This window comes from Anser brachyrhynchus (assembly GCF_964034855.1).
Source record: "Anser brachyrhynchus genome assembly, chromosome: 23".
Taxonomy (NCBI): Eukaryota; Metazoa; Chordata; class Aves; order Anseriformes; family Anatidae; genus Anser; species Anser brachyrhynchus.
This window is the reverse complement of record NC_137716.1, coordinates 1690628-1759451: the sequence shown is the minus strand read 5'-3', so window position 1 is coordinate 1759451 and position 68824 is coordinate 1690628.

Here is a 68824-nt window from a genome sequence, read left to right as displayed (position 1 = left end):
TCGGGTCTAACTCGGGTTCAGCTTCTTGTTCCGGTTAGGGTTATGTTTAGGGTTGTTAGGAAAGAGTGAAGACGCAGAGTCCTGTTGAGTGTGGGGTTGCGTAAAGGCTCCCCCAGGGAGTTCAGGTGTACCCAAAGGCTTCCGCTGAGAGCACTTTTTGATGGCAGAAAGTGGCACCGTACGTGATTTTTCGGGTCTAACTCGGGTTCAGCTTCTTGTTCCGGTTAGGGTTATGTTTAGGGTTGTTAGGAAAGAGTGAAGACGCAGAGTCCTGTTGAGTGTAGGGTTGCGTAAAGGCTCCCCCAGGGAGTTCAGGTGTACCCAAAGGCTTCCGCTGAGAGCACTTTTTGATGGCAGAAAGTGGCACCGTCCGTGTTTTTTCGGGTCTAACTCGGGTTCAGCTTCTTGTTCCGGTTAGGGTTATGTTTAGGGTTGTTAGGAAAGAGTGAAGAGGCAGAGTCCTGTTGAGTGTGGGGTTGCGTAAAGGCTCCCCCAGGGAGTTCAGGTGTACCCAAAGGCTTCCGCTGAGAGCACTTTTTGATGGCAGAAAGTGGCACCGTACGTGTTTTTTCGGGTCTAACTCGGGTTCAGCTTCTTGTTGCGGTTAGGGTTATGTTTAGGGTTGTTAGGAAAGAGTGAAGGCGCAGAGTCCTGTTGAGTGTGGGGTTGCGTAAAGGCTCCCCCAGGGAGTTCAGGTGTACCCAAAGGCTTCTGCTGAGAGCACTTTTTGATGGCAGAAAGTGGCACCGTGCGTGTTTTTTCAGGTCTAACTCGGGTTCAGCTTCTTGTTCCGGTTAGGGTTATGTTTAGGGTTGTTAGGAAAGAGTGAAGAGGCAGAGTCCTGTTGAGTGTGGGGTTGCATAAAGGCTCCCCCAGGGAGTTCAGGTGTACCCAAAGGCTTCCGCTGAGAGCACTTTTTGATGGCATAAAGTGGCACCGTACGTGGTTTTTCGGGTCTAACTCGGGTTCAGCTTCTTGTTGCGGTTAGGGTTATGTTTAGGGTTGTTAGGAAAGAGTGAAGACGCAGAGTCCTGTTGAGTGTGGGGCTGCGTAAAGGTTCCCCCAGGGAGTTCAGGTGTACCCAAAGGCTTCCGCTGAGAGCACTTTTTGATGGCAGAAAGTGGCACCGTACGTGTTTTTTCGGGTCTAACTCGGGTTCAGCTTCTTGTTCCGGTTAGGGTTATGTTTAGGGTTGTTAGGAAAGAGTGAAGACGCAGAGTCCTGTTGAGTGTGGGGTTGCGTAAAGGTTCCCCCAGGGAGTTCAGGTGTACCCAAAGGCTTCTGCTGAGAGCACTTTTTGATGGCAGAAAGTGGCACCGTGCGTGCTTTTTCGGGTCTAACTCGGGTTCAGCTTCTTGTTCCGGTTAGGGTTATGTTTAGGGTTGTTAGGAAAGAGTGAAGACGCAGAGTCCTGTTGAGTGTGGGGTTGCGTAAAGGCTCCCCCAGGGAGTTCAGGTGTACCCAAAGGCTTCCGCTGAGAGCACTTTTTGATGGCAGAAAGTGGCACCGTACGTGTTTTTTCGGGTCTAACTCGGGTTCAGCTTCTTGTTGCGGTGAGGGTTATGTTTAGGGTTGTTAGGAAAGAGTGAAGACGCAGAGTCCTGTTGAGTGTGGGGTTGCGTAAAGGCTCCCCCAGGGAGTTCAGGTGTACCCAAAGGCTTCCGCTGAGAGCACTTTTTGATGGCAGAAAGTGGCACCGTGCGTGTTTTTTCGGGTCTAACTCGGGTTCAGCTTCTTGTTGCGGTTAGGGTTATGTTTAGGGTTGTTAGGAAAGAGTGAAGACGCAGAGTCCTGTTGAGTGTGGGGTTGCGTAAAGGCTCCCCCAGGGAGTTCAGGTGTACCCAAAGGCTTCCGCTGAGAGCACTTTTTGATGGCAGAAAGTGGCACCGTACGTGATTTTTCGGGTCTAACTCGGGTTCAGCTTCTTGTTCCGGTTAGGGTTATGTTTAGGGTTGTTAGGAAAGAGTGAAGACGCAGAGTCCTGTTGAGTGTGGGGTTGCGTAAAGGCTCCCCCAGGGAGTTCAGGTGTACCCAAAGGCTTCTGCTGAGAGCACTTTTTGATGGCAGAAAGTGGCACCGTGCGTGTTTTTCCAGGTCTAACTCGGGTTCAGCTTCTTGTTCCGGTTAGGGTTATGTTTAGGGTTGTTAGGAAAGAGTGAAGAGGCAGAGTCCTGTTGAGTGTGGGGTTGCGTAAAGGCTCCCCCAGGGAGTTCAGGTGTACCCAAAGGCTTCCGCTGAGAGCACTTTTTGATGGCATAAAGTGGCACCGTACGTGATTTTTCCGGTCTAACTCGGGTTCAGCTTCTTGTTCCGGTTAGGGTTATGTTTAGGGTTGTTAGGAAAGAGTGAAGACGCAGAGTCCTGTTGAGTGTGGGGTTGCGTAAAGGCTCCCCCAGGGAGTTCAGGTGTACCCAAAGGCTTCCGCTGAGAGCACTTTTTGATGGCAGAAAGTGGCACCGTACGTGATTTTTCGGGTCTAACTCGGGTTCAGCTTCTTGTTCCGGTTAGGGTTATGTTTAGGGTTGTTAGGAAAGAGTGAAGACGCAGAGTCCTGTTGAGTGTGGGGTTGCGTAAAGGCTCCCCCAGGGAGTTCAGGTGTACCCAAAGGCTTCCGCTGAGAGCACTTTTTGATGGCAGAAAGTGGCACCGTACGTGTTTTTTCGGGTCTAACTCGGGTTCAGCTTCTTGTTCCGGTTAGGGTTATGTTTAGGGTTGTTAGGAAAGAGTGAAGAGGCAGAGTCCTGTTGAGTGTGGGGTTGCGTAAAGGCTCCCCCAGGGAGTTCATGTGTACCCAAATGTTTCCGCTGAGAGCACTTTTTGATGGCATAAAGTGGCACCGTACGTGTTTTTTCGGGTCTAACTCGGGTTCATCTTCTTGTTCCGGTTAGGGTTATGTTTAGGGTTGTTAGGAAAGAGTGAAGACGCAGAGTCCTGTTGAGTGTGGGGTTGCGTAAAGGCTCCCCCAGGGAGTTCAGGTGTACCCAAAGGCTTCCGCTGAGAGCACTTTTTGATGGCAGAAAGTGGCACCGTACGTGATTTTTCCGGTCTAACTCGGGTTCAGCTTCCTGTTCCGGTTAGGGTTATGTTTAGGGTTGTTAGGAAAGAGTGAAGACGCAGAGTCCTGTTGAGTGTGGGGTTGCGTAAAGGCTCCCCCAGGGAGTTCAGGTGTACCCAAAGGCTTCTGCTGAGAGCACTTTTTGATGGCAGAAAGTGGCACCGTGCGTGTTTTTTCAGGTCTAACTCGGGTTCAGCTTCTTGTTGCGGTTAGGGTTATGTTTAGGGTTGTTAGGAAAGAGTGAAGACGCAGAGTCCTGTTGAGTGTGGGGTTGCGTAAAGGCTCCCCCAGGGAGTTCAGGTGTACCCAAAGGCTTCCGCTGAGAGCACTTTTTGATGGCATAAAGTGGCACCGTACGTGATTTTTCCGGTCTAACTCGGGTTCAGCTTCTTGTTGCGGTTAGGGTTATGTTTAGGGTTGTTAGGAAAGAGTGAAGACGCAGAGTCCTGTTGAGTGTGGGGTTGCGTAAAGGCTCCCCCAGGGAGTTCAGGTGTACCCAAAGGCTTCCGCTGAGAGCACTTTTTGAAGGCATAAAGTGGCACCGTACGTGATTTTTCGGGTCTAACTCGGGTTCATCTTCTTGTTGCGGTTAGGGTTATGTTTAGGGTTGTTAGGAAAGAGTGAAGACGCAGAGTCCTGTTGAGTGTGGGGTTGCGTAAAGGCTCCCCCAGGGAGTTCAGGTGTACCCAAAGGCTTCCGCTGAGAGCACTTTTTGATGGCATAAAGTGGCACCGTACGTGTTTTTTCGGGTCTAACTCGGGTTCAGCTTCTTGTTCCGGTTAGGGTTATGTTTAGGGTTGTTAGGAAAGAGTGAAGAGGCAGAGTCCTGTTGAGTGTGGGGTTGCGTAAAGGCTCCCCCAGGGAGTTCAGGTGTACCCAAAGGCTTCCGCTGAGAGCACATTTTGATGGCAGAAAGTGGCACCGTACGTGTTTTTTCGGGTCTAACTCGGGTTCAGCTTCTTGTTCCGGTTAGGGTTATGTTTAGGGTTGTTAGGAAAGAGTGAAGACGCAGAGTCCTGTTGAGTGTGGGGTTGCGTAAAGGCTCCCCCAGGGAGTTCAGGTGTACCCAAAGGCTTCCGCTGAGAGCACTTTTTGATGGCAGAAAGTGGCACCGTACGTGTTTTTTCGGGTCTAACTCGGGTTCAGCTTCTTGTTGCGGTTAGGGTTATGTTTAGGGTTGTTAGGAAAGAGTGAAGACGCAGAGTCCTGTTGAGTGTGGGGTTGCGTAAAGGCTCCCCCAGGGAGTTCAGGTGTACCCAAAGGCTTCCGCTGAGAGCACTTTTTGATGGCAGAAAGTGGCACCGTACGTGTTTTTTCGGGTCTAACTCGGGTTCAGCTTCTTGTTGCGGTTAGGGTTATGTTTAGGGTTGTTAGGAAAGAGTGAAGACGCAGAGTCCTGTTGAGTGTGGGGTTGCGTAAAGGCTCCCCCAGGGAGTTCAGGTGTACCCAAAGGCTTCTGCTGAGAGCACTTTTTGATGGCAGAAAGTGGCACCGTGCGTGTTTTTTCAGGTCTAACTCGGGTTCAGCTTCTTGTTGCGGTTAGGGTTATGTTTAGGGTTGTTAGGAAAGAGTGAAGGCGCAGAGTCCTGTTGAGTGTGGGGTTGCGTAAAGGCTCCCCCAGGGAGTTCAGGTGTACCCAAAGGCTTCCGCTGAGAGCACTTTTTGATGGCAGAAAGTGGCACCGTACGTGTTTTTTCGGGTCTAACTCGGGTTCAGCTTCTTGTTGCGGTTAGGGTTATGTTTAGGGTTGTTAGGAAAGAGTGAAGACGCTGAGTCCTGTTGAGTGTGGGGTTGCGTAAAGGCTCCCCCAGGGAGTTCATGTGTACCCAAATGTTTCCGCTGAGAGCACTTTTTGATGGCAGAAAGTGGCACCGTGCGTGTTTTTTCGGGTCTAACTCGGGTTCAGCTTCTTGTTGCGGTGAGGGTTATGTTTAGGGTTGTTAGGAAAGAGTGAAGAGGCAGAGTCCTGTTGAGTGTGGGGTTGCGTAAAGGCTCCCCCAGGGAATTCAGGTGTACCCAAAGGCTTCCGCTGAGAGCACTTTTTGATGGCATAAAGTGGCACCGTACGTGATTTTTCGGGTCTAACTCGGGTTCAGCTTCCTGTTCCGGTTAGGGTTATGTTTAGGGTTGCTAGGAAAGAGTGAAGACGCAGAGTCCTGTTGAGTGTGGGGTTGCGTAAAGGCTCCCCCAGGGAGTTCAGGTGTACCCAAAGGCTTCCGCTGAGAGCACATTTTGATGGCAGAAAGTGGCACCGTACGTGATTTTTCGGGTCTAACTCGGGTTCAGCTTCCTGTTCCGGTTAGGGTTATGTTTAGGGTTGTTAGGAAAGAGTGAAGACGCAGAGTCCTGTTGAGTGTGGGGTTGCGTAAAGGCTCCCCCAGGGAGTTCAGGTGTACCCAAAGGCTTCTGCTGAGAGCACTTTTTGATGGTAGAAAGCGGCACCGTACGTGTTTCTTCGGGTCTAACTCGGGTTCATCTTCTTGTTGCGGTTAGGGTTATGTTTAGGGTTGTTAGGAAAGAGTGAAGACGCAGAGTCCTGTTGAGTGTGGGGTTACGTAAAGGCTCCCCCAGGGAGTTCAGGTGTACCCAAAGGCTTCCGCTGAGAGCACTTTTTGATGGCATAAAGTGGCACCGTACGTGATTTTTCGGGTCTAACTCGGGTTCAGCTTCTTGTTCCGGTTAGGGTTATGTTTAGGGTTGTTAGGAAAGAGTGAAGACGCAGAGTCCTGTTGAGTGTGGGGTTGCGTAAAGGCTCCCCCAGGGAGTTCAGGTGTACCCAAAGGCTTCCGCTGAGAGCACTTTTTGATGGCAGAAAGTGGCACCGTACGTGATTTTTCGGGTCTAACTCGGGTTCAGCTTCTTGTTGCGGTTAGGGTTATGTTTAGGGTTGTTAGGAAAGAGTGAAGACGCAGAGTCCTGTTGAGTGTGGGGTTGCGTAAAGGCTCCCCCAGGGAGTTCAGGTGTACCCAAAGGCTTCCACTGAGAGCACTTTTTGATGGCAGAAAGTGGCACCGTCCGTGTTTTTTCGGGTCTAACTCGGGTTCATCTTCTTGTTCCGGTTAGGGTTATGTTTAGGGTTGTTAGGAAAGAGTGAAGACGCAGAGTCCTGTTGAGTGTGGGGTTGCGTAAAGGCTCCCCCAGGGAGTTCAGGTGTACCCAAAGGCTTCCACTGAGAGCACTTTTTGATGGCATAAAGTGGCACCGTACGTGTTTTTTCGGGTCTAACTCGGATTCAGCTTCTTGTTCCGGTTAGGGTTATGTTTAGGGTTGTTAGGAAAGAGTGAAGAGGCAGAGTCCTGTTGAGAGTGGGGTTGCGTAAAGGCTCCCCCAGGGAGTTCAGGTGTACCCAAAGGTTTCCGCTGAGAGCACTTTTTGATGGCATAAAGTGGCACCGTACGTGATTTTTCAGGTCTAACTCGGGTTCAGCTTCCTGTTGCGGTGAGGGTTATGTTTAGGGTTGTTAGGAAAGAGTGAAGACGCAGAGTCCTGTTGAGTGTGGGGTTGCGTAAAGGCTCCCCCAGGGAGTTCAGGTGTACCCAAAGGCTTCCGCTGAGAGCACTTTTTGATGGCATAAAGTGGCACCGTACGTGATTTTTCGGGTCTAACTCGGGTTCAGCTTCTTGTTCCGGTTAGGGTTATGTTTAGGGTTGTTAGGAAAGAGTGAAGACGCAGAGTCCTGTTGAGTGTGGGGTTGCGTAAAGGCTCCCCCAGGGAGTTCAGGTGTACCCAAAGGCTTCCACTGACAGCACTTTTTGATGGCAGAAAGTGGCACCGTCCGTGGTTTTTCGGGTCTAACTCAGGTTCAGCTTCTTGTTCCGGTTAGGGTTATGTTTAGGGTTGTTAGGAAAGAGTGAAGATGCAGAGTCCTGTTGAGTGTGGGATTGCGTAAAGGCTCCCCCAGGGAGTTCATGTGTACCCAAAGGTTTCCGCTGAGAGCACTTTTTGATGGCAGAAAGTGGCACCGTGCGTGTTTTTTCGGGTCTAACTCGGGTTCATCTTCTTGTTGCGGTTAGGGTTATGTTTAGGGTTGTTAGGAAAGAGTGAAGACGCAGAGTCCTGTTGAGTGTGTGGTTGCGTAAAGGCTCCCCCAGGGAGTTCAGGTGTACCCAAAGGCTTCCGCTGAGAGCACTTTTTGATGGCATAAAGTGGCACCGTACGTGATTTTTCGGGTCTAACTCGGGTTCAGCTTCTTGTTGCGGTTAGGGTTATGTTTAGGGTTGTTAGGAAAGAGTGAAGACGCAGAGTCCTGTTGAGTGTGGGGTTGCGTAAAGGCTCCCCCAGGGAGTTCAGGAGTACCCAAAGGCTTCCACTGAGAGCACTTTTTGATGGCAGAAAGTGGCACCGTACGTGTTTTTTCGGGTCTAACTCGGGTTCAGCTTCCTGTTCCGGTTAGGGTTATGTTTAGGGTTGTTAGGAAAGAGTGAAGACGCAGAGTCCTGTTGAGTGTGGGGTTGCGTAAAGGCTCCCCCAGGGAGTTCAGGTGTACCCAAAGGCTTCCGCTGAGAGCACTTTTTGATGGCAGAAAGTGGCACCGTACGTGATTTTTCGGGTCTAACTCGGGTTCAGCTTCTTGTTCCGGTTAGGGTTATGTTTAGGGTTGTTAGGAAAGAGTGAAGACGCAGAGTCCTGTTGAGTGTGGGGTTGCGTAAAGGCTCCCCCAGGGAGCTCAGGTGTACCCAAAGGCTTCCGCTGAGAGCACTTTTTGATGGCAGAAAGTGGCGCCGTACGTGTTTTTTCGGGTCTAACTCGGGTTCAGCTTCTTGTTCCGGGTAGGGTTATGTTTAGGGTTGTTAAGAAAGAGTGAAGACGCAGAGTCCTGTTGAGTGTGGGGTTGCGTAAAGGCTCCCCCAGGGAGTTCAGGTGTAGCCAAAGGCTTCCGCTGAGAGCACTTTTTGATGACATAAAGTGGCACCGTACGTGATTTTTCGGGTCTAACTCTGGTTCAGCTTCCTGTTCCGGTTAATGTTATGTTTAGGGTTGTTAGGAAAGAGTGAAGAGGCAGAGTCCTGTTGAGTGTGTGGTTGCGTAAAGGCTCCCCCAGGGAGTTCAGGAGTACCCAAAGGCTTCCGCTGAGAGCACTTTTTGATGGCAGAAAGTGGCACCGTACGTGTTTTTTCGGGTCTAACTCGGGTTCAGCTTCCTGTTCCGGTTAGGGTTATGTTTAGGGTTGTTAGGAAAGAGTGAAGAGGCAGAGTCCTGTTGAGTGTGGGGTTGCGTAAAGGCTCCCCCAGGGAGTTCAGGTGTACCCAAAGGCTTCCGCTGAGAGCACTTTTTGATGGCATAAAGTGGCACCGTACGTGATTTTTCGGGTCTAACTCGGGTTCAGCTTCTTGTTCCGGTTAGGGTTATGTTTAGGGTTGTTAGGAAAGAGTGAAGACGCAGAGTCCTGTTGAGTGTGGGGTTGCGTAAAGGCTCCCCCAGGGAGTTCAGGTGTACCCAAAGGCTTCCGCTGAGAGCACTTTTTGATGGCAGAAAGTGGCACCGTACGTGATTTTTCGGGTCTAACTCGGGTTCAGCTTCTTGTTGCGGTTAGGGTTATGTTTAGGGTTGTTAGGAAAGAGTGAAGACGCAGAGTCCTGTTGAGTGTGGGGTTGCGTAAAGGCTCCCCCAGGGAGTTCAGGTGTACCCAAAGGCTTCCACTGAGAGCACTTTTTGATGGCAGAAAGTGGCACCGTCCGTGTTTTTTCGGGTCTAACTCGGGTTCATCTTCTTGTTCCGGTTAGGGTTATGTTTAGGGTTGTTAGGAAAGAGTGAAGACGCAGAGTCCTGTTGAGTGTGGGGTTGCGTAAAGGCTCCCCCAGGGAGTTCAGGTGTACCCAAAGGCTTCCACTGAGAGCACTTTTTGATGGCATAAAGTGGCACCGTACGTGTTTTTTCGGGTCTAACTCGGATTCAGCTTCTTGTTCCGGTTAGGGTTATGTTTAGGGTTGTTAGGAAAGAGTGAAGAGGCAGAGTCCTGTTGAGAGTGGGGTTGCGTAAAGGCTCCCCCAGGGAGTTCAGGTGTACCCAAAGGTTTCCGCTGAGAGCACTTTTTGATGGCATAAAGTGGCACCGTACGTGATTTTTCAGGTCTAACTCGGGTTCAGCTTCCTGTTGCGGTTAGGGTTATGTTTAGGGTTGTTAGGAAAGAGTGAAGACGCAGAGTCCTGTTGAGTGTGGGGTTGCGTAAAGGCTCCCCCAGGGAGTTCAGGTGTACCCAAAGGCTTCCGCTGAGAGCACTTTTTGATGGCATAAAGTGGCACCGTACGTGATTTTTCGGGTCTAACTCGGGTTCAGCTTCTTGTTCCGGTTAGGGTTATGTTTAGGGTTGTTAGGAAAGAGTGAAGACGCAGAGTCCTGTTGAGTGTGGGGTTGCGTAAAGGCTCCCCCAGGGAGTTCAGGTGTACCCAAAGGCTTCCACTGACAGCACTTTTTGATGGCAGAAAGTGGCACCGTCCGTGGTTTTTCGGGTCTAACTCAGGTTCAGCTTCTTGTTCCGGTTAGGGTTATGTTTAGGGTTGTTAGGAAAGAGTGAAGATGCAGAGTCCTGTTGAGTGTGGGATTGCGTAAAGGCTCCCCCAGGGAGTTCATGTGTACCCAAAGGTTTCCGCTGAGAGCACTTTTTGATGGCAGAAAGTGGCACCGTGCGTGTTTTTTCGGGTCTAACTCGGGTTCATCTTCTTGTTGCGGTTAGGGTTATGTTTAGGGTTGTTAGGAAAGAGTGAAGACGCAGAGTCCTGTTGAGTGTGTGGTTGCGTAAAGGCTCCCCCAGGGAGTTCAGGTGTACCCAAAGGCTTCCGCTGAGAGCACTTTTTGATGGCATAAAGTGGCACCGTACGTGATTTTTCGGGTCTAACTCGGGTTCAGCTTCTTGTTGCGGTTAGGGTTATGTTTAGGGTTGTTAGGAAAGAGTGAAGACGCAGAGTCCTGTTGAGTGTGGGGTTGCGTAAAGGCTCCCCCAGGGAGTTCAGGAGTACCCAAAGGCTTCCGCTGAGAGCACTTTTTGATGGCAGAAAGTGGCACCGTACGTGTTTTTTCGGGTCTAACTCGGGTTCAGCTTCCTGTTCCGGTTAGGGTTATGTTTAGGGTTGTTAGGAAAGAGTGAAGACGCAGAGTCCTGTTGAGTGTGGGGTTGCGTAAAGGCTCCCCCAGGGAGTTCAGGTGTACCCAAAGGCTTCCGCTGAGAGCACTTTTTGATGGCAGAAAGTGGCACCGTACGTGATTTTTCGGGTCTAACTCGGGTTCAGCTTCTTGTTGCGGTTAGGGTTATGTTTAGGGTTGTTAGGAAAGAGTGAAGACGCAGAGTCCTGTTGAGTGTGGGGTTGCGTAAAGGCTCCCCCAGGGAGCTCAGGTGTACCCAAAGGCTTCCGCTGAGAGCACTTTTTGATGGCAGAAAGTGGCGCCGTACGTGTTTTTTCGGGTCTAACTCGGGTTCAGCTTCTTGTTCCGGGTAGGGTTATGTTTAGGGTTGTTAAGAAAGAGTGAAGACGCAGAGTCCTGTTGAGTGTGGGGTTGCGTAAAGGCTCCCCCAGGGAGCTCAGGTGTACCCAAAGGCTTCCGCTGAGAGCACTTTTTGATGGCAGAAAGTGGCACCGTACGTGTTTTTTCGGGTCTAACTCGGGTTCAGCTTCTTGTTCCGGGTAGGGTTATGTTTAGGGTTGTTAGGAAAGAGTGAAGACGCAGAGTCCTGTTGAGTGTGGGGTTGCGTAAAGGCTCCCCCAGGGAGTTCAGGTGTAGCCAAAGGCTTCCGCTGAGAGCACTTTTTGATGGCATAAAGTGGCACCGTACGTGATTTTTCGGGTCTAACTCTGGTTCAGCTTCCTGTTCCGGTTAATGTTATGTTTAGGGTTGTTAGGAAAGAGTGAAGAGGCAGAGTCCTGTTGAGTGTGTGGTTGCGTAAAGGCTCCCCCAGGGAGTTCAGGAGTACCCAAAGGCTTCCGCTGAGAGCACTTTTTGATGGCAGAAAGTGGCACCGTACGTGTTTTTTCGGGTCTAACTCGGGTTCAGCTTCCTGTTCCGGTTAGGGTTATGTTTAGGGTTGTTAGGAAAGAGTGAAGAGGCAGAGTCCTGTTGAGTGTGGGGTTGCGTAAAGGCTCCCCCAGGGAGTTCAGGTGTACCCAAAGGCTTCCGCTGAGAGCACTTTTTGATGGCAGAAAGTGGCACCGTACGTGATTTTTCGGGTCTAACTCGGGTTCAGCTTCTTGTTCCGGTTAGGGTTATGTTTAGGGTTGTTAGGAAAGAGTGAAGAGGCAGAGTCCTGTTGAGTGTGGGGTTGCGTAAAGGCTCCCCCAGGGAGTTCAGGTGTACCGAAAGGTTTCCGCTGAGAGCACTTTTTGATGGCAGAAAGTGGCACCGTGCGTGTTTTTTCGGGTCTAACTCGGGTTCATCTTCTTGTTGCAGTTAGGGTTATGTTTAGGGTTGTTAGGAAAGAGTGAAGACACAGAGTCCTGTTGAGTGTGGGGTTGCGTAAAGGCTCCCCCAGGGAGTTCAGGTGTACCCAAAGGCTTCCGCTGAGAGCACTTTTTGATGGCAGAAAGTGGCACCGTACGTGATTTTTCGGGTCTAACTCGGGTTCAGCTTCTTGTTGCGGTTAGGGTTATGTTTAGGGTTGTTAGGAAAGAGTGAAGACGCAGAGTCCTGTTGAGTGTGGGGTTGCGTAAAGGCTCCCCCAGGGAGCTCAGGTGTACCCAAAGGCTTCCGCTGAGAGCACTTTTTGATGGCAGAAAGTGGCACCGTACGTGTTTTTTCGGGTCTAACTCGGGTTCAGCTTCTTGTTCCGGGTAGGGTTATGTTTAGGGTTGTTAGGAAAGAGTGAAGACGCAGAGTCCTGTTGAGTGTGGGGTTGCGTAAAGGCTCCCCCAGGGAGTTCAGGTGTAGCCAAAGGCTTCCGCTGAGAGCACTTTTTGATGGCAGAAAGTGGCACCGTACGTGATTTTTCGGGTCTAACTCGGGTTCAGCTTCTTGTTCCGGTTAGGGTTATGTTTAGGGTTGTTAGGAAAGAGTGAAGAGGCAGAGTCCTGTTGAGTGTGGGGTTGCGTAAAGGCTCCCCCAGGGAGTTCAGGTGTACCGAAAGGTTTCCGCTGAGAGCACTTTTTGATGGCAGAAAGTGGCACCGTGCGTGTTTTTTCGGGTCTAACTCGGGTTCATCTTCTTGTTGCAGTTAGGGTTATGTTTAGGGTTGTTAGGAAAGAGTGAAGACGCAGAGTCCTGTTGAGTGTGGGGTTGCGTAAAGGCTCCCCCAGGGAGCTCAGGTGTACCCAAAGGCTTCCGCTGAGAGCACTTTTTGATGGCAGAAAGTGGCTCCGTACGTGATTTTTCGGGTCTAACTCGGGTTCAGCTTCTTGTTCCGGTTAGGGTTATGTTTAGGGTTGTTAGGAAAGAGTGAAGACGCAGAGTCCTGTTGAGTGTGGGGTTGCGTAAAGGCTCCCCCAGGGAGTTCAGGTGTACCCAAAGGTTTCCGCTGAGAGCACTTTTTGATGGCATAAAGTGGCACCGTACGTGATTTTTCAGGTCTAACTCGGGTTCAGCTTCTTGTTGCGGTTAGGGTTATGTTTAGGGTTGTTAGGAAAGAGTGAAGACGCAGAGTCCTGTTGAGTGTGGGGTTGCGTAAAGGCTCCCCCAGGGAGTTCAGGTGTACCCAAAGGCTTCCGCTGAGAGCACTTTTTGATGGCATAAAGTGGCACCGTACGTGATTTTTCGGGTCTAACTCGGGTTCAGCTTCTTGTTCCGGTTAGGGTTATGTTTAGGGTTGTTAGGAAAGAGTGAAGACGCAGAGTCCTGTTGAGTGTGGGGTTGCGTAAAGGCTCCCCCAGGGAGTTCAGGTGTACCCAAAGGCTTCCGCTGAGAGCACTTTTTGATGGCAGAAAGTGGCACCGTGCGTGTTTTTTCGGGTCTAACTCGGGTTCAGCTTCTTGTTCCGGTTAGGGTTATGTTTAGGGTTGTTAGGAAAGAGTGAAGATGCAGAGTCCTGTTGAGTGTGGGATTGCATAAAGGCTCCCCCAGGGAGTTCATGTGTACCCAAAGGTTTCCGCTGAGAGCACTTTTTGATGGCAGAAAGTGGCACCGTACGTGTTTTTTCGGGTCTAACTCGGGTTCAGCTTCTTGTTCCGGTTAGGGTTATGTTTAGGGTTGTTAGGAAAGAGTGAAGAGGCAGAGTCCTGTTGAGTGTGGGGTTGCGTAAAGGCTCCCCCAGGGAGTTCAGGTGTACCCAAAGGTTTCCGCTGAGAGCACTTTTTGATGGCAGAAAGTGGCACCGTACGTGTTTTTTCGGTCTAACTCCGGTTCAGCTTCCTGTTCCGGTTAGGGTTATGTTTAGGGTTGTTAGGAAAGAGTGAAGACGCAGAGTCCTGTTGAGTGTGGGGTTGCGTAAAGGCTCCCCCAGGGAGTTCAGGTGTACCCAAAGGCTTCCGCTGAGAGCACTTTTTGATGGCAGAAAGTGGCACCGTGCGTGTTTTTTCGGGTCTAACTCGGGTACAGCTTCTTGTTGCGGTTAGGGTTATGTTTAGGGTTGTTAGGAAAGAGTGAAGACGCAGAGTCCTGTTGAGTGTGGGGTTGCGTAAAGGCTCCCCCAGGGAGTTCAGGTGTACCCAAAGGCTTCCGCTGAGAGCACTTTTTGATGGCAGAAAGTGGCACCGTGCGTGTTTTTTCAGGTCTAACTCGGGTTCAGCTTCTTGTTCCGGTTAGGGTTATGTTTTTAGGGTTGTTAGGAAAGAGTGAAGACGCAGAGTCCTGTTGAGTGTGGGGTTGCGTAAAGGCTCCCCCAGGGAGTTCAGGTGTACCCAAAGGCTTCCACTGAGAGCACTTTTTGATGGCATAAAGTGGCACCGTACGTGATTTTTCGGGTCTAACTCGGGTTCAGCTTCTGTTGCGGTTAGGGTTATGTTTAGGGTTGTTAGGAAAGAGTGAAGACGCAGAGTCCTGTTGACGTGTGGGGTTGCGTAAAGGCTCCCCCAGGGAGTTCAGGTGTACCCAAAGGCTTCCGCTGAGAGCACTTTTTGATGGCAGAAAGTGGCACCGTGCGTGTTTTTTCGGGTCTAACTCGGGTTCAGCTTCTTGTTGCGGTTAGGGTTATGTTTAGGGTTGTTAGGAAAGAGTGAAGACGCAGAGTCCTGTTGAGTGTGGGGTTGCGTAAAGGCTCCCCCAGGGAGTTCAGGTGTACCCCAAGGCTTCCGCTGAGAGCACTTTTTGATGGCAGAAAGTGGCACCGTACGTGTTTTTTCGGGTCTAACTCGGGTTCAGCTTCTTGTTCCGGATAGGGTTATGTTTAGGGTTGTTAGGAAAGAGTGAAGACGCAGAGTCCTGTTGAGTGTGGGGTTGCGTAAAGGCTCCCCCAGGGAGTTCAGGTGTACCCGAAGGCTTCCACTGAGAGCACTTTTTGATGGCATAAAGTGGCACCGTACGTGATTTTTCGGGTCTAACTCGGGTTCAGCTTCTTGTTCCGGTTAGGGTTATGTTTAGGGTTGTTAGGAAAGAGTGAAGAGGCAGAGTCCTGTTGAGTGTGGGGTTGCGTAAAGGCTCCCCCAGGGAGTTCAGGTGTACCCAAAGGCTTCCGCTGAGAGCACTTTTTGATGGCAGAAAGTGGCACCGTACGTGTTTTTTCGGGTCTAACTCGGGTTCAGCTTCTTGTTGCGGTTAGGGTTATGTTTAGGGTTGTTAGGAAAGAGTGAAGAGGCAGAGTCCTGTTGAGTGTGGGGTTGCGTAAAGGCTCCCCCAGGGAGTTCAGGTGTACCCAAAGGCTTCCGCTGAGAGCACTTTTGATGCATAAAGTGGCACCGTACGTGTTTTTTCGGGTCTAACTCGGGTTCAGCTTCTTGTTGCGGTTAGGGTTATGTTTAGGGTTGTTAGGAAAGAGTGAAGAGGCAGAGTCCTGTTGAGTGTGGATTGCGTAAAGGCTCCCCCAGGGAGTTCAGGTGTACCCAAAGGCTTCCGCTGAGAGCACTTTTTGATGGCAGAAAGTGGCACCGTACGTGTTTTTTTCGGGTCTAACTCGGGTTCAGATTCTTGTTGCGGTTAGGGTTATCTTTAGGGTTGTTAGGAAAGAGTAAAGACGCAGAGTCCTGTTGAGTGTGGGGTTGAGTAAAGGCTCCCCCAGGGAGTTCAGGTGTACCCAAAGGCTTCCGCTGAGAGCACTTTTTGATGGCAGAAAGTGGCACCGTACGTGATATTTCGGGTCTAACTCGGGTTCAGCTTCTTGTTGCGGTTAGGGTTATGTTTAGGGTTGTTAGGAAAGAGTGAAGAGGCAGAGTCCTGTTGAGTGTGGGATTGCGTAAAGGCCCCCCCAGGGAGTTCAGGTGTACCCAAAGGCTTCCGCTGAGAGCACTTTTTGATGGCAGAAAGTGGCACCGTACGTGTTTTTTCGGGTCTAACTCGGGTTCAGCTTCTTGTTCCGGTTAGGGTTATGTTTAGGGTTGTTAGGAAAGAGTGAAGACGCAGAGTCCTGTTGAGTGTGGGGTTGCGTAAAGGCTCCCCAGGGAGTTCAGGTGTACCCAAAGGCTTCCGCTGAGAGCACTTTTTGATGGCATAAAGTGGCACCGTACGTGATATTTCGGGTCTAACTCGGGTTCAGCTTCTTGTTGCGGTTAGGGTTATGTTTAGGGTTGTTAGGAAAGAGTGAAGACGCAGAGTCCTGTTGAGTGTGGGGTTGCGTAAAGGCCCCCCCAGGGAGTTCAGGTGTACCCAAAGGCTTCCGCTGAGAGCACTTTTTGATGGCAGAAAGTGGCACCGTACGTGTTTTTTCGGGTCTAACTCGGGTTCAGCTTCTTGTTCCGGTTAGGGTTATGTTTAGGGTTGTTAGGAAAGAGTGAAGACGCAGAGTCCTGTTGAGTGTGGGGTTGCGTAAAGGCTCCCCCAGGGAGTTCAGGTGTACCCAAAGGCTTCCGCTGAGAGCACTTTTTGATGGCAGAAAGTGGCACCGTGCGTGTTTTTTCGGGTCTAACTCGGGTTCAGCTTCTTGTTGCGGTTAGGGTTATGTTTAGGGTTGTTAGGAAAGAGTGAAGGCGCAGAGTCCTGTTGAGTGTGGGGTTGCGTAAAGGCTCCCCCAGGGAGTTCAGGTGTACCCAAAGGTTTCCGCTGAGAGCACTTTTTGATGGCATAAAGTGGCACCGTACGTGATTTTTCAGGTCTAACTCGGGTTCAGCTTCTTGTTGCGGTTAGGGTTATGTTTAGGGTTGTTAGGAAAGAGTGAAGACGCAGAGTCCTGTTGAGTGTGGGGTTGCGTAAAGGCTCCCCCAGGGAGTTCAGGTGTACCCAAAGGCTTCCGCTGAGAGCACTTTTTGATGGCATAAAGTGGCACCGTACGTGATTTTTCGGGTCTAACTCGGGTTCAGCTTCTTGTTCCGGTTAGGGTTATGTTTAGGGTTGTTAGGAAAGAGTGAAGAGGCAGAGTCCTGTTGAGTGTGGGGTTGCGTAAAGGCTCCCCCAGGGAGTTCAGGTGTACCCAAAGGCTTCCGCTGAGAGCACTTTTTGATGGCAGAAAGTGGCACCGTGCGTGTTTTTTCGGGTCTAACTCGGGTTCAGCTTCTTGTTCCGGTTAGGGTTATGTTTAGGGTTGTTAGGAAAGAGTGAAGATGCAGAGTCCTGTTGAGTGTGGGATTGCATAAAGGCTCCCCCAGGGAGTTCATGTGTACCCAAAGGTTTCCGCTGAGAGCACTTTTTGATGGCAGAAAGTGGCACCGTACGTGTTTTTTCGGGTCTAACTCGGGTTCAGCTTCTTGTTCCGGTTAGGGTTATGTTTAGGGTTGTTAGGAAAGAGTGAAGAGGCAGAGTCCTGTTGAGTGTGGGGTTGCGTAAAGGCTCCCCCAGGGAGTTCAGGTGTACCCAAAGGTTTCCGCTGAGAGCACTTTTTGATGGCAGAAAGTGGCACCGTACGTGTTTTTTCGGTCTAACTCCGGTTCAGCTTCCTGTTCCGGTTAGGGTTATGTTTAGGGTTGTTAGGAAAGAGTGAAGACGCAGAGTCCTGTTGAGTGTGGGGTTGCGTAAAGGCTCCCCCAGGGAGTTCAGGTGTACCCAAAGGCTTCTGCTGAGAGCACTTTTTGATGGCAGAAAGTGGCACCGTGCGTGTTTTTTCGGGTCTAACTCGGGTACAGCTTCTTGTTGCGGTTAGGGTTATGTTTAGGGTTGTTAGGAAAGAGTGAAGACGCAGAGTCCTGTTGAGTGTGGGGTTGCGTAAAGGCTCCCCCAGGGAGTTCAGGTGTACCCAAAGGCTTCCGCTGAGAGCACTTTTTGATGGCAGAAAGTGGCACCGTGCGTGTTTTTTCAGGTCTAACTCGGGTTCAGCTTCTTGTTCCGGTTAGGGTTATGTTTAGGGTTGTTAGGAAAGAGTGAAGAGGGAGAGTCCTGTTGAGTGTGGGGTTGCGTAAAGGCTCCCCCAGGGAGTTCAGGTGTACCCAAAGGCTTCCGCTGAGAGCACTTTTTGATGGCATAAAGTGGCACCGTACGTGATTTTTCGGGTCTAACTCGGGTTCAGCTTCTTGTTGCGGTTAGGGTTATGTTTAGGGTTCTTAGGAAAGAGTGAAGACGCAGAGTCCTGTTGAGTGTGGGGTTGCGTAAAGGCTCCCCCAGGGAGTTCAGGTGTACCCAAAGGCTTCCGCTGAGAGCACTTTTTGATGGCATAAAGTGGCACCGTGCGTGTTTTTTCGGGTCTAACTCGGGTTCAGCTTCTTGTTGCGGTTAGGGTTATGTTTAGGGTTGTTAGGAAAGAGTGAAGACGCAGAGTCCTGTTGAGTGTGGGGTTGCGTAAAGGCTCCCCCAGGGAGTTCAGGTGTACCCAAAGGCTTCCGCTGAGAGCACTTTTTGATGGCAGAAAGTGGCACCGTACGTGTTTTTTCGGGTCTAACTCGGGTTCAGCTTCTTGTTCCGGATAGGGTTATGTTTAGGGTTGTTAGGAAAGAGTGAAGACGCAGAGTCCTGTTGAGTGTGGGGTTGCGTAAAGGCTCCCCCAGGGAGTTCAGGTGTACCCGAAGGCTTCCACTGAGAGCACTTTTTGATGGCATAAAGTGGCACCGTACGTGATTTTTCGGGTCTAACTCGGGTTCAGCTTCTTGTTCCGGTTAGGGTTATGTTTAGGGTTGTTAGGAAAGAGTGAAGAGGCAGAGTCCTGTTGAGTGTGGGGTTGCGTAAAGGCTCCCCCAGGGAGTTCAGGTGTACCCAAAGGCTTCCGCTGAGAGCACTTTTTGATGGCAGAAAGTGGCACCGTACGTGTTTTTTCGGGTCTAACTCGGGTTCAGCTTCTTGTTGCGGTTAGGGTTATGTTTAGGGTTGTTAGGAAAGAGTGAAGAGGCAGAGTCCTGTTGAGTGTGGGGTTGCGTAAAGGCTCCCCCAGGGAGTTCAGGTGTACCCAAAGGCTTCCGCTGAGAGCACTTTTTGATGGCATAAAGTGGCACCGTACGTGTTTTTTCGGGTCTAACTCGGGTTCAGCTTCTTGTTGCGGTTAGGGTTATGTTTAGGGTTGTTAGGAAAGAGTGAAGAGGCAGAGTCCTGTTGAGTGTGGGATTGCGTAAAGGCTCCCCCAGGGAGTTCAGGTGTACCCAAAGGCTTCCGCTGAGAGCACTTTTTGATGGCAGAAAGTGGCACCGTACGTGATTTTTCGGGTCTAACTCGGGTTCAGCTTCTTGTTCCGGTTAGGGTTATGTTTAGGGTTGTTAGGAAAGAGTGAAGACGCAGAGTCCTGTTGAGTGTGGGATTGCGTAAAGGCTCCCCCAGGGAGTTCAGGTGTACCCAAAGGCTTCCGCTGAGAGCACTTTTTGATGGCAGAAAGTGGCACCGTACGTGTTTTTTCGGGTCTAACTCGGGTTCAGATTCTTGTTGCGGTTAGGGTTATCTTTAGGGTTGTTAGGAAAGAGTAAAGACGCAGAGTCCTGTTGAGTGTGGGGTTGAGTAAAGGCTCCCCCAGGGAGTTCAGGTGTACCCAAAGGCTTCCGCTGAGAGCACTTTTTGATGGCAGAAAGTGGCACCGTACGTGATATTTCGGGTCTAACTCGGGTTCAGCTTCTTGTTGCGGTTAGGGTTATGTTTAGGGTTGTTAGGAAAGAGTGAAGAGGCAGAGTCCTGTTGAGTGTGGGATTGCGTAAAGGCCCCCCCAGGGAGTTCAGGTGTACCCAAAGGCTTCCGCTGAGAGCACTTTTTGATGGCAGAAAGTGGCACCGTACGTGTTTTTTCGGGTCTAACTCGGGTTCAGCTTCTTGTTCCGGTTAGGGTTATGTTTAGGGTTGTTAGGAAAGAGTGAAGACGCAGAGTCCTGTTGAGTGTGGGGTTGCGTAAAGGCTCCCCCAGGGAGTTCAGGTGTACCCAAAGGCTTCCGCTGAGAGCACTTTTTGATGGCATAAAGTGGCACCGTACGTGATATTTCGGGTCTAACTCGGGTTCAGCTTCTTGTTGCGGTTAGGGTTATGTTTAGGGTTGTTAGGAAAGAGTGAAGACGCAGAGTCCTGTTGAGTGTGGGGTTGCGTAAAGGCCCCCCCAGGGAGTTCAGGTGTACCCAAAGGCTTCCGCTGAGAGCACTTTTTGATGGCAGAAAGTGGCACCGTACGTGTTTTTTCGGGTCTAACTCGGGTTCAGCTTCTTGTTCCGGTTAGGGTTATGTTTAGGGTTGTTAGGAAAGAGTGAAGACGCAGAGTCCTGTTGAGTGTGGGGTTGCGTAAAGGCTCCCCCAGGGAGTTCAGGTGTACCCAAAGGCTTCCGCTGAGAGCACTTTTTGATGGCAGAAAGTGGCACCGTGCGTGTTTTTTCGGGTCTAACTCGGGTACAGCTTCTTGTTCCGGTTAGGGTTATGTTTAGGGTTGTTAGGAAAGAGTGAAGATGCAGAGTCCTGTTGAGTGTGGGGTTGCGTAAAGGCTCCCCCAGGGAGTTCAGGTGTACCCAAAGGTTTCCGCTGAGAGCACTTTTTGATGGCAGAAAGTGGCACCGTGCGTGTTTTTTCGGGTCTAACTCGGGTTCATCTTCTTGTTGCGGTTAGGGTTATGTTTAGGGTTGTTAGGAAAGAGTGAAGAGGCAGAGTCCTGTTGAGTGTGGGGTTGCGTAAAGGCTCCCCCAGGGAGTTCAGGTGTACCCAAAGGCTTCCGCTGAGAGCACTTTTTGATGGCAGAAAGTGGCACCGTACGTGTTTTTTCGGGTCTAACTCGGGTTCAGCTTCTTGTTCCGGTTAGGGTTATGTTTAGGGTTGTTAGGAAAGAGTGAAGACGCAGAGTCCTGTTGAGTGTGGGGTTGCGTAAAGGCTCCCCCAGGGAGTTCAGGTGTATCCAAAGGCTTCCGCTGAGAGCACTTTTTGATGGCAGAAAGTGGCACCGTACGTGTTTTTTCGGGTCTAACTCGGGTTCAGCTTCTTGTTGCGGTTAGGGTTATGTTTAGGGTTGTTAGGAAAGAGTGAAGATGCAGAGTCCTGTTGAGTGTGGGATTGCGTAAAGGCTCCCCCAGGGAGTTCATGTGTACCCAAAGGTTTCCGCTGAGAGCACTTTTTGATGGCAGAAAGTGGCACCGTACGTGATTTTTCGGGTCTAACTCGGGTTCAGCTTCTTGTTGCGGTTAGGGTTATGTTTAGGGTTGTTAGGAAAGAGTGAAGAGGCAGAGTCCTGTTGAGTGTGGGGTTGCGTAAAGGCTCCCCCAGGGAGTTCAGGTGTACCCAAAGGCTTCCGCTGAGAGCACTTTTTGATGGCAGAAAGTGGCACCGTACGTGATTTTTCGGGTCTAACTCGGGTTCAGCTTCTTGTTCCGGTTAGGGTTATGTTTAGGGTTGTTAGGAAAGAGTGAAGAGGCAGAGTCCTGTTGAGTGTGGGGTTGCGTAAAGGCTCCCCCAGGGAGTTCAGGTGTACCGAAAGGTTTCCGCTGAGAGCACTTTTTGATGGCAGAAAGTGGCACCGTGCGTGTTTTTTCGGGTCTAACTCGGGTTCATCTTCTTGTTGCAGTTAGGGTTATGTTTAGGGTTGTTAGGAAAGAGTGAAGACACAGAGTCCTGTTGAGTGTGGGGTTGCGTAAAGGCTCCCCCAGGGAGTTCAGGTGTACCCAAAGGCTTCCGCTGAGAGCACTTTTTGATGGCAGAAAGTGGCACCGTACGTGATTTTTCGGGTCTAACTCGGGTTCAGCTTCTTGTTGCGGTTAGGGTTATGTTTAGGGTTGTTAGGAAAGAGTGAAGACGCAGAGTCCTGTTGAGTGTGGGGTTGCGTAAAGGCTCCCCCAGGGAGCTCAGGTGTACCCAAAGGCTTCCGCTGAGAGCACTTTTTGATGGCAGAAAGTGGCACCGTACGTGTTTTTTCGGGTCTAACTCGGGTTCAGCTTCTTGTTCCGGGTAGGGTTATGTTTAGGGTTGTTAGGAAAGAGTGAAGACGCAGAGTCCTGTTGAGTGTGGGGTTGCGTAAAGGCTCCCCCAGGGAGTTCAGGTGTAGCCAAAGGCTTCCGCTGAGAGCACTTTTTGATGGCAGAAAGTGGCACCGTACGTGATTTTTCGGGTCTAACTCGGGTTCAGCTTCTTGTTCCGGTTAGGGTTATGTTTAGGGTTGTTAGGAAAGAGTGAAGAGGCAGAGTCCTGTTGAGTGTGGGGTTGCGTAAAGGCTCCCCCAGGGAGTTCAGGTGTACCGAAAGGTTTCCGCTGAGAGCACTTTTTGATGGCAGAAAGTGGCACCGTGCGTGTTTTTTCGGGTCTAACTCGGGTTCATCTTCTTGTTGCAGTTAGGGTTATGTTTAGGGTTGTTAGGAAAGAGTGAAGACGCAGAGTCCTGTTGAGTGTGGGGTTGCGTAAAGGCTCCCCCAGGGAGCTCAGGTGTACCCAAAGGCTTCCGCTGAGAGCACTTTTTGATGGCAGAAAGTGGCTCCGTACGTGATTTTTCGGGTCTAACTCGGGTTCAGCTTCTTGTTCCGGTTAGGGTTATGTTTAGGGTTGTTAGGAAAGAGTGAAGACGCAGAGTCCTGTTGAGTGTGGGGTTGCGTAAAGGCTCCCCCAGGGAGTTCAGGTGTACCCAAAGGTTTCCGCTGAGAGCACTTTTTGATGGCATAAAGTGGCACCGTACGTGATTTTTCAGGTCTAACTCGGGTTCAGCTTCTTGTTGCGGTTAGGGTTATGTTTAGGGTTGTTAGGAAAGAGTGAAGACGCAGAGTCCTGTTGAGTGTGGGGTTGCGTAAAGGCTCCCCCAGGGAGTTCAGGTGTACCCAAAGGCTTCCGCTGAGAGCACTTTTTGATGGCATAAAGTGGCACCGTACGTGATTTTTCGGGTCTAACTCGGGTTCAGCTTCTTGTTCCGGTTAGGGTTATGTTTAGGGTTGTTAGGAAAGAGTGAAGACGCAGAGTCCTGTTGAGTGTGGGGTTGCGTAAAGGCTCCCCCAGGGAGTTCAGGTGTACCCAAAGGCTTCCGCTGAGAGCACTTTTTGATGGCAGAAAGTGGCACCGTGCGTGTTTTTTCGGGTCTAACTCGGGTTCAGCTTCTTGTTCCGGTTAGGGTTATGTTTAGGGTTGTTAGGAAAGAGTGAAGATGCAGAGTCCTGTTGAGTGTGGGATTGCATAAAGGCTCCCCCAGGGAGTTCATGTGTACCCAAAGGTTTCCGCTGAGAGCACTTTTTGATGGCAGAAAGTGGCACCGTACGTGTTTTTTCGGGTCTAACTCGGGTTCAGCTTCTTGTTCCGGTTAGGGTTATGTTTAGGGTTGTTAGGAAAGAGTGAAGAGGCAGAGTCCTGTTGAGTGTGGGGTTGCGTAAAGGCTCCCCCAGGGAGTTCAGGTGTACCCAAAGGTTTCCGCTGAGAGCACTTTTTGATGGCAGAAAGTGGCACCGTACGTGTTTTTTCGGTCTAACTCCGGTTCAGCTTCCTGTTCCGGTTAGGGTTATGTTTAGGGTTGTTAGGAAAGAGTGAAGACGCAGAGTCCTGTTGAGTGTGGGGTTGCGTAAAGGCTCCCCCAGGGAGTTCAGGTGTACCCAAAGGCTTCCGCTGAGAGCACTTTTTGATGGCAGAAAGTGGCACCGTGCGTGTTTTTTCGGGTCTAACTCGGGTACAGCTTCTTGTTGCGGTTAGGGTTATGTTTAGGGTTGTTAGGAAAGAGTGAAGACGCAGAGTCCTGTTGAGTGTGGGGTTGCGTAAAGGCTCCCCCAGGGAGTTCAGGTGTACCCAAAGGCTTCCGCTGAGAGCACTTTTTGATGGCAGAAAGTGGCACCGTGCGTGTTTTTTCAGGTCTAACTCGGGTTCAGCTTCTTGTTCCGGTTAGGGTTATGTTTAGGGTTGTTAGGAAAGAGTGAAGACGCAGAGTCCTGTTGAGTGTGGGGTTGCGTAAAGGCTCCCCCAGGGAGTTCAGGTGTACCCAAAGGCTTCCACTGAGAGCACTTTTTGATGGCATAAAGTGGCACCGTACGTGATTTTTCGGGTCTAACTCGGGTTCAGCTTCTTGTTGCGGTTAGGGTTATGTTTAGGGTTGTTAGGAAAGAGTGAAGACGCAGAGTCCTGTTGAGTGTGGGGTTGCGTAAAGGCTCCCCCAGGGAGTTCAGGTGTACCCAAAGGCTTCCGCTGAGAGCACTTTTTGATGGCAGAAAGTGGCACCGTGCGTGTTTTTTCGGGTCTAACTCGGGTTCAGCTTCTTGTTGCGGTTAGGGTTATGTTTAGGGTTGTTAGGAAAGAGTGAAGACGCAGAGTCCTGTTGAGTGTGGGGTTGCGTAAAGGCTCCCCCAGGGAGTTCAGGTGTACCCCAAGGCTTCCGCTGAGAGCACTTTTTGATGGCAGAAAGTGGCACCGTACGTGTTTTTTCGGGTCTAACTCGGGTTCAGCTTCTTGTTCCGGATAGGGTTATGTTTAGGGTTGTTAGGAAAGAGTGAAGACGCAGAGTCCTGTTGAGTGTGGGGTTGCGTAAAGGCTCCCCCAGGGAGTTCAGGTGTACCCGAAGGCTTCCACTGAGAGCACTTTTTGATGGCATAAAGTGGCACCGTACGTGATTTTTCGGGTCTAACTCGGGTTCAGCTTCTTGTTCCGGTTAGGGTTATGTTTAGGGTTGTTAGGAAAGAGTGAAGAGGCAGAGTCCTGTTGAGTGTGGGGTTGCGTAAAGGCTCCCCCAGGGAGTTCAGGTGTACCCAAAGGCTTCCGCTGAGAGCACTTTTTGATGGCAGAAAGTGGCACCGTACGTGTTTTTTCGGGTCTAACTCGGGTTCAGCTTCTTGTTGCGGTTAGGGTTATGTTTAGGGTTGTTAGGAAAGAGTGAAGAGGCAGAGTCCTGTTGAGTGTGGGGTTGCGTAAAGGCTCCCCCAGGGAGTTCAGGTGTACCCAAAGGCTTCCGCTGAGAGCACTTTTTGATGGCATAAAGTGGCACCGTACGTGTTTTTTCGGGTCTAACTCGGGTTCAGCTTCTTGTTGCGGTTAGGGTTATGTTTAGGGTTGTTAGGAAAGAGTGAAGAGGCAGAGTCCTGTTGAGTGTGGGATTGCGTAAAGGCTCCCCCAGGGAGTTCAGGTGTACCCAAAGGCTTCCGCTGAGAGCACTTTTTGATGGCAGAAAGTGGCACCGTACGTGTTTTTTCGGGTCTAACTCGGGTTCAGATTCTTGTTGCGGTTAGGGTTATCTTTAGGGTTGTTAGGAAAGAGTAAAGACGCAGAGTCCTGTTGAGTGTGGGGTTGAGTAAAGGCTCCCCCAGGGAGTTCAGGTGTACCCAAAGGCTTCCGCTGAGAGCACTTTTTGATGGCAGAAAGTGGCACCGTACGTGATATTTCGGGTCTAACTCGGGTTCAGCTTCTTGTTGCGGTTAGGGTTATGTTTAGGGTTGTTAGGAAAGAGTGAAGAGGCAGAGTCCTGTTGAGTGTGGGATTGCGTAAAGGCCCCCCCAGGGAGTTCAGGTGTACCCAAAGGCTTCCGCTGAGAGCACTTTTTGATGGCAGAAAGTGGCACCGTACGTGTTTTTTCGGGTCTAACTCGGGTTCAGCTTCTTGTTCCGGTTAGGGTTATGTTTAGGGTTGTTAGGAAAGAGTGAAGACGCAGAGTCCTGTTGAGTGTGGGGTTGCGTAAAGGCTCCCCCAGGGAGTTCAGGTGTACCCAAAGGCTTCCGCTGAGAGCACTTTTTGATGGCATAAAGTGGCACCGTACGTGATATTTCGGGTCTAACTCGGGTTCAGCTTCTTGTTGCGGTTAGGGTTATGTTTAGGGTTGTTAGGAAAGAGTGAAGACGCAGAGTCCTGTTGAGTGTGGGGTTGCGTAAAGGCCCCCCCAGGGAGTTCAGGTGTACCCAAAGGCTTCCGCTGAGAGCACTTTTTGATGGCAGAAAGTGGCACCGTACGTGTTTTTTCGGGTCTAACTCGGGTTCAGCTTCTTGTTCCGGTTAGGGTTATGTTTAGGGTTGTTAGGAAAGAGTGAAGACGCAGAGTCCTGTTGAGTGTGGGGTTGCGTAAAGGCTCCCCCAGGGAGTTCAGGTGTACCCAAAGGCTTCCGCTGAGAGCACTTTTTGATGGCAGAAAGTGGCACCGTGCGTGTTTTTTCGGGTCTAACTCGGGTACAGCTTCTTGTTCCGGTTAGGGTTATGTTTAGGGTTGTTAGGAAAGAGTGAAGGCGCAGAGTCCTGTTGAGTGTGGGGTTGCGTAAAGGCTCCCCCAGGGAGTTCAGGTGTACCCAAAGGTTTCCGCTGAGAGCACTTTTTGATGGCATAAAGTGGCACCGTACGTGATTTTTCAGGTCTAACTCGGGTTCAGCTTCTTGTTGCGGTTAGGGTTATGTTTAGGGTTGTTAGGAAAGAGTGAAGACGCAGAGTCCTGTTGAGTGTGGGGTTGCGTAAAGGCTCCCCCAGGGAGTTCAGGTGTACCCAAAGGCTTCCGCTGAGAGCACTTTTTGATGGCATAAAGTGGCACCGTACGTGATTTTTCGGGTCTAACTCGGGTTCAGCTTCTTGTTCCGGTTAGGGTTATGTTTAGGGTTGTTAGGAAAGAGTGAAGAGGCAGAGTCCTGTTGAGTGTGGGGTTGCGTAAAGGCTCCCCCAGGGAGTTCAGGTGTACCCAAAGGCTTCCGCTGAGAGCACTTTTTGATGGCAGAAAGTGGCACCGTGCGTGTTTTTTCGGGTCTAACTCGGGTTCAGCTTCTTGTTCCGGTTAGGGTTATGTTTAGGGTTGTTAGGAAAGAGTGAAGATGCAGAGTCCTGTTGAGTGTGGGATTGCATAAAGGCTCCCCCAGGGAGTTCATGTGTACCCAAAGGTTTCCGCTGAGAGCACTTTTTGATGGCAGAAAGTGGCACCGTACGTGTTTTTTCGGGTCTAACTCGGGTTCAGCTTCTTGTTCCGGTTAGGGTTATGTTTAGGGTTGTTAGGAAAGAGTGAAGAGGCAGAGTCCTGTTGAGTGTGGGGTTGCGTAAAGGCTCCCCCAGGGAGTTCAGGTGTACCCAAAGGTTTCCGCTGAGAGCACTTTTTGATGGCAGAAAGTGGCACCGTACGTGTTTTTTCGGTCTAACTCCGGTTCAGCTTCCTGTTCCGGTTAGGGTTATGTTTAGGGTTGTTAGGAAAGAGTGAAGACGCAGAGTCCTGTTGAGTGTGGGGTTGCGTAAAGGCTCCCCCAGGGAGTTCAGGTGTACCCAAAGGCTTCTGCTGAGAGCACTTTTTGATGGCAGAAAGTGGCACCGTGCGTGTTTTTTCGGGTCTAACTCGGGTACAGCTTCTTGTTGCGGTTAGGGTTATGTTTAGGGTTGTTAGGAAAGAGTGAAGACGCAGAGTCCTGTTGAGTGTGGGGTTGCGTAAAGGCTCCCCCAGGGAGTTCAGGTGTACCCAAAGGCTTCCGCTGAGAGCACTTTTTGATGGCAGAAAGTGGCACCGTGCGTGTTTTTTCAGGTCTAACTCGGGTTCAGCTTCTTGTTCCGGTTAGGGTTATGTTTAGGGTTGTTAGGAAAGAGTGAAGACGCAGAGTCCTGTTGAGTGTGGGGTTGCGTAAAGGCTCCCCCAGGGAGTTCAGGTGTACCCAAAGGCTTCCGCTGAGAGCACTTTTTGATGGCATAAAGTGGCACCGTACGTGATTTTTCGGGTCTAACTCGGGTTCAGCTTCTTGTTGCGGTTAGGGTTATGTTTAGGGTTCTTAGGAAAGAGTGAAGACGCAGAGTCCTGTTGAGTGTGGGGTTGCGTAAAGGCTCCCCCAGGGAGTTCAGGTGTACCCAAAGGCTTCCGCTGAGAGCACTTTTTGATGGCATAAAGTGGCACCGTGCGTGTTTTTTCGGGTCTAACTCGGGTTCAGCTTCTTGTTGCGGTTAGGGTTATGTTTAGGGTTGTTAGGAAAGAGTGAAGACGCAGAGTCCTGTTGAGTGTGGGGTTGCGTAAAGGCTCCCCCAGGGAGTTCAGGTGTACCCAAAGGCTTCCGCTGAGAGCACTTTTTGATGGCAGAAAGTGGCACCGTACGTGTTTTTTCGGGTCTAACTCGGGTTCAGCTTCTTGTTCCGGATAGGGTTATGTTTAGGGTTGTTAGGAAAGAGTGAAGACGCAGAGTCCTGTTGAGTGTGGGGTTGCGTAAAGGCTCCCCCAGGGAGTTCAGGTGTACCCGAAGGCTTCCACTGAGAGCACTTTTTGATGGCATAAAGTGGCACCGTACGTGATTTTTCGGGTCTAACTCGGGTTCAGCTTCTTGTTCCGGTTAGGGTTATGTTTAGGGTTGTTAGGAAAGAGTGAAGAGGCAGAGTCCTGTTGAGTGTGGGGTTGCGTAAAGGCTCCCCCAGGGAGTTCAGGTGTACCCAAAGGCTTCCGCTGAGAGCACTTTTTGATGGCAGAAAGTGGCACCGTACGTGTTTTTTCGGGTCTAACTCGGGTTCAGCTTCTTGTTGCGGTTAGGGTTATGTTTAGGGTTGTTAGGAAAGAGTGAAGAGGCAGAGTCCTGTTGAGTGTGGGGTTGCGTAAAGGCTCCCCCAGGGAGTTCAGGTGTACCCAAAGGCTTCCGCTGAGAGCACTTTTTGATGGCATAAAGTGGCACCGTACGTGTTTTTTCGGGTCTAACTCGGGTTCAGCTTCTTGTTGCGGTTAGGGTTATGTTTAGGGTTGTTAGGAAAGAGTGAAGAGGCAGAGTCCTGTTGAGTGTGGGATTGCGTAAAGGCTCCCCCAGGGAGTTCAGGTGTACCCAAAGGCTTCCGCTGAGAGCACTTTTTGATGGCAGAAAGTGGCACCGTACGTGATTTTTCGGGTCTAACTCGGGTTCAGCTTCTTGTTCCGGTTAGGGTTATGTTTAGGGTTGTTAGGAAAGAGTGAAGACGCAGAGTCCTGTTGAGTGTGGGATTGCGTAAAGGCTCCCCCAGGGAGTTCAGGTGTACCCAAAGGCTTCCGCTGAGAGCACTTTTTGATGGCAGAAAGTGGCACCGTACGTGTTTTTTCGGGTCTAACTCGGGTTCAGATTCTTGTTGCGGTTAGGGTTATCTTTAGGGTTGTTAGGAAAGAGTAAAGACGCAGAGTCCTGTTGAGTGTGGGGTTGAGTAAAGGCTCCCCCAGGGAGTTCAGGTGTACCCAAAGGCTTCCGCTGAGAGCACTTTTTGATGGCAGAAAGTGGCACCGTACGTGATATTTCGGGTCTAACTCGGGTTCAGCTTCTTGTTGCGGTTAGGGTTATGTTTAGGGTTGTTAGGAAAGAGTGAAGAGGCAGAGTCCTGTTGAGTGTGGGATTGCGTAAAGGCCCCCCCAGGGAGTTCAGGTGTACCCAAAGGCTTCCGCTGAGAGCACTTTTTGATGGCAGAAAGTGGCACCGTACGTGTTTTTTCGGGTCTAACTCGGGTTCAGCTTCTTGTTCCGGTTAGGGTTATGTTTAGGGTTGTTAGGAAAGAGTGAAGACGCAGAGTCCTGTTGAGTGTGGGGTTGCGTAAAGGCTCCCCCAGGGAGTTCAGGTGTACCCAAAGGCTTCCGCTGAGAGCACTTTTTGATGGCATAAAGTGGCACCGTACGTGATATTTCGGGTCTAACTCGGGTTCAGCTTCTTGTTGCGGTTAGGGTTATGTTTAGGGTTGTTAGGAAAGAGTGAAGACGCAGAGTCCTGTTGAGTGTGGGGTTGCGTAAAGGCCCCCCCAGGGAGTTCAGGTGTACCCAAAGGCTTCCGCTGAGAGCACTTTTTGATGGCAGAAAGTGGCACCGTACGTGTTTTTTCGGGTCTAACTCGGGTTCAGCTTCTTGTTCCGGTTAGGGTTATGTTTAGGGTTGTTAGGAAAGAGTGAAGACGCAGAGTCCTGTTGAGTGTGGGGTTGCGTAAAGGCTCCCCCAGGGAGTTCAGGTGTACCCAAAGGCTTCCGCTGAGAGCACTTTTTGATGGCAGAAAGTGGCACCGTGCGTGTTTTTTCGGGTCTAACTCGGGTACAGCTTCTTGTTCCGGTTAGGGTTATGTTTAGGGTTGTTAGGAAAGAGTGAAGATGCAGAGTCCTGTTGAGTGTGGGGTTGCGTAAAGGCTCCCCCAGGGAGTTCAGGTGTACCCAAAGGTTTCCGCTGAGAGCACTTTTTGATGGCAGAAAGTGGCACCGTGCGTGTTTTTTCGGGTCTAACTCGGGTTCATCTTCTTGTTGCGGTTAGGGTTATGTTTAGGGTTGTTAGGAAAGAGTGAAGAGGCAGAGTCCTGTTGAGTGTGGGGTTGCGTAAAGGCTCCCCCAGGGAGTTCAGGTGTACCCAAAGGCTTCCGCTGAGAGCACTTTTTGATGGCAGAAAGTGGCACCGTACGTGTTTTTTCGGGTCTAACTCGGGTTCAGCTTCTTGTTCCGGTTAGGGTTATGTTTAGGGTTGTTAGGAAAGAGTGAAGACGCAGAGTCCTGTTGAGTGTGGGGTTGCGTAAAGGCTCCCCCAGGGAGTTCAGGTGTATCCAAAGGCTTCCGCTGAGAGCACTTTTTGATGGCAGAAAGTGGCACCGTACGTGTTTTTTCGGGTCTAACTCGGGTTCAGCTTCTTGTTGCGGTTAGGGTTATGTTTAGGGTTGTTAGGAAAGAGTGAAGATGCAGAGTCCTGTTGAGTGTGGGATTGCGTAAAGGCTCCCCCAGGGAGTTCATGTGTACCCAAAGGTTTCCGCTGAGAGCACTTTTTGATGGCAGAAAGTGGCACCGTACGTGATTTTTCGGGTCTAACTCGGGTTCAGCTTCTTGTTGCGGTTAGGGTTATGTTTAGGGTTGTTAGGAAAGAGTGAAGAGGCAGAGTCCTGTTGAGTGTGGGGTTGCGTAAAGGCTCCCCCAGGGAGTTCAGGTGTACCCAAAGGCTTCCGCTGAGAGCACTTTTTGATGGCATAAAGTGGCACCGTACGTGTTTTTTCGGGTCTAACTCGGGTTCAGCTTCTTGTTGCGGTTAGGGTTATGTTTAGGGTTGTTAGGAAAGAGTGAAGACGCAGAGTCCTGTTGAGTGTGGGGTTGCGTAAAGGCTCCCCCAGGGAGTTCAGGTGTACCCAAAGGCTTCCGCTGAGAGCACTTTTTGATGGCAGAAAGTGGCACCGTACGTGTTTTTTCGGGTCTAACTCGGGTTCAGCTTCTTGTTCCGGTTAGGGTTATGTTTAGGGTTGTTAGGAAAGAGTGAAGACGCAGAGTCCTGTTGAGTGTGGGGTTGCGTAAAGGCTCCCCCAGGGAGTTCAGGTGTACCCAAAGGCTTCCGCTGAGAGCACTTTTTGATGGCATAAAGTGGCACCGTACGTGATTTTTCGGGTCTAACTCGGGTTCAGCTTCTTGTTGCGGTTAGGGTTATGTTTAGGGTTGTTAGGAAAGAGTGAAGAGGCAGAGTCCTGTTGAGTGTGGGGTTGCGTAAAGGCTCCCCCAGGGAGTTCAGGTGTACCCAAAGGCTTCTGCTGAGAGCACTTTTTGATGGCAGAAAGTGGCACCGTACGTGTTTTTTCGGGTCTAACTCGGGTTCAGCTTCTTGTTGCGGTTAGGGTTATGTTTAGGGTTGTTAGGAAAGAGTGAAGACGCAGAGTCCTGTTGAGTGTGGGATTGCGTAAAGGCTCCCCCAGGGAGTTCAGGTGTACCCAAAGGCTTCCGCTGAGAGCACTTTTTGATGGCAGAAAGTGGCACCGTGCGTGTTTTTTCGGGTCTAACTCGGGTTCAGCTTCTTGTTCCGGTTAGGGTTATGTTTAGGGTTGTTAGGAAAGAGTGAAGACGCAGAGTCCTGTTGAGTGTGGGGTTGCGTAAAGGCTCCCCCAGGGAGTTCAGGTGTACCCAAAGGCTTCCGCTGAGAGCACTTTTTGATGGCAGAAAGTGGCACCGTACGTGTTTTTTCGGGTCTAACTCGGGTTCAGCTTCTTGTTCTGGTTAGGGTTATGTTTAGGGTTGTTAGGAAAGAGTGAAGACGCAGAGTCCTGTTGAGTGTGGGGTTGCGTAAAGGCTCCCCCAGGGAGTTCAGGTGTACCCAAAGGCTTCCGCTGAGAGCACTTTTTGATGGCAGAAAGTGGCACCGTACGTGATTTTTCGGGTCTAACTCGGGTTCAGCTTCTTGTTGCGGTTAGGGTTATGTTTAGGGTTGTTAGGAAAGAGTGAAGACGCAGAGTCCTGTTGAGTGTGGGGTTGCGTAAAGGCTCCCCCAGGGAGTTCAGGTGTACCCAAAGGCTTCCGCTGAGAGCACTTTTTGATGGCAGAAAGTGGCACCGTACGTGATTTTTCGGGTCTAACTCGGGTTCAGCTTCTTGTTCCGGTTAGGGTTATGTTTAGGGTTGTTAGGAAAGAGTGAAGACACAGAGTCCTGTTGAGTGTGGGGTTGTGTAAAGGCTCCCCCAGGGAGTTCAGGTGTACCCAAAGTCTTCCGCTGAGAGCACTTTTTGATGGCAGAAAGTGGCACCGTACGTGTTTTTTCGGGTATAACTCGGGTTCAGCTTCCTGTTCCGGTTAGGGTTATGTTTAGGGTTGTTAGGAAAGAGTGAAGACGCAGAGTCCTGTTGAGTGTGGGGTTGCGTAAAGGCTCCCCCAGGGAGTTCAGGTGTACCCAAAGGCTTCCGCTGAGAGCACTTTTTGATGGCATAAAGTGGCACCGTACGTGTTTTTTCGGGTCTAACTCGGGTTCAGCTTCTTGTTCTGGTAGGGTTATGTTTAGGGTTGTTAGGAAAGAGTGAAGACGCAGAGTCCTGTTGAGTGTGGGGTTGCGTAAAGGCTCCCCCAGGGAGTTCAGGTGTACCCAAAGGCTTCCGCTGAGAGCACTTTTTGATGGCAGAAAGTGGCACCGTGCGTGTTTTTTCGGGTCTAACTCGGGTTCAGCTTCTTGTTGCGGTTAGGGTTATGTTTAGGGTTGTTAGGAAAGAGTGAAGACGCAGAGTCCTGTTGAGTGTGGGGTTGCGTAAAGGCTCCCCCAGGGAGTTCAGGTGTACCCAAAGGCTTCTGCTGAGAGCACTTTTTGATGGCAGAAAGTGGCACCGTACGTGTTTTTTCGGGTCTAACTCGGGTTCAGCTTCTTGTTCTGGTTAGGGTTATATTTAGGGTTGTTAGGAAAGAGTGAAGACGCAGAGTCCTGTTGAGTGTGGGGTTGCGTAAAGGCTCCCCCAGGGAGTTCAGGTGTACCCAACGGCTTCCGCTGAGAGCACTTTTTGATGGCAGAAAGTGGCACCGTGCGTGTTTTTTCGGGTCTAACTCGGGTTCAGCTTCTTGTTGCAGTTAGGGGTATGTTTAGGGTTGTTAGGAAAGAGTGAAGACGCAGAGTCCTGTTGAGTGTGGGGTTGCGTAAAGGCTCCCCCAGGGAGTTCAGGTGTGCCCAAAGGCTTCCGCTGAGAGCACTTTTTGATGGCAGAAAGTGGCACCGTGCGTGTTTTTTCGGGTCTAACTCGGGTTCAGCTTCTTGTTGCGGTTAGGGTTATGTTTAGGGTTGTTAGGAAAGAGTGAAGACGCAGAGTCCTGTTGAGTGTGGGGTTGCGTAAAGGCTCCCCCAGGGAGTTCAGGTGTACCCAAAGGCTTCCGCTGAGAGCACTTTTTGATGGCATAAAGTGGCACCGTACGTGATTTTTCGGGTCTAACTCGGGTTCAGCTTCTTGTTCCGGTTAGGGTTATGTTTAGGGTTGTTAGGAAAGAGTGAAGACGCAGAGTCCTGTTGAGTGTGGGGTTGCGTAAAGGCTCCCCCAGGGAGTTCAGGTGTACCCAAAGGCTTCCGCTGAGAGCACTTTTTGATGGCAGAAAGTGGCACCGTGCGTGTTTTTTCGGGTCTAACTCGGGTTCAGCTTCTTGTTGCGGTTAGGGTTATGTTTAGGGTTGTTAGGAAAGAGTGAAGACGCAGAGGCCTGTTGAGTGTGGGGTTGCGTAAAGGCTCCCCCAGGGAGTTCAGGTGTACCCAAAGGCTTCCGCTGAGAGCACTTTTTGATGGCAGAAAGTGGCACCGTACGTGTTTTTTCGGGTCTAACTCGGGTTCAGCTTCTTGTTCCGGATAGGGTTATGTTTAGGGTTGTTAGGAAAGAGTGAAGACGCAGAGTCCTGTTGAGTGTGGGGTTGCGTAAAGGCTCCCCCAGGGAGTTCAGGTGTACCCAACGGCTTCCGCTGAGAGCACTTTTTGATGGCAGAAAGTGGCACCGTGCGTGTTTTTTCGGGTCTAACTCGGGTTCAGCTTCTTGTTGCAGTTAGGGGTATGTTTAGGGTTGTTAGGAAAGAGTGAAGACGCAGAGTCCTGTTGAGTGTGGGGTTGCGTAAAGGCTCCCCCAGGGAGTTCAGGTGTACCCAAAGGCTTCCGCTGAGAGCACTTTTTGATGGCAGAAAGTGGCACCGTGCGTGTTTTTTCGGGTCTAACTCGGGTTCAGCTTCTTGTTCCGGTTAGCGTTATGTTTAGGGTTGTTAGGAAAGAGTGAAGAGGCAGAGTCCTGTTGAGTGTGGGGTTGCGTAAAGGCTCCCCCAGGGAGTTCAGGTGTACCCAAAGGCTTCCGCTGAGAGCACTTTTTGATGGCATAAAGTGGCACCGTACGTGATTTTTCGGGTCTAACTCGGGTTCAGCTTCTTGTTCCGGTTAGGGTTATGTTTAGGGTTGTTAGGAAAGAGTGAAGACGCAGAGTCCTGTTGAGTGTGGGGTTGCGTAAAGGCTCCCCCAGGGAGTTCAGGTGTACCCAAAGGCTTCCGCTGAGAGCACTTTTTGATGGCAGAAAGTGGCACCGTGCGTGTTTTTTCGGGTCTAACTCGGGTTCAGCTTCTTGTTGCGGTTAGGGTTATGTTTAGGGTTGTTAGGAAAGAGTGAAGACGCAGAGGCCTGTTGAGTGTGGGGTTGCGTAAAGGCTCCCCCAGGGAGTTCAGGTGTACCCAAAGGCTTCCGCTGAGAGCACTTTTTGATGGCAGAAAGTGGCACCGTACGTGTTTTTTCGGGTCTAACTCGGGTTCAGCTTCTTGTTCCGGATAGGGTTATGTTTAGGGTTGTTAGGAAAGAGTGAAGACGCAGAGTCCTGTTGAGTGTGGGGTTGCGTAAAGGCTCCCCCAGGGAGGTCAGGTGTACCCGAAGGCTTGCACTGAGAGCACTTTTTGATGGCATAAAGTGGCACCGTACGTGATTTTTCGGGTCTAACTCGGGTTCAGCTTCTTGTTCCGGTTAGGGTTATGTTTAGGGTTGTTAGGAAAGAGTGAAGAGGCAGAGTCCTGTTGAGTGTGGGGTTGCGTAAAGGCTCCCCCAGGGAGTTCAGGTGTACCCAAAGGCTTCCGCTGAGAGCACTTTTTGATGGCAGAAAGTGGCACCGTGCGTGTTTTTTCGGGTCTAACTCGGGTTCAGCTTCTTGTTCCGGTTAGCGTTATGTTTAGGGTTGTTAGGAAAGAGTGAAGACGCAGAGTCCTGTTGAGTGTGGGGTTGCGTAAAGGCTCCCCCAGGGAGTTCAGGTGTACCCAAAGGCTTCCGCTGAGAGCACTTTTTGATGGCATAAAGTGGCACCGTACGTGATTTTTCGGGTCTAACTCGGGTTCAGCTTCTTGTTCCGGTTAGGGTTATGTTTAGGGTTGTTAGGAAAGAGTGAAGACGCAGAGTCCTGTTGAGTGTGGGGTTGCGTAAAGGCTCCCCCAGGGAGTTCAGGTGTACCCAAAGGCTTCCGCTGAGAGCACTTTTTGATGGCAGAAAGTGGCACCGTGCGTGTTTTTTCGGGTCTAACTCGGGTTCAGCTTCTTGTTGCGGTTAGGGTTATGTTTAGGGTTGTTAGGAAAGAGTGAAGAGGCAGAGTCCTGTTGAGTGTGGGGTTGCGTAAAGGCTCCCCCAGGGAGTTCAGGTGTACCCAAAGGCTTCCGCTGAGAGCACTTTTTGATGGCAGAAAGTGGCACCGTACGTGTTTTTTCGGGTCTAACTCGGGTTCAGCTTCTTGTTCCGGTTAGGGTTATGTTTAGGGTTGTTAGGAAAGAGTGAAGACGCAGAGTCCTGTTGAGTGTGGGGTTGCGTAAAGGCTCCCCCAGGGAGTTCAGGTGTACCCAAAGGCTTCCGCTGAGAGCACTTTTTGATGGCAGAAAGTGGCACCGTCCGTGATTTTTCGGGTCTAACTCGGGTTCAGCTTCTTGTTGCGGTTAGGGTTATGTTTAGGGTTGTTAGGAAAGAGTGAAGACGCAGAGTCCTGTTGAGTGTGGGGTTGCGTAAAGGCTCCCCCAGGGAGTTCAGGTGTACCCAAAGTCTTCCGCTGAGAGCACTTTTTGATGGCAGAAAGTGGCACCGTACGTGATTTTTCGGGTCTAACTCGGGTTCAGCTTCCTGTTCCGGTTAGGGTTATGTTTAGGGTTGTTAGGAAAGAGTGAAGACGCAGAGTCCTGTTGAGTGTGGGGTTGCGTAAAGGCTCCCCCAGGGAGTTCAGGTGTACCCAAAGGCTTCCGCTGAGAGCACTTTTTGATGGCAGAAAGTGGCACCGTACGTGTTTTTTCGGGTCTAACTCGGGTTCAGCTTCCTGTTCCGGTTAGGGTTATGTTTAGGGTTGTTAGGAAAGAGTGAAGACGCAGAGTCCTGTTGAGTGTGGGGTTGCGTAAAGGCTCCCCCAGGGAGTTCAGGTGTACCCAAAGGCTTCCGCTGAGAGCACTTTTTGATGGCAGAAAGTGGCACCGTGCGTGTTTTTTCGGGTCTAACTCGGGTTCAGCTTCTTGTTCTGGTTAGGGTTATGTTTAGGGTTGTTAGGAAAGAGTGAAGACGCAGAGTCCTGTTGAGTGTGGGGTTGCGTAAAGGCTCCCCCAGGGAGTTCAGGTGTACCCAAAGGCTTCCGCTGAGAGCACTTTTTGATGGCAGAAAGTGGCACCGTGCGTGTTTTTTCGGGTCTAACTCGGGTTCAGCTTCTTGTTCCGGTTAGGGTTATGTTTAGGGTTGTTAGGAAAGAGTGAAGACGCAGAGTCCTGTTGAGTGTGGGGTTGCGTAAAGGCTCCCCCAGGGAGTTCAGGTGTACCCAAAGGCTTCCGCTGAGAGCACTTTTTGATGGCAGAAAGTGGCACCGTGCGTGTTTTTTCAGGTCTAACTCGGGTTCAGCTTCTTGTTCCGGTTAGGGTTATGTTTAGGGTTGTTAGGAAAGAGTGAAGACGCAGAGTCCTGTTGAGTGTGGGGTTGCGTAAAGGCTCCCCCAGGGAGTTCAGGTGTACCCAAAGGCTTCCGCTGAGAGCACTTTTTGATGGCATAAAGTGGCACCGTACGTGATTTTTCGGGTCTAACTCGGGTTCAGCTTCTTGTTGCGGTTAGGGTTATGTTTAGGGTTGTTAGGAAAGAGTGAAGACGCAGAGTCCTGTTGAGTGTGGGGTTGCGTAAAGGCTCCCCCAGGGAGTTCAGGTGTACCCAAAGGCTTCCGCTGAGAGCACTTTTTGATGGCAGAAAGTGGCACCGTGCGTGTTTTTTCGGGTCTAACTCGGGTTCAGCTTCTTGTTCTGGTTAGGGTTATGTTTAGGGTTGTTAGGAAAGAGTGAAGACGCAGAGTCCTGTTGAGTGTGGGGTTGCGTAAAGGCTCCCCCAGGGAGTTCAGGTGTACCCAAAGGCTTCCGCTGAGAGCACTTTTTGATGGCATAAAGTGGCACCGTACGTGATTTTTCGGGTCTAACTCGGGTTCAGCTTCTTGTTGCGGTTAGGGTTATGTTTAGGGTTGTTAGGAAAGAGTGAAGGCGCAGAGTCCTGTTGAGTGTGGGGTTGCGTAAAGGCTCCCCCAGGGAGTTCAGGTGTACCCAAAGGCTTCCGCTGAGAGCACTTTTTGATGGCAGAAAGTGGCACCGTGCGTGTTTTTTCGGGTCTAACTCGGGTTCAGCTTCTTGTTGCGGTTAGGGTTATGTTTAGGGTTGTTAGGAAAGAGTGAAGACGCAGAGTCCTGTTGAGTGTGGGGTTGCGTAAAGGCTCCCCCAGGGAGCTCAGGTGTACCCAAAGGCTTCCGCTGAGAGCACTTTTTGATGGCAGAAAGTGGCACCGTACGTGTTTTTTCGGGTCTAACTCGGGTTCAGCTTCTTGTTCCGGATAGGGTTATGTTTAGGGTTGTTAGGAAAGAGTGAAGACGCAGAGTCCTGTTGAGTGTGGGGTTGCGTAAAGGCTCCCCCAGGGAGGTCAGGTGTACCCGAAGGCTTCCACTGAGAGCACTTTTTGATGGCATAAAGTGGCACCGTACGTGTTTTTTCGGGTCTAACTCGGGTTCAGCTTCTTGTTCCGGTTAGGGTTATGTTTAGGGTTGTTAGGAAAGAGTGAAGACGCAGAGTCCTGTTGAGTGTGGGGTTGCGTAAAGGCTCCCCCAGGGAGCTCAGGTGTACCCAAAGGCTTCCGCTGAGAGCACTTTTTGATGGCAGAAAGTGGCACCGTACGTGATTTTTCGGGTCTAACTCGGGTTCAGCTTCTTGTTCCGGTTAGGGTTATGTTTAGGGTTGTTAGGAAAGAGTGAAGAGGCAGAGTCCTGTTGAGTGTGGGGTTGCGTAAAGGCTCCCCCAGGGAGTTCAGGTGTACCCAAAGGCTTCCGCTGAGAGCACTTTTTGATGGCAGAAAGTGGCACCGTACGTGTTTTTTCGGGTCTAACTCGGGTTCAGCTTCTTGTTCCGGTTAGGGTTATGTTTAGGGTTGTTAGGAAAGAGTGAAGACGCAGAGTCCTGTTGAGTGTGGGGTTGCGTAAAGGCTCCCCCAGGGAGTTCAGGTGTACCCAAAGGCTTCCGCTGAGAGCACTTTTTGATGGCAGAAAGTGGCACCGTACGTGATTTTTCGGGTCTAACTCGGGTTCAGCTTCTTGTTCCGGTTAGGGTTATGTTTAGGGTTGTTAGGAAAGAGTGAAGACGCAGAGTCCTGTTGAGTGTGGGGTTGCGTAAAGGCTCCCCCAGGGAGTTCAGGTGTACCCAAAGGCTTCCGCTGAGAGCACTTTTTGATGGCAGAAAGTGGCACCGTACGTGATTTTTCGGGTCTAACTCGGGTTCAGCTTCTTGTTGCGGTTAGGGTTATGTTTAGGGTTGTTAGGAAAGAGTGAAGACGCAGAGTCCTGTTGAGTGTGGGGTTGCGTAAAGGCTCCCCCAGGGAGTTCAGGTGTACCCAAAGGCTTCCGCTGAGAGCACTTTTTGATGGCAGAAAGTGGCACCGTGCGTGTTTTTTCGGGTCTAACTCGGGTTCAGCTTCTTGTTCTGGTTAGGGTTATGTTTAGGGTTGTTAGGAAAGAGTGAAGACGCAGAGTCCTGTTGAGTGTGGGGTTGCGTAAAGGCTCCCCCAGGGAGTTCAGGTGTACCCAAAGGCTTCCGCTGAGAGCACTTTTTGATGGCATAAAGTGGCACCGTACGTGATTTTTCGGGTCTAACTCGGGTTCAGCTTCTTGTTGCGGTTAGGGTTATGTTTAGGGTTGTTAGGAAAGAGTGAAGGCGCAGAGTCCTGTTGAGTGTGGGGTTGCGTAAAGGCTCCCCCAGGGAGTTCAGGTGTACCCAAAGGCTTCCGCTGAGAGCACTTTTTGATGGCAGAAAGTGGCACCGTGCGTGTTTTTTCGGGTCTAACTCGGGTTCAGCTTCTTGTTGCGGTTAGGGTTATGTTTAGGGTTGTTAGGAAAGAGTGAAGACGCAGAGTCCTGTTGAGTGTGGGGTTGCGTAAAGGCTCCCCCAGGGAGCTCAGGTGTACCCAAAGGCTTCCGCTGAGAGCACTTTTTGATGGCAGAAAGTGGCACCGTACGTGTTTTTTCGGGTCTAACTCGGGTTCAGCTTCTTGTTCCGGATAGGGTTATGTTTAGGGTTGTTAGGAAAGAGTGAAGACGCAGAGTCCTGTTGAGTGTGGGGTTGCGTAAAGGCTCCCCCAGGGAGGTCAGGTGTACCCGAAGGCTTCCACTGAGAGCACTTTTTGATGGCATAAAGTGGCACCGTACGTGTTTTTTCGGGTCTAACTCGGGTTCAGCTTCTTGTTCCGGTTAGGGTTATGTTTAGGGTTGTTAGGAAAGAGTGAAGACGCAGAGTCCTGTTGAGTGTGGGGTTGCGTAAAGGCTCCCCCAGGGAGCTCAGGTGTACCCAAAGGCTTCCGCTGAGAGCACTTTTTGATGGCAGAAAGTGGCACCGTACGTGATTTTTCGGGTCTAACTCGGGTTCAGCTTCTTGTTCCGGTTAGGGTTATGTTTAGGGTTGTTAGGAAAGAGTGAAGAGGCAGAGTCCTGTTGAGTGTGGGGTTGCGTAAAGGCTCCCCCAGGGAGTTCAGGTGTACCCAAAGGCTTCCGCTGAGAGCACTTTTTGATGGCAGAAAGTGGCACCGTACGTGTTTTTTCGGGTCTAACTCGGGTTCAGCTTCTTGTTCCGGTTAGGGTTATGTTTAGGGTTGTTAGGAAAGAGTGAAGACGCAGAGTCCTGTTGAGTGTGGGGTTGCGTAAAGGCTCCCCCAGGGAGTTCAGGTGTACCCAAAGGCTTCCGCTGAGAGCACTTTTTGATGGCAGAAAGTGGCACCGTACGTGATTTTTCGGGTCTAACTCGGGTTCAGCTTCTTGTTCCGGTTAGGGTTATGTTTAGGGTTGTTAGGAAAGAGTGAAGACGCAGAGTCCTGTTGAGTGTGGGGTTGCGTAAAGGCTCCCCCAGGGAGTTCAGGTGTACCCAAAGGCTTCCGCTGAGAGCACTTTTTGATGGCAGAAAGTGGCACCGTGCGTGTTTTTTCGGGTCTAACTCGGGTTCATCTTCTTGTTGCGGTTAGGGTTATGTTTAGGGTTGTTAGGAAAGAGTGAAGAGGCAGAGTCCTGTTGAGTGTGGGGTTGCGTAAAGGCTCCCCCAGGGAGTTCAGGTGTACCCAAAGGCTTCCGCTGAGAGCACTTTTTGATGGCAGAAAGTGGCACCGTACGTGATTTTTCGGGTCTAACTCGGGTTCAGCTTCTTGTTCCGGTTAGGGTTATGTTTAGGGTTGTTAGGAAAGAGTGAAGACGCAGAGTCCTGTTGAGTGTGGGGTTGCGTAAAGGCACCCCCAGGGAGTTCAGGTGTACCCAAAGGCTTCCGCTGAGAGCACTTTTTGATGGCAGAAAGTGGCACCGTACGTGTTTTTTCGGGTCTAACTCGGGTTCAGCTTCTTGTTCCGGTTAGGGTTATGTTTAGGGTTGTTAGGAAAGAGTGAAGATGCAGAGTCCTGTTGAGTGTGGGATTGCGTAAAGGCTCCCCCAGGGAGTTCATGTGTACCCAAAGGTTTCCGCTGAGAGCACTTTTTGATGGCAGAAAGTGGCACCGTACGTGATTTTTCGGGTCTAACTCGGGTTCAGCTTCTTGTTGCGGTTAGGGTTATGTTTAGGGTTGTTAGGAAAGAGTGAAGAGGCAGAGTCCTGTTGAGTGTGGGGTTGCGTAAAGGCTCCCCCAGGGAGTTCAGGTGTACCCAAAGGCTTCCGCTGAGAGCACATTTTGATGGCATAAAGTGGCACCGTACGTGATTTTTCAGGTCTAACTCGGGTTCAGCTTCTTGTTCCGGTTAGGGATATGTTTAGGGTTGTTAGGAAAGAGTGAAGAGACAGAGTCCTGTTGAGTGTGGGGTTGCGTAAAGGCTCCCCCAGGGAGTTCAGGTGTACCCAAAGGCTTCCGCTGAGAGCACTTTTTGATGTCAGAAAGTGGCACCGTGCGTGTTTTTTCGGGTCTAACTCGGGTTCAGCTTCCTGTTCCGGTTAGGGTTATGTTTAGGGTTGTTAGGAAAGAGTGAAGACGCAGAGTCCTGTTGAGTGTGGGGTTGCGTAAAGGCTCCCCCAGGGAGTTCAGGTGTACCCAAAGGCTTCCGCTGAGAGCACTTTTTGATGGCAGAAAGTGGCACCGTGCGTGTTTTTTCGGGTCTAACTCGGGTTCAGCTTCTTGTTGCAGTTAGGGTTATGTTTAGGGTTGTTAGGAAAGAGTGAAGACGCAGAGTCCTGTTGAGTGTGGGGTTGCGTAAAGGCTCCCCCAGGGAGTTCAGGTGTACCCAAAGGCTTCCGCTGAGAGCACTTTTTGATGGCAGAAAGTGGCACCGTGCGTGTTTTTTCCGGTCTAACTCGGATTCAGCTTCTTGTTCCGGTTAGAGTTATGTTTAGGGTTGTTAGGAAAGAGTGAAGACGCAGAGTCCTGTTGAGTGTGGGGTTGCGTAAAGGCTCCCCCAGGGAGTTCAGGTGTACCCAAAGGCTTCCGCTGAGAGCACTTTTTGATGGCATAAAGTGGCACCGTGCGTGTTTTTTCGGGTCTAACTCGGGTTCAGCTTCTTGTTGCGGTGAGGGTTATGTTTAGGGTTGTTAGGAAAGAGTGAAGACGCAGAGTCCTGTTGAGTGTGGGGTTGCGTAAAGGCTCCCCCAGGGAGTTCAGGTGTACCCAAAGGCTTCCACTGAGAGCACTTTTTGATGGCAGAAAGTGGCACCGTACGTGTTTTTTCGGGTCTAACTCGGGTTCAGCTTCTTGTTCCGGTTAGGGTTATGTTTAGGGTTGTTAGGAAAGAGTGAAGGCGCAGAGTCCTGTTGAGTGTGGGGTTGCGTAAAGGCTCCCCCAGGGAGTTCAGGTGTACCCAAAGGCTTCCGCTGAGAGCACTTTTTGATGGCAGAAAGTGGCACCGTACGTGTTTTTTCGGGTCTAACTCGGGTTCAGCTTCTTGTTCCGGTTAGGGTTATGTTTAGGGTTGTTAGGAAAGAGTGAAGACGCAGAGTCCTGTTGAGTGTGGGGTTGCGTAAAGGCTCCCCCAGGGAGTTCAGGTGTACCCAAAGGCTTCTGCTGAGAGCACTTTTTGATGGTAGAAAGTGGCACCGTACGTGTTTCTTCGGGTCTAACTCGGGTTCATCTTCTTGTTGCGGTTAGGGTTATGTTTAGGGTTGTTAGGAAAGAGTGAAGACGCAGAGTCCTGTTGAGTGTGGGGTTGCGTAAAGGCTCCCCCAGGGAGTTCAGGTGTACCCAAAGGCTTCCGCTGAGAGCACTTTTTGATGGCAGAAAGTGGCACCGTACGTGATTTTTCGGGTCTAACTCGGGTTCAGCTTCTTGTTCCGGTTAGGGTTATGTTTAGGGTTGCTAGGAAAGAGTGAAGACGCAGAGTCCTGTTGAGTGTGGGGTTGCGTAAAGGCTCCCCCAGGGAGTTCAGGTGTACCCAAAGGCTTCCGCTGAGAGCACTTTTTGATGGCAGAAAGTGGCACCGTGCGTGATTTTTCGGGTCTAACTCGGGTTCAGCTTCCTGTTCCGGTTAGGGTTATGTTTAGGGTTGTTAGGAAAGAGTGAAGGCGCAGAGTCCTGTTGAGTGTGGGGTTGCGTAAAGGCTCCCCCAGGGAGTTCAGGTGTACCCAAAGGCTTCCGCTGAGAGCACTTTTTGATGGCAGAAAGTGGCACCGTGCGTGATTTTTCGGGTCTAACTCGGGTTCAGCTTCTTGTTCCGGTTAGGGTTATGTTTAGGGTTGTTAGGAAAGAGTGAAGACGCAGAGTCCTGTTGAGTGTGGGGTTGCGTAAAGGCTCCCCCAGGGAGTTCAGGTGTAGCCAAAGGCTTCCGCTGAGAGCACTTTTTGATGGCAGAAAGTGGCACCGTACGTGTTTTTTCGGGTCTAACTCGGGTTCAGCTTCTTGTTCCGGTTAGGGTTATGTTTAGGGTTGTTAGGAAAGAGTGAAGAGGCAGAGTCCTGTTGAGTGTGGGGTTGCGTAAAGGCTCCCCCAGGGAGTTCAGGTGTAGCCAAAGGCTTCCGCTGAGAGCACTTTTTGATGGCAGAAAGTGGCACCGTACGTGATTTTTCGGGTCTAACTCTGGTTCAGCTTCCTGTTCCGGTTAGGGTTATGTTTAGGGTTGTTAGGAAAGAGTGAAGAGGCAGAGTCCTGTTGAGTGTGGGGTTGCGTAAAGGCTCCCCCAGGGAGTTCAGGTGTACCCAAAGGCTTCCGCTGAGAGCACTTTTTGATGGCAGAAAGTGGCACCGTACGTGTTTTTTCGGGTCTAACTCGGGTTCAGCTTCTTGTTCCGGTTAGGGTTATGTTTAGGGTTGTTAGGAAAGAGTGAAGACGCAGAGTCCTGTTGAGTGTGGGGTTGCGTAAAGGCTCCCCCAGGGAGTTCAGGTGTACCCAAAGGTTTCTGCTGAGAGCACTTTTTGATGGCAGAAAGTGGCACCGTACGTGTTTTTTCGGGTCTAACTCGGGTTCAGCTTCTTGTTCCGGTTAGGGTTATGTTTAGGGTTGTTAGGAAAGAGTGAAGAGGCAGAGTCCTGTTGAGTGTGGGGTTGCGTAAAGGCTCCCCCAGGGAGTTCAGGTGTACCCAAAGGTTTCTGCTGAGAGCACTTTTTGATGGCAGAAAGTGGCACCGTGCGTGTTTTTTCGGGTCTAACTCGGGTTCATCTTCTTGTTCCGGTTAGGGTTATGTTTAGGGTTGTTAGGAAAGAGTGAAGACGCAGAGTCCTGTTGAGTGTGGGGTTGCGTAAAGGCTCCCCCAGGGAGTTCAGGTGTACCCAAAGGCTTCAACTGAGAGCACTTTTTGATGGCATAAAGTGGCACCGTACGTGTTTTTTCGGGTCTAACTCGGATTCAGCTTCTTGTTCCGGTTAGGGTTATGTTTAGGGTTGTTAGGAAAGAGTGAAGAGGCAGAGTCCTGTTGAGTGTGGGGTTGCGTAAAGGCTCCCCCAGGGAGTTCAGGTGTACCCAAAGGCTTCCGCTGAGAGCACTTTTTGATGGCATAAAGTGGCACCGTACGTGATTTTTCGGGTCTAACTCGGGTTCAGCTTCTTGTTCCGGTTAGGGTTATGTTTAGGGTTGTTAGGAAAGAGTGAAGACGCAGAGTCCTGTTGAGTGTGGGGTTGCGTAAAGGCTCCCCCAGGGAGTTCAGGTGTACCCAAAGGCTTCCACTGAGAGCACTTTTTGATGGCAGAAAGTGGCACCGTCCGTGTTTTTTCGGGTCTAACTCAGGTTCAGCTTCTTGTTCCGGTTAGGGTTATGTTTAGGGTTGTTAGGAAAGAGTGAAGATGCAGAGTCCTGTTGAGTGTGGGATTGCGTAAAGGCTCCCCCAGGGAGTTCATGTGTACCCAAAGGTTTCCGCTGAGAGCACTTTTTGATGGCAGAAAGTGGCACCGTGCGTGTTTTTTCGGGTCTAACTCGGGTTCATCTTCTTGTTGCGGTTAGGGTTATGTTTAGGGTTGTTAGGAAAGAGTGAAGACGCAGAGTCCTGTTGAGTGTGTGGTTGCGTAAAGGCTCCCCCAGGGAGTTCAGGTGTACCCAAAGGCTTCCGCTGAGAGCACTTTTTGATGGCATAAAGTGGCACCGTACGTGATTTTTCGGGTCTAACTCGGGTTCAGCTTCTTGTTCCGGTTAGGGTTATGTTTAGGGTTGTTAGGAAAGAGTGAAGACGCAGAGTCCTGTTGAGTGTGGGGTTGCGTAAAGGCTCCCCCAGGGAGTTCAGGAGTACCCAAAGGCTTCCGCTGAGAGCACTTTTTGATGGCAGAAAGTGGCACCGTACGTGTTTTTTCGGGTTAACTCGGGTTCAGCTTCCTGTTCCGGTTAGGGTTATGTTTAGGGTTGTTAGGAAAGAGTGAAGACGCAGAGTCCTGTTGAGTGTGGGGTTGCGTAAAGGCTCCCCCAGGGAGTTCAGGTGTACCCAAAGGCTTCCGCTGAGAGCACTTTTTGATGGCAGAAAGTGGCACCGTACGTGATTTTTCGGGTCTAACTCGGGTTCAGCTTCTTGTTGCGGTTAGGGTTATGTTTAGGGTTGTTAGGAAAGAGTGAAGACGCAGAGTCCTGTTGAGTGTGGGGTTGCGTAAAGGCTCCCCCAGGGAGCTCAGGTGTACCCAAAGGCTTCCGCTGAGAGCACTTTTTGATGGCAGAAAGTGGCACCGTACGTGTTTTTTCGGGTCTAACTCGGGTTCAGCTTCTTCTTCCGGTTAGGGTTATGTTTAGGGTTGTTAGGAAAGAGTGAAGAGGCAGAGTCCTGTTGAGTGTGGGGTTGCGTAAAGGCTCCCCCAGGGAGTTCAGGTGTACCCAAAGGTTGCTGCTGAGAGCACTTTTTGATGGCAGAAAGTGGCACCGTACGTGTTTTTTCGGGTCTAACTCGGGTTCAGCTTCTTGTTCCGGTTAGGGTTATGTTTAGGGTTGTTAGGAAAGAGTGAAGAGGCAGAGTCCTGTTGAGTGTGGGGTTGCGTAAAGGCTCCCCCAGGGAGTTCAGGTGTACCCAAAGGTTTCTGCTGAGAGCACTTTTTGATGGCAGAAAGTGGCACCGTGCGTGTTTTTTCGGGTCTAACTCGGGTTCATCTTCTTGTTGCGGTTAGGGTTATGTTTAGGGTTGTTAGGAAAGAGTGAAGACGCAGAGTCCTGTTGAGTGTGGGGTTGCGTAAAGGCTCCCCCAGGGAGTTCAGGTGTACCCAAAGGTTTCCGCTGAGAGCACTTTTTGATGGCATAAAGTGGCACCGTACGTGATTTTTCAGGTCTAACTCGGGTTCAGCTTCCTGTTGCGGTTAGGGTTATGTTTAGGGTTGTTAGGAAAGAGTGAAGACGCAGAGTCCTGTTGAGTGTGGGGTTGCGTAAAGGCTCCCCCAGGGAGTTCAGGTGTACCCAAAGGCTTCCGCTGAGAGCACTTTTTGATGGCATAAAGTGGCACCGTACGTGATTTTTCGGGTCTAACTCGGGTTCAGCTTCTTGTTCCGGTTAGGGTTATGTTTAGGGTTGTTAGGAAAGAGTGAAGACGCAGAGTCCTGTTGAGTGTGGGGTTGCGTAAAGGCTCCCCCAGGGAGTTCAGGTGTACCCAAAGGCTTCCACTGAGAGCACTTTTTGATGGCAGAAAGTGGCACCGTCTGTGTTTTTTCGGGTCTAACTCAGGTTCAGCTTCTTGTTCCGGTTAGGGTTATGTTTAGGGTTGTTAGGAAAGAGTGAAGATGCAGAGTCCTGTTGAGTGTGGGATTGCGTAAAGGCTCCCCCAGGGAGTTCAGGTGTACCCAAAGGTTTCCGCTGAGAGCACTTTTTGATGGCAGAAAGTGGCACCGTGCGTGTTTTTTCGGGTCTAACTCGGGTTCATCTTCTTGTTGCGGTTAGGGTTATGTTTAGGGTTGTTAGGAAAGAGTGAAGACGCAGAGTCCTGTTGAGTGTGTGGTTGCGTAAAGGCTCCCCCAGGGAGTTCAGGTGTACCCAAAGGCTTCCGCTGAGAGCACTTTTTGATGGCATAAAGTGGCACCGTACGTGATTTTTCGGGTCTAACTCGGGTTCAGCTTCTTGTTCCGGTTAGGGTTATGTTTAGGGTTGTTAGGAAAGAGTGAAGACGCAGAGTCCTGTTGAGTGTGGGGTTGCGTAAAGGCTCCCCCAGGGAGTTCAGGAGTACCCAAAGGCTTCCGCTGAGAGCACTTTTTGATGGCAGAAAGTGGCACCGTACGTGTTTTTTCGGGTCTAACTCGGGTTCAGCTTCCTGTTCCGGTTAGGGTTATGTTTAGGGTTGTTAGGAAAGAGTGAAGACGCAGAGTCCTGTTGAGTGTGGGGTTGCGTAAAGGCTCCCCCAGGGAGTTCAGGTGTACCCAAAGGCTTCCGCTGAGAGCACTTTTTGATGGCAGAAAGTGGCACCGTACGTGATTTTTCGGGTCTAACTCGGGTTCAGCTTCTTGTTGCGGTTAGGGTTATGTTTAGGGTTGTTAGGAAAGAGTGAAGACGCAGAGTCCTGTTGAGTGTGGGGTTGCGTAAAGGCTCCCCCAGGGAGCTCAGGTGTAGCCAAAGGCTTCCGCTGAGAGCACTTTTTGATGGCAGAAAGTGGCACCGTACGTGTTTTTTCGGGTCTAACTCGGGTTCAGCTTCTTGTTCCGGGTAGGGTTATGTTTAGGGTTGTTAGGAAAGAGTGAAGACGCAGAGTCCTGTTGAGTGTGGGGTTGCGTAAAGGCTCCCCCAGGGAGTTCAGCTTCCTGTTCCGGTTAATGTTATGTTTAGGGTTGTTAGGGTTCTCTAGAGGGCACTCTCTGGACTCACTGCAGTGCATCCCAAGTGGTGCCAGTGCACTCTCTGGACTCACTGCAGTGCATCCCCAGTGGTGCCAGGGCACTCTCTGCAGACAATGCAGTGCATCCCCAAAGGTGACAGTGCACTCTCTGGACTCACTGTACTGCTCGAGCCGCGGCAACCGCTCCAGCCGCGGTATCCACTCCAGCCTCGGTAGCCGCTCCAGCCGCTCCAGCCGCGGCAACCGCGGCAGCCGGTCCAGCCGCGGCAGCCGCTCCATCCGTGGCATACGCGGCAGACGCTCCAGACGCTCCAGCCGCGGCAGCCGCCCCAGCCGCTCCAGCCGCGGCAGCCCCTCCAGTCTCGGCAGGCGCGGCAGGCGCTCCAGCCGCGGCAGCCGCTAAAGCCGCTACCGAGTGGAGCGGCTGCCACGGCTGGAGCGGCTGCCGCGGTTGGAGCGGCTGCCGCGGCTGGAGTGGCTACCGCGGCTGGAGCGGTTGCCGCGGCTCGAGCAGTACAGTGAGTCCAGAGAGTGCACTGTCACCTTTGGGGATGCACTGCATTGTCTGCAGAGAGTGCCCTGGCACCACTGGGGATGCAGTGCAGTGAGTCCAGAGAGTGCACTGGCACCACTGGGGATGGACTGCAGTGAGTCCGGAGAGTGCACTGGCACCACTTGGGATGCACTGCAGTGAGTCCAGAGAGTGCACTGGCACCACTGGGGATGCAGTGCAGTGAGTAAAGAGAATGCACTGGCACCATTGGGGTTGCACTGCAGTGAGTACAGAGAGTGCACTGGCACCACTGGGGATGCAGTGCAGTGAGTCCAGAGAGTGCACTGGCACCTTGGGGATGCACTGCAGTGAGTCCAGAGAGTGCACTGGCACCACTGGGGATGCAGTGCAGTGAGTCCAGAGAGTGCACTGGCGCCACTGGGGATGCAGTGCAGTGAGTCCAGAGAGTGCACTGGCACCACTGGGATGCAGTGCAGTGAGTCCAGAGAGTGCACTGGCACCACTGGGGATGCACTGCAGTGAGTCCAGAGAGTGCACTGGCACCACTGGGATGCAGTGCACTGAGTCCACAGAGTGCACTGGCACCACAGGGGATACACTGCAGTGAGTCCAGAGAGTGCACTGGCACCACTGGGGATACACTGCAGTGAGTGCAGAGAGTGAACTGGCACCGCTGCGGTTGCACCCCGGTGTTTTCAGAGAGTGCAGTGGCACCACTGGGGATGCAGTGCAATGAGTCCAGAGAGTGCACTGTCACCACTGGGGATGCACTGCAGTGAGTCCAGAGAGTGCTCTGGCACCACTGGGGATGCAGTGCAGTGAGTCCAGAGAGTGCACTTGCACCTTGGGGATGCAGTGCAGTGAGTCCAGAGAGTGCATTGGCACCACTGGGGATGCACTGCAATGAGTCCAGAGAGTGCACTGGCACCACTGGGGATGCAGTGCCGTGAGTCCAGAGAGTGCATTGGCACCACTGGGGATGCACTGCAACGAGTCCAGAGAGTGCACTGGCACCAATGGCAACGCAGTGCAGTGAGTCCAGAGAGTGCCTTGGCACCACAGGGGATGCAGTGCAGTGAGTCCAGAGAGTGCACTAGCACCACTGGGGATGCACTGCAGTGAGTCCAGAGAGTGCACTGTCACCACTGGGGATGCAGTGCAGTGAGTCCAGAGAGTTCACTGGCACCACTGGGGATGCAGTGCAGTGAGTCCAAAGAGTGCACTGGCACCATTGGGGATGAACTGCAGTGAGTCCAAAGAGTGCACTGGCACCATTGGGGATGCACTGCAGTGAGTCCAGAGACTTCACAGGCACCACTGGGGATGCACAGCAATGAGTCCAGTGAGTGCACTGGCACCAATGGCAACACAGTGCAGTGAGTCCAGAGAGTGCCTTGGCACCACTGGGGATGCAGTGCAGTGACTCCAGAGAGTGCACTGGCACCACTGGGGATGCAGTGCAGTGAGTCCAAAGAGTGAACTGGCAGCATTGGGGATGCAGTGCAGTGAGTCCAGAGAGTGCACTGGCACCACTGGGGATGCAGTGCAGTGAGTCCAGAGAGTGCCCTGGCACCACTGGGAATGCAGTGAGTCCAGACAGTGCACTGGCACCACTGGGGATGCACTGCAGTGAGTCCAGAGAGTGCACTGGCACCACTGGGGATGCACCCCGGCAAGTCCAGAGAGTGCACTGGCACCACTGGGGATGCAGTGCAGTGAGTCCAGAGAGTGCACTGGCACCACTGGGGATGCACTGCCGTGAGTCCAGAGATTGAACGGGCACCACTGGGGATGCACTGCAGTGAGTCCAGAGAGTGCACTGGCACCACTGGGGATGCAGTGCAGTGAGACCAGAGAGTGCACTGGCACAACTGGGGATGCAGTGCAGTGAGTCCAGAGAGTGCACTGGCCCCACTGGGGATGCAGTGCAGTGAGTAAAGAGAGTGCACTGGCACCACTGGGGATGCAGTGCAGTGAGTCCAGAGAGTGCACTGGCACCACTGGGGATGGACTGCAGTGAGTCCAGAGAGTGCACTGGCACCACTGGGGATGCAGTGCAGTCAGTCCAGAGAGTGCACTGGCACCAGTGGGGATGCACTGCAGTGAGTTAAGAGAATGCACTGGCACCTTTGGGGTTGCACTGCAGTGAGTCCAGACAGTGCACTGGCACCACAGGGGATGCAGTGCAGTGACTACAGAGAGTGCACTGGCACCACTGGGGATGCAGTGCAGTGAGTCCAGAGAGTGCACTGGCACCACTGGGGATGCAGTGCAGTGAGTCCAGAGAGTGCACTGGCCCCACTGGGGATGCAGTGCAGTGAGTCCAGAGAGTGCACTGGCACCACTGGGGATGCAGTGCAGTGAGTCCAGAGAGTGCACTGGCACCACTGCCGATGCAGTGCAGTGAGACCAGAGACTTACCAGGCACCACTGGGGATGCAGTGCAGTGAGTCCAGAGAGTGCACTGGCACCGCTGGGGATGCAGTGCAGTGAGTCCTGAGAGTGCAATGGCACCACAGGGGATGCACTGCAGTGAGTCCAGAGAGTGCACTGGCACCACTGCCGATGCAGTGCAGTGAGACCAGAGACTTACCAGGCACCACTGGGGATGCAGTGCATTGAGTCCAGAGAGTGCACTGGCACCGCTGGGGATGCAGTGCAGTGAGTCCTGAGAGTGCAATGGCACCACAGGGGATGCACTGCAGTGAGTCCAGAGAGTGCACTGGCACCACTGCGGATGCAATGCAGTGAGTCCAGAGAGTGCACTGGCACCACTGGGGATGCAGTGCAGTGAGTCCAGAGAGTGCACTGGCACCAACTGGAGCTGAACTGCTGTGAGTCCTGAGATTGCACTGGCACCACTGGGGATGCACTGCAGTGAGTCCAGAGACCTCACAGGCACCACTGGGGATGCACTTCAATGAGTCCAGAGAGTGCACTGGCACCAATGGCAACGCAGTGCAGTGAGTCCAGAGAGTGCCTTGGCACCACAGGGGATGCAGTGCAATGAGTCCAGAGAGTGCACTAGCACCACTGTGGATGCACTGCAGTGAGTCCAGAGAGTGCACTGGCACCACTGAGGATGCAGTGCAGTGTGTCCAGAGAGTGCACTGGCACCATTGGGGATGCACTGCAGTGAGACCAGAGACTTCACAGGCACCACTGGGGATGCACTGCAGTGAGTCCAGAGAGTGCCCTGGCACCACTGGGAATGCAGTGAGTCCAGACAGTGCACTGGCACCACTGGGGATGCACTGCAGTGAGTCCAGGGAGTGCACTGGCACCACTGGGGATGCACCCCGGCAAGTCCAGAGAGTGCACTGGCACCACTGGGGATGCAGTGCAGTGAGTCCAGAGAGTGCACTGGCACCACTGGGATGCAGTGCAGTGAGTCCAGAGAGTGCACTGGCACCACTGGGGATGCACTGCCGTGAGTCCAGAGATTGCACTGGCACCACTGGGGATGCAGTGCAGTGAGTCCAGAGAGTGCACTGGCATCACTGGGGATGCAATGCAGTGAGACCAGAGAGTGCACTGGCACCACTGGGGATGCAGTGCAGTGAGTCCAGAGAGTACACTGGCACCACTGGGGATGCAGTGCAGTGAGTAAAGAGAGTGCACTGGCACCACTGGGGATGCAGTTCAGTGAGTCCAGAGAGTGCACTGGCACCACTGGGGATGGACTGCAGTGAGTCCAGAGAGTGCACTGGCACCTTTGGGGTTGCACTGCAGTGAGTCCAGAGAGTGCACTGGCACCACTGGGGATGCACCCATTACCTAAGAGACATTAGTAAAATATCCATTCGATTCTCCCCAACACTAACACAGAGACTGCACTGGCACCACTGGGGATGCACCCCGGCAAGTCCAGAGAGTGCACTGGCACCAGTGGGGATGCAGTGCAGTGACTCGAAAGAGTGCACTGGCACCACTGCGGATGCAGGGCAGTGAGTCCAGAGAGTGCACTGGCACCACTGGGGATGCCCTGCAGTGACTCGAAAGAGTGCACTGGCACCACTGCGGATGCACTGCAGTGAGTCCAGAGAGTGCACTGGCACCACTGGGGATGCACTGCAGTGAGACCAGAGGTTGCAGTGGCACCACTGTGGATGCAGTGCAGTGAGTCCAGAGAGTGCACTGGTACGATTGGGGATGCAGTGCAGTGAAACCAGAGAATGCACTGGCACCACTGGGGATGCACTGCATTGAGTCCAGAGAGTGCACTGGCACCACTGCGGATGCAATGCAGTGAGTCCAGAGAGTGCACTGGCACCACTGGGGATGCACCCCGGCAAGTCCAGAGAGTGCACTGGCACCACTGGGGATGCAGCGCACTGAGTCCAGAGAGTGCACTGGCACCACTGGGGATGCAGTGCAGTGAGTCCAGAGAGTGAACTGGCACCACTGGGGATGCACCCCGGTGAGTCCAGAGAGTGCACTGGCACCACTGGGGATGCACTGCAGTGAGTCCAGGGAGTGCACTGGCACCACTGGGGATGCACTGCAGTGAGTCCAGAGAGTGCACTGGCACCACTGGGGATGCACTGCAGTGAGTCCAGATGTTAGCCTAGCAACCACAGAATCACCAAGTGATTATATGAAGGTGCTTTATTCAGCGCTGGAAGCCGGGGCAGGTGCCCAAATCTGGCTTCAAGTCCCGTTACTTCCCAGCCGTTATTTATACATACAATATTGCGTCAGGTATACATATTCATTACAGGTTGCAACAGCAGCCTCGCTTTTCATTCTAATTAGCTGCCCTCCCCTTTGCACATGCGTGGCGCACTCTGGTGGTCGTCCAGGTGGTCGTCCAGATGAAGTAAGGAGTCTTCCTCTCCGCTAAACTTTTCACCTTTCTTACTCGACGCATGCTCCCTCCGCTTCTTGGTTCTGCTTCAACTCATTTCATCATTTCCAGGCCCTTATCCAAGGTCAGGTTGTACCTGTTCCCTCCCAAGGTTCCCCTTCAATGATTCTTTTGATTGTTCAATGTACTCCCTAAGTATCCAGTATACATAGATTAATTGATAATGTAAGTACATTTGGCAATGCTTAATTATACTGTAGGTCCCATTACCTAAGAGACATTAATAAAATATCCATTCGATTCTCCCCAACACTAACACAGAGACTGCACTGGCACCACTGGGGATGCACCCCGGCAAGTCCAGAGAGTGCACTGGCACCACTGGGGATGCAGTGCAGTGAGTCCAGAGAGTGCACTGGCACCACTGGGGATACAGTGCAGTGAGTCCAGAGAGTGCACTGGCACCTCTGGGGATGCACTGCCGTGAGTCCAGAGAGTGCACTGGCACCACTGGGGATGCAGTGCAGTGAGTCCAGAGAGTGCACTGGCACCACTGGGGATGCAGTGCAGTGAGTCCAGAGAGTGCACTGGCAACACTGGGGATGCAGTGCAGTGAGTAAAGAGAGTGCACTGGCACCACTGGGGATGCAGTGCAGTGAGTCCAGAGAGTGCACTGGCACCACTGGGGATGCAGTGCAGTGAGCTCAGAGAGTGCACTGGCACCACTGGGGATGCAGTGCGGTGTGTCCAGAGAGTTCACTGGCACCACTGGGGATGCAGTGCAGTGAGTCCACAGAGGGCACTGGCACCACTGGGGATGCAGTGCAGTGAGTCCAGAGAGTGCACTGGCACCACTGGGGATGCAGTGCAGTGAGTCCAGAGAGTGCACTGGCACCACTGGGGATGCACTGCAGTGAGTCCAGAGAGTGCACTGGCACCACTGGGGATGCAGTGCAGTGAGTCCTGAGAGTGCAATGGTACCACAGGGGATGCACTGCAGTGAGTCCAGAGAGTGCACTGGCACCACTGGGGATGCACTGCAGTGAGTCCAGAGAGTGCACTGGCACCACTGGGAATGCACTGCAATGAGTCCAGATAGTGCACTGGCAGCACTGGGGATGCAGTGCAGTGAGTCCAGAGAGTGCATTGGCACAATGGGGATGCACTGCAGTGACTCCAGAGAGTGCACTGGCACCACTGGGGATGCACTGCAGTGAGTCCAGATGTTAGCCTAGCAACCACATAATCACCAAGTGATTATATGATGGTGCTTTATTCAGCGCTGGAAGCCGGGGCAGGTGCCCAAATCTGGCTTCAAGTCCCGTTACTTCCCAGCCGTTATTTATACATACAATATTGCATCAGGTATACATATTCATTACAGGTTGCAACAGTGCCTCGCTTTTCATTCTAATTAGCTCCCCTCCCCTTTGCACATGCGTGGCGCACTCTGGTGGTCGTCCAGGTGGTCGTCCAGATGAAGTAAGGAGTCTTCCTCTGCGATAAACTTTTCACCTTTCTTACTCGACGCATGCTCCCTCCGCTTCTTGGTTCTGCTTCAACTCATTTCATCATTTCCAGGCCGTTATCCAAGGTCAGGTTGTACCTGTTCCCTCCCAAGGTTCCCCTTCAATGACTCTTTTGATTGTTCAATGTACTCCCTAAGTATCCAGTATACATAGATTAATTGATAATGTAAGTACATTTGGCAATGCTTAATTATACTGTAGGTCCCACTACGTAAGAGACATTAGTAAAACATCCATTCGATTCTCCCCAACACTAACACAGAGACTGCACTGGCACCACTGGGGATGCAGTGCAGTGAGTCCAGAGAGGGCACTGGCACCAATAGGGATGCAGCACAGTGAGTCCAGAGAGTGAACTGTCACCACTGGGGACGCAGCGCAGTGACTCCAGAGAGTGCGCTGGCACCATAGGGAATGCACTGCAGTGAGTCCAGAGAGTGCACTGGCACCAGTGGGGATGCACTGCAGTGACTCCAGAGAGTGCACTGGCACCACTGGGGATGCAGTGCAGTGAGTCCAGAGAGTGCACTGGCACCACTGGGGATGCAGTGCAGTGAGTCCAGAGAGTGCACTGGCACCACTGGGGATGCAGTGCAGTGAGACCAGAGAGTGCACTGGCACCACTGGGGATGCAGTGCCGTGAGTCCAGAGAGTGCACTGGCACCAATGGCAACGCAGAGCAGTGAGTCCAGAGAGTGCCTTGGCACCACTGGGGATGCAGTGCAGTGAGTCCAGAGAGTGCACTAGCACCACTGGGGATGCACTGCAGTGAGTCCAGAGAGTGCACTGGCACCACTGGGGATGCACTGCAGTGAGGGCAGAGAGTGCACTGGGACCACTGGGGATGCACTGCAGTGAGACCAGAGAGTGCACTGGCACCACTGGCGATGTAGTGCAGTGAGTCCACAGAGGGCACTGGCACCACTGGGGATGCAGTGCAGTGAGTCCAGAGAGTGCACTGGCAACACTGGGGATGCAGTGCAGTGAGACCAGAGAGTGCACTGGCACCACTGGGGATGCAGTGCAGTGAGTCCACAGAGTGCACTGGCACCACTGGGGATGCAGTGCAGTGAGTCCAGAGAGTGCACTGGCAACACTGGGGATGCACTGCAGTGAGTCCAGAGAGTGCACTGGCACCACTGGGGATGCACCCCGGCAAGTCCAGAGAGTGCACTGGTACCACTGGGGATGCAGTGCAGTGAGTCCAGAGAGTGCACTGGCACCACTGGGGATGCACTGCAGTGAGTGCAGAGAGTGCACTGGCACCACTGGGGATGCACTGCAGTGAGTCCAGAGAGTGCACTGGCACCACTGGGGATGCAGTGCAGTGAGTCCAGAGAGTGCACTGGCACCACTGGGGATGCACTGCAGTGAGTCCAGAGAGTGCACTGGCACCATTGGGATGCAGTGCAGTGAGTAAAGAGAGTGCACTGGCACCACTGTGGATGCAGTGCAGTGAGTCCAGAGAGTGCACTGGCACCACTGGGGATGGACTGCAGTGAGTCCAGAGAGTGCACTGGCACCACTGGGGATGCACTGCAGTGCGTCCAGAGAGTGCACTGGCACCACTGGGGATGCAGTGCAGTGAGTCCAGAGAGTGCACTGGCACCACTGGGGATGCAGTGCAGTGAGTCCAGAGAGTGCACTGGCACCTTGGGGATGCAGTGCAGTGAGTCCAGAGAGTGCACTGGCACCACTGGGGATGCAGTGCAGTGAGTCCAGAGAGTGCACTGGCACCACTGGTGATGCAGTGCAGTGAGTCCAGAGAGTGCCCTGGCACCACTGGGGATGCAGTGCAGTGAGTCCAGAGAGTGCAGTGGCACCATTGGGAATGCAGTGCAGTGAGTCCAGAGAGTGCACTGGCACCACTGGGGATGCAGTGCAGTGAGTTAAGAGAGTACACTGGCGCCACTGTGGATGCACTGCAGTGAGTCCAGAGAGTGCACTGGCACCACTGGGGATGCAGTGCAATGAGTCCAGAGAGCCACTGGCACCACTGGGGATGCAGTGCAGTTAGTCCAGAGAGTGAACTGGCACCACTGGGGATGCAGTGCACTGAGTCCTGAGAGGGCACTGTCAGCAATGGGGATGCAGTGCAGTGAGTCCAGAGAGTGCACTGGCACCTCTGGGGATGCAGTGCAGTGAGACCAGAGACTTCACAGGCACCACTGGGGATGCAGTGCAGTGAGTCCAGAGAGTGCACTGGCACCACTGGGGATGCACTGCAGTGAGTCCTGAGAGTGCAATGGCACCACAGGGGATGCACTGCAGTGAGTCCAGAGAGTGCACTGGCACCACTGGGGATGCAGTGCAGTGAGTCCAGAGAGTGCACTGGCACCACTGGGGATGCAGTGCAGTGAGTCCAGAGAGTGCACTGGCACCAACTGGGGATGCACTGCAGTGAGTCCAGAGAGTGCACTGGCACCATTGGGATGCAGTGCAGTGAGTAAAGAGAGTGCACTGGCACCACTGTGGATGCAGTGCAGTGAGTCCAGAGAGTGCACTGGCACCACTGGGGATGGACTGCAGTGAGTCCAGAGAGTGCACTGGCACCACTGGGGATGCAGTGCAGTGAGTCCAGAGAGTGCACTGGCACCACTGGGGATGCACTGCAGTGAGTCCAGAGAGTGCACTGGCACCACTGGGTGCAGTGTACTGAGTCCACAGAGTGCACTGGCACCACAGGGGATACACTGCAGTGAGTCCAGAGAGTGCAGTGGCACCACTGGGGATGCAGTGCAGTGAGTCCAGAGAGTGCACTGGCACCACGGGGGATGCAGTGCAGTGAGTCCAGAGAGTGCACTGTCACCACTGGGGATGCAGTGCAGTGAGTCCAGAGAGTGCACTGGCACCACTGGGGATGCGGTGCAGTGAGTCCAGAGAGTGCACTGGCACCTTGGGGATGCAGTGCAGTGAGTCCAGAGAGTGCACTGGCACCACTGGGGATGCAGTGCAGTGAGTCCAGAGAGTGCACTGGCACCACTGGTGATGCAGTGCAGTGAGTCCAGAGAGTGCACTGGCACCACTGGGGATGCAGTGCAGTGAGTCCAGAGAGTGCAGTGGCACCATTGGGAATGCAGTGCAGTGAGTTAAGAGAGTACACTGGCACCACTGTGGATGCACTGCAGTGAGTCCAGAGAGTGCACTGGCACCACTGGGGATGCAGTGCAATGAGTCCAGAGAGCCACTGGCACCACTGGGGATGCAGTGCAGTTAGTCCAGAGAGTGAACTGGCACCACTGGGGATGCAGTGCACTGAGTCCTGAGAGGGCACTGTCAGCAATGGGGATGCAGTGCAGTGAGTCCAGAGAGTGCACTGGCACCTCTGGGGATGCAGTGCAGTGAGACCAGAGACTTCACAGGCACCACTGGGGATGCAGTGCAGTGAGTCCAGAGAGTGCACTGGCACCACTGGGGATGCACTGCAGTGAGTCCTGAGAGTGCAATGGCACCACAGGGGATGCACTGCAGTGAGTCCAGAGAGTGCACTGGCACCACTGGGGATGCAGTGCAGTGAGTCCAGAGAGTGCACTGGCACCACTGGGGATGCAGTGCAGTGAGTCCAGAGAGTGCACTGGCACCAACTGGAGCTGCACTGCTGTGAGTCCTGAGATTGCACTGGCACCACTGGGGATGCCCTGCAGTGAGTCCAGAGACTTTACAGGCACCACAGGGGATGCAGTACAGTGAGTCCAGAGAGTGCACTGGCACCACTGGGGATGCACTGCAGTGAGTCCAGAGACTTTACAGGCACCACAGGGGATGCAGTACAGTGAGTCCAGAGAGTGCACTGGCACCACTGGGGATGTAGTGCAGTGAGTCCAGAGAGTGCACTGGCACCTCTGGGGATGCACCCCGGTGACTCCAGAGAGTGCACTGGCACCACTGGGTATGCACCCCGGCAAGTCCAGAGAGTGCACTGTCACCACTGGGGATGCAGTGCAGTGAGTCCAGAGAGTGCACTGGCACCACTGGGGGTGCAGTGCAGTGAGTCCAGAGAGCGCACTGGTACCACTGGGGATGCACTGCAGTGAGTCCAGAGAGTGCAGTGGCACCACTGTGGATGCAGTGCAGTGAGTCCAGAGAGTGCACTGGTACGATTGGGGATGCACTGCAGTGAGTCCAGAGAGTGCACTGGTACGATTGGGGATGCACTGCAGTGAGTCCAGCGAGTGCACTGGCACCACTGGGGATGCACTGCAGTGAGTCCAGAGAGTGCACTGGCACCACTGGGGATGCAATGCAGTGAGTCCAGAGAGTGCACTGGCACCACTGGGGATGCACCCCGGCAAGTCCAGTGAGTGCACTGGCAGCACTGGGGATGCACTGCAGTGAGGGCAGAGAGTGCACTGGGACCACAGGGGATGCAGTGCAGTGAGTCCAGAGAGTGCACTGGCACCACTGGGGATGCACCTCGGTGAGTCCAGAGAGTGCAGTGGCACCACTGGGGATGCACTGCAGTGAGTCCAGGGAGTGCACTGGCACCACTGGGGATGCACTGCAGTGACTCCAGAGAGTGCACTGGCACCACTGGGGATGCACTGCAGTGAGTCCAGATGTTAGCCTAGCAACCACATAATCACCAAGTGATTATATGAAGGTGCTTTATTCAGCGCTGGAAGCCGGGGCAGGTGCCCAAATCTGGCTTCAAGTCCCGTTACTTCCCAGCCGTTATTTATACATACAATATTGCGTCAGGTATACATATTCATTACAGGTTGCAACAGCAGCCTCGCTTTTCATTCTAATTAGCTCCCCTCCCCTTTGCACATGCGTGGCGCACTCTGGTGGTCGTCCAGGTGGTCGTCCAGATGAAGTAAGGAGTCTTCCTCTCCGCTAAACTTTTCACCTTTCTTACTCGACGCATGCTCCCTCCGCTTCTTGGTTCTGCTTCAACTCATTTCATCATTTCCAGGCCCTTATCCAAGGTCAGGTTGTACCTGTTCCCTCCCAAGGTTCCCCTTCGATGATTCTTTTGATTGTTCAATGTACTCCCTAAGTATCCAGTATACATAGATTAATTGATAATGTAAGTACATTTGGCAATGCTTAATTATACTGTAGGTCCCATTACCTAAGAGACATTAGTAAAACATCCATTCGATTCTCCCCAACACTAAGACAGAGACTGCACTGGCACCACTGAGGATGCACCCCGGCAAGTCCAGAGAGTGCACTGGCACCACTGGGGATGCAGTGCAGTGAGTCCAGAGAGTGCACTGGCACCAGTGGGGATGCACTGCAGTGACTCCAGAGAGTGCACTGGCACCACTGGGGATGCAGTGCAGTGAGTCCAGAGAGTGCACTGGCACCACTGGGGATGCACCCCGGCAAGTCCAGAGAGTGCACTGGCACCACTGGGGATGCAGTGCAGTGAGTCCAGAGAATGCACTGGCACCACTGGGGATGCAGTGCAGTGAGTAAAGAGAGTGCACTGGCACCACTGGGGATGCAGTGCAGTGAGTCCAGAGAGTTCTCTGGCACCACTGGGGATGCAGTTTAGTGAGTCCAGAGAGTGCACTGGCACCACTGGGGATGCAGCACAGTGAGTCCAGAGAGTGCACTGGCACCACTGGGGATGCAGTGCAGTGAGTCCAGAGAGTGCACTGGCCCCACTGGGGATGCAGTGCAGTGAGTCCAGAGAGTGCACTGGAACCACTGGGGATGCAGTGCAGTGAGTCCAGAGAGTGCACTGGCACCAATGGGGATGCAGTGCAGTGAGTCCAGAGAGTGCACTGGCACCACTGGGGATGCACCCCGGCAAGTCCATAGAGTGCACTGGCACCACTGGGGATGCAATGCAGTGAGTCCTGAGAGTGCACTGGCACCAATAGGATGCAGCGCAGTGAGTCCAGAGAGTGCACTGGCACCACTGGGGATGCAGTGCAGTGAGTCCAGAGAGTGCACTGGCACCACTGGGGATGCACTCGGGTGAGTCCAGAGAGTGCACTGGCACCACAGGGGATGCAGTGCAGTGAGTCTAGAGAGTGCACTGGCACCAATGGGGATGCACCCCGGTGAGTCCAGAGAGTGCACTGGCACCACTGGGGATGCACCCCGGCAAGTCCAGAGAGTGCACTCTCTGGACTCACTGACGTGAATCCCCAGTGGTGCCATTGCACTCTCTGGACTCACTGCACTGCATCCCCTGTGGTCCCAGTGCACTCTCTGCCCTCACTGCAGTGCATCCCCAGTGCTGCCAGTGCACTCACTGGACTCACTGTACTGCATCCCCAGTGGTGCCAGTGCACTCTCTGGACTCACTGCACTGCATCCCCAGTGGTGCCAGTGCACTCTCTGGACTCACTGCACTGCATCCCCAGTGGTGCCAGTGCACTCTCTGGACTCACTGCACTGCATCCCCAGTGGTGCCAGTGCACTCTCTGGACTCACTGTACTGCATCCCCAGTGGTGCCAGTGCACTCTCTGGACTCACTGCACTGCATCCCCAGTGGTGCCAGTGCACTCTCTGGACTCACTGCACTGCATCCCCAGTGGTGCCAGTGCACTCTCTGGACTCACTGCACTGCATCCCCAGTGGTGCCAGTGCACTCTCTGGACTCACTGCACTGCATCCCCAGTGGTGCCAGTGCACTCTCTGGACTCACTGCACTGCATCCCCAGTGGTGCCAGTGCACTCTCTGGACTCACTGCACTGCATCCCCAGTGGTGCCAGTGCACTCTCTGGACTCACTGCACTGCATCCCCAGTGGTGCCAGTGCACTCTCTGGACTCACTGCAGTGCATCCCCAAGGTGCCAGTGCACTCTCTGGACTCACTGCACTGCATCCCCAGTGGTGCCAGTGCACTCTCTGGACTCACTGCAGTGCATCCCCAGTGGTGCCAGTGCACTCTCTGGACTCACTGCACTGCATCCCCAGTGGTGCCAGTGCACTCTCTGGAATCACTGCACTGCATCCCCTGTGGTGCCAGTGCACTCTCTGTACTCACTGCACTGCATCCCCAGTGGTGCCAGTGCACTCTCTGGACTCACTGCGCTGCATCCCCAGTGGTGCCAGTGCACTCTCTGAACTCACCGCACTGCATCCGCAGTGGTGTCAGTGCACTCTCTGGACTCACTGCACTACATCCCCAGTGGTGCCAGCGCACTCTGTGGACTCATCGCATTGCATTCCCAGTGGTGCCAGTGCACTCTCTGGACTCACTGCACTGCATCCCCAGTGGTGCCAGTGCACTCTCTGCCCTCACTGCAGTGCATCCCCAGTGGTGCCAGTGCACTCACTGGACTCACTGTACTGCATCACCAGTGGTGCCAGTGCACTCTCTGGACTCACTGCACTGCATCCCCAGTGGTGCCAGTGCACTCTCTGGACTCGCTGCACTGCATCCCCAGTGGTGCCAGTGCACTCTCTGGACTCACTGCAGTGCATCCCCAGTGGTGCCAGTGCACTCTCTGGACTCACCGCATTGCATCCCCAGTGGTGCCAGTGCACTCTCTGGACTCACTGCAGTGCATACCCAGTGGTGCCAGTGCACTCTCCGGAGTCACTGCACTGCATCCTCAGTGGTGCCAGTGCACTCTCTGGACTCACTGCAGTGCATCCCCAGTGGTGCCAGTGCACTCTCTGGACACACTGCAGTGCATCCCCAGTGGTTCCAGTGCAATCTCTGGACTCACCGGGGTGCATCCCCAGTGGTGCCAGTGCACTCTCTGGACTCACTGCAGTGCATCCCCAGTAGTGCCAGTGCACTCTCTGGACTCACTGCGCTACATCCCCAGTGGTGCCAGTGCACTCTCTGGACTCACTGCACTGCATCCCCAGTGGTGCCAGTGCACTCTCTGGACTCACTGCACTGCATCCCCAGTGGTGCCAGTGCACTCTCTGCACTCACTGCACTGCATCCCCAGTGGTGCCAGTGCACTATCTGGACTCACTGCAGTGCATCCCAAGTGGTGCCAGTGCACTCTCTGGACTCACTGCACTGCCACCCCAGTGGTGCCAGTGCACTCTCTGGACTCACTGCAGTGCACCCCCACTGATGCCAGTGCACTCGCTGGACTCACCGCACTGCATCCCCAGTGGTGCCAGTGCACTCTCTGGACTCACTGCAGTGCACCCCCACTGGTGCCAGTGCACTCGCTGGACTCACCGCACTGCATCCCCAGTGGTGCCAGTGCACTCTCTGGACTCACTGCAGTGCATCCCCAGTGGTGCCAGTGCACTCTCTGGACTCACTGCACTGCATCCCCAGTGGTGCCAGTGCACTCTCTGGACTCACTGCAGTGCATCCCCAAGGTGCCAGTGCACTCTCTGGACTCACTGCACTGCATCCCCAGTGGTGCCAGTGCACTCTCTGGACTCACTGCAGTGCATCCCCAGTGGTGCCAGTGCACTCTCTGGACTCACTGCACTGCATCCCCAGTGGTGCCAGTGCACTCTCTGGACTCACTGCACTGCATCCCCAGTGGTGCCAGTGCACTCTCTGGAATCACTGCACTGCATCCCCTGTGGTGCCAGTGCACTCTCTGTACTCACTGCACTGCATCCCCAGTGGTGCCAGTGCACTCTCTGGACTCACTGCGCTGCATCCCCAGTGGTGCCAGTGCACTCTCTGAACTCACTGCACTGCATCCGCAGTGGTGTCAGTGCACTCTCTGGACTCACTGCACTACATCCCCAGTGGTGCCAGCGCACTCTGTGGACTCACTGCACTGCATCCCCAGTGGTGCCAGTGCACTCTCTGGACTCGCTGCACTGCATCCCCAGTGGTGCCAGTGCACTCTCTGGACTCGCTGCACTGCATCCCCAGTGGTGCCAGTGCACTCTCTGGACTCACCGCATTGCATCCCCAGTGGTGCCAGTGCACTCTCTGGACTCACTGCAGTGCATACCCAGTGGTGCCAGTGCACTCTCTGGAGTCACTGCACTGCATCCTCAGTGGTGCCAGTGCACTCTCTGGACTCACTGCACTGCATCCCCAGTCGTCCCAGTGCACTCTCTGCCCTCACTGCAGTGCATCCCCAGTGGTGCCAGTGCACTCTCTGGACACACTGCAGTGCATCCCCAGTGGTTCCAGTGCAATCTCTGGACTCACCGGGGTGCATCCCCAGTGGTGCCAGTACACTCTCTGGACTCACTGCAGTGCATCCCCAAGGTGCCAGTGCACTCTCTGGACTCACTGCACTGCATCCCCAGTGGTGCCAGTGCACTCTCTGGACTCACTGCAGTGCATCCCCAGTGGTGCCAGTGCACTCTCTGGACTCACTGCACTGCATCCCCAGTGGTGCCAGTGCACTCTCTGGAATCACTGCACTGCATCCCCTGTGGTGCCAGTGCACTCTCTGTACTCACTGCACTGCATCCCCAGTGGTGCCAGTGCACTCTCTGGACTCACTGCGCTGCATCCCCAGTGGTGCCAGTGCACTCTCTGAACTCACCGCACTGCATCCGCAGTGGTGTCAGTGCACTCTCTGGACTCACTGCACTACATCCCCAGTGGTGCCAGCGCACTCTGTGGACTCATCGCATTGCATTCCCAGTGGTGCCAGTGCACTCTCTGGACTCACTGCACTGCATCCCCAGTGGTGCCAGTGCACTCTCTGCCCTCACTGCAGTGCATCCCCAGTGGTGCCAGTGCACTCACTGGACTCACTGTACTGCATCACCAGTGGTGCCAGTGCACTCTCTGGACTCACTGCACTGCATCCCCAGTGGTGCCAGTGCACTCTCTGGACTCGCTGCACTGCATCCCCAGTGGTGCCAGTGCACTCTCTGGACTCGCTGCACTGCATCCCCAGTGGTGCCAGTGCACTCTCTGGACTCACCGCATTGCATCCCCAGTGGTGCCAGTGCACTCTCTGGACTCACTGCAGTGCATCCCCAGTGGTGCCAGTGCACTCTCTGGAGTCACTGCACTGCATCCTCAGTGGTGCCAGTGCACTCTCTGGACTCACTGCACTGCATCCCCAGTGGTCCCAGTGCACTCTCTGCCCTCACTGCAGTGCATCCCCAGTGGTGCCAGTGCACTCTCTGGACACACTGCAGTGCATCCCCAGTGGTTCCAGTGCAATCTCTGGTTCACCGGGGTGCATCCCCAGTGGTGCCAGTGCACTCTCTGGACTCACTGCACTGCATCCCCAGTGGTGCCAGTGCACTCTCTGGACTCACTGCAGTGCATCCCCAGTAGTGCCAGTGCACTCTCTGGACTCACTGCGCTGCATCCCCAGTGGTGCCAGTGCACTCTCTGGACTCACTGCGCTGCATCCCCAGTGGTGCCAGTGCACTCTCTGCACTCACTGCACTGCATCCCCAGTGGTGCAGGTGCACTATCTGGACTCACTGCAGTGAATCCCAAGTGGTGCCAGTGCACTCTCTGGACTCACTGCACTGCAACCCCAGTGGTGCCAGTGCACTCTCTGGACTCACTGCAGTGCACCCCCACTGGTGCCAGTGCACTCGCTGGACTCACCGCACTGCATCCCCAGTGGTGCCAGTGCACTCTCTGGACTCACTGCACTGCATCCCCAAGGTGCCAGTGCACTCTCTGGACTCAACTGCACTGCATCCCCAGTGGTGCCCGTGCCATCTCTGGACTCACTGCAGTGCATCCCCAGTGGTGCCAGTGCACTCTCTGGACTCACTGCATTGCATCCCCAGTGGTGCCAGTGCACTCTCTGGACTCACTGCACTGCATCCCCAGTGGTGCCAGTGCACTCTCTGGAGTCACTGCACTGCATCCCCAGTGATGCCTGTGCAGTCTCTGGACTCACTACAGTTCATCCCCAGTGGAGCCAGTGCACTCTCTGGACTCACTGCACTGCATCCCCAGTGGTGCCAGTGCACTCTCTGGACTCACTGCACTCCATCCCCACTGGTGCCAGTCCACTCTCTGGACTCACTGCACTGCATCCCCAGTGGTGCCAGTGCACTCTCTGCACTCATGCACTGCATACCCAATGGTGCCAGTGCACTCTTTGGACTCACTGCACTGCATGAACAGTGGTGCCAGTGCACTCTCTGGACTCACTGCACTGCATCTCCAGTGGTGCCAGTGTAGTCTCTGGACTCACTGTAGTGCATCCCCAGTGGTGCCAGTGCAATCTCAGGACTCACTGCAGTGCAGCTCCAGTTGGTGCCAGTGCAGTCTCTGGACTCACTGCACTGCATCCCCAGTGGTGCCAGTGCACTCTCTGGAGTCACTGCAGTGTATCCCCAGTGGTGCCAGTGCACTCTCTGGACTCACTGAACTGCATCCCCAGTGGTGCCAGAGCACTCTCTGGAATCACTGCACTGCATCCCCAGTGCTGACAGTGCACTCTCTGGACTCACTGCACTGCATCGCCAGTGGTGCCAGTGCACTCTCTGGACTCCCTGAACTGCATCACCAGTGGTGCCAGTGCACTCTCTGGGCTCAGTGCACTGCGTCCCCAGTGGTGCCAGTGCACTCTCTGGACTCACTGCACTGCATCCCCAGTGGTGCCAGTGCACTCTCTGGAGTTACAGCACTGCATCAACAGTGCTGCCTCTGCACTCTCTGGAGTCACTGCACTGCATCCCCAGTGGTGCCAGTGCACTCTCTGGACTCACTGCACTGCATCCCCAGTGGTGCCAGTGCACTCTCTGGAATCACTGCAGTGCATCCCCAGTGGTGCCAGTGCACTCTCTGGAGTCACTGCACTGCATCCCCAGTGGTGCCAGTGCACTCTCTGGACTCACTGCATTGCATCCCCAGTGGTGCCAGTGCACTCTCTGGACTCACTGCACTGCATCCACAGTGGTGACAGTGCACTCTCTGGACTCACTGCATTGCATCCCCAATGGTGCCAGTGCACTCTCTGGACTCACTGCACTGCATCCCCAGTGGTGCCAGTGCACTCTCTGGACTCACTGCAGTGCATCCCCAGTGGTGCCAGTGCACTCTCTGCCCTCACTGCAGTGCATCCCCAGTGGTGCCAGGGCAATCTCTGGGCTCACCGGGGTGCATCCCCAGTGGTGCCAGTGAACTCTCTGGACTCACTGACGTGCATCCCCAGTGGTGCCAGTGCACTCTCTGGACTCACTGCACTGCATCCCCTGTGGTCCCAGTGCACTCTCTGGACTCACTGCACTGCATCCCCAGTGGTGCCAGTGCACTCTCTGGACTCACTGCACTGCATCCCCAGTGGTGCCAGTGCACTCTCTGGACTCACTGCACTGCATCCCCAGTGGTGCCATTGCACTCTCTGGACTCACTGCACTGCATCCCCAGTGGTGCCAGTGCACTCTCTGGACTCACTGCACTGCATCCCCAGTGGAGCCAGTGCACTCTCTGGACTCACTGCACTGCATCCCCAGTGGTGCCAGTGCACTCTCTGGACTCACTGCACTGCATCCCCAGTGTTGCCAGTGCACTCTCTGGACTCACTGCACTGCATCGCCAGTGGTGCCAGTGCACTCTCTGGACTCACTGCAGTGCATCCCCAAGGTGCCAGTGCACTCTCTGGACTCACTGCACTGCATCCCCAGTGGTGCCAATGCACTCTCTGGACTCACTGCAGTGCACCCCAGTGGTGCCAGTGCACTCTCTGGTCTCACTGCACTGCATCCCCAGTGGTGCCAGTGCACTCTCTGGACTCACTGCACTGCATCCCCTGTGGTGCCAGTGCACTCTCTGTACTCACTGCCAGTGCATCCCCAGTGGTGCCAGTGCACTCTCTGGACTCACTGCACTGCATCTCCAGTGGTGCCAGTGCACTCTCTGAACTCACCGCACTGCATCCCCAGTGGTGTCAGTGCACTCTCTGCACTCACTGCACTGCATCCCCAGTGGTGCCAGGGCACTCTCTGCACTCACTGCACTGCATCCCCAGTGGTGCCAGTCCACTCTCTGGACTCACTGCACTGCATCCCCAGTGATGCCAGTGCACTCTCTGGAGTCAGAGCACTGCATCAACAGTGGTGCCTCTGCACTCTCTGGAGTCACTGCACTTCATCCGCAGTGGTGCCAGTGCACTCTCTGGACTCACTGCAGTGCATCCCCAGTGGTGCCAGCGCACTCTCTGGACTGACTGCACTGCATCCCCAGTGGTGCCAGTGCACTCTCGTGAATCACTGCACTGCATCCCCAGTGGTGCCAGTGCACTCTCTGGACTCACTGCACTGCATCCCCAGTGGTGCCAGTGCACTCTCTGGACTCACTGCATTGCATCCCCAGTGGTGCCAGTGCACTCTCTGGACTCACTGCACTGCATCCCCCGTGTTGCCACTGCACTCTCTGGACTCACTGCACTGCATCACCATTGGTGCCAGGGCACTCTCCGGACTCACTGCAGTGCATCCGCAGTGGTGCCAGTGCACTCTTTCGAGTCACTGCAGTGCATCCCCAGTGGTGCCAGTGCACTCTCTGGACTCACTGCAGTGCATCCACAGTGGTGCCAGTGCACTCTCTGGACTCACTGCAGTGCATCCCCAGTGGTGCCAGTGAACTCTCTGCACTCACTGCACTGCATCACCAGTGGTGCCAGTGCACTCTCTGGACTCACTGCACTGCATCCCCAGTGGTGCCAGTGCACTCTTTGGACTCACTGCACTGCATCCCCAGTGGTGCCAGTGCACTCTCTGGAGTCACAGCACTGCATCAACAGTGGTGCCTCTGCACTCATTGGAGTCACTGCACGGCATCCCCAGTGCTGCCAGTGCACTCTCTGGACTCACTGCAGTGCATCCCCAGTGGTGCCAGTGCACTCTCTGGACTCACTGCACTTCATCCCCAGTGGTGCCAGTGCACTCTCTGGACTCACTGCATTGCATCCCCAGTGGTGACAGTGCACTCTCTGGACTCATTGCACTGCATCCCCAGTGGTGCCACTGCACTCTCTGGACTCACTGCACTGCATCACCATTGGTGCCAGGGAACTCTCCGGACTCACTGCAGTGCATCCGCAGTGGTGCTAGTGCACTCTTTCGAGTCACTCTTGCATCCCCAGTGGTGCCAGTGCACTCTCTGGACTCACTGCACTGCATCCCCAGTGGTGCCAGTGCACTCTCTGGACTCACTGCACTGCATCCCCAGTGTTCACAGAGCACTCTCTGGACTCACTGCACTGCATCCCCAGTGGTGCCAGTGCACTCTCTGGATTCACTGCAGTGCATCCCCAGTGGTGCCAGTGCACTCTCTGGACTCACTGCACTGCATCCCCAGTGGTGCCACTGCACTCTCTGGACTCACTGCACTGCATCACCATTGGTGCCAGGGCACTCTCCGGACTCACTGCAGTGCATCCGCAGTGGTGCCAGTGCACTCTTTCGAGTCACTGCACTGCATCCCCATTAGTGCCAGTGCATTCTCTGGACTCATTGCAGTGCATCCCCAGTGGTGCCAGTGCACTCTCTGGACTCACTGCACTGCATCCCCAGTGGTGCCAGTGCACTCTCTGGACTCACTGCACTGCATCCCCAGTGCTGACAGTGCACTCTCTAGACTCACTGCACTGCATCCCCAGTGCTGACAGTGCACTCTCTGGACTCACTGCAGTGCATCCCCAGTGGTGCCAGTGCACTCTCTGGACTCACTGCAGTGCATCCCCAGTGGTGCCAGTGCACTCTCTGGACTCACTGCACTGCATCCCCAGTGGTGCCAGTGCACTCTCTGGACTCACTGCACTGCATCCCCAGTGGTGCCAGTGCACTCTCTGCACTCACTGCACTGCATCCCCGGTGTTCCCAGAGCACTCTCTGGACTCACCGAGGTGCATCCCCAGTGGTGCCAGTGCACTCTCTGGACTCACCGCACTGCATCCCCAGTGGTCCAGTGCACTCTCTGGACTCACTGCAGTGCAGCCCCTGAGGTGCCAGTGTACTCTGTGGACTCACTGCACTGCATCCCCAGTGGTGCCAGTGCACTATCTGAAGTCACTACACTGCATCCCCAGTGGTGCCAGTGCTCT